The 60,948-nt window shown below is 48.4% G+C and overlaps 1 long non-coding RNA gene across 2 annotated transcripts; it reads right to left on the bottom strand.

The window, feature by feature from the left end:
- Positions 1-20,862: 20,862 nt before the first annotated feature.
- LOC116792141 lies at positions 20,863-56,738 on the bottom strand. 2 transcript variants are annotated; one of them, XR_004359013.1, is made up of 4 exons: positions 56,561-56,738; positions 29,881-30,197; positions 24,428-24,649; positions 20,863-21,374 (listed from the first exon to the last, which is right to left on the bottom strand). It is a non-coding gene; the product is annotated as an uncharacterized LOC116792141 (long non-coding RNA). The 2 variants fall into 2 exon arrangements; XR_004359012.1 differs by lacking the exon at positions 56,561-56,738 and adding an exon at positions 31,274-31,692.
- Positions 56,739-60,948: the final 4,210 nt, after the last annotated feature.

The raw sequence follows: 60,948 nt of genomic DNA, 5'->3' as shown, positions 1-60,948 counted from the left end.
CTGGGATGTTAATGCTGGAAGAGTGAGCAGGATTCCTTTAGCTGTCTCTGCTTGGCTGTGGGGAGCATATGAAAAGAAAATGAATAAATTGGGGCTTACATGAAATGGCCAAAGGATCAAAACCTGGAGATTTCTGGAAGCAGCTATTCTGGAAAAGAGCATGTGCAAAGGGTCTGGTTATAGGACCCCTCCCTTGGCCCTGTAAATACCTAAATGTTAATGTTTCAAGCTGCAAATATTGGCAGGGCTGGAAGGATTGCACCCACCGGAGTCCACAACCACCTCCACAAGCAAACTCACACTGTCATCTTCCAGCCAGGCATGCACAGACACCCCATACACAAGGATGGCCAGGACAAGCACAGGTGAGAGTCTGAGGTACACTGGGAGCAAAGATATTCCTACAAAAATGGTTTGTTGTTTGCTCAGGTATCTGTGGAGGGATCCACCAGTAAACAGAAACCCAGAGAGAAGAAATTTCAGACAGGAGGAAAAGCTGTGCCACCCAAAAAGTGCAGCCCAGCTCGTCACAACCCTCCGTGATCCACCATTGGTTTAACACAGACTCACCTGGGGAAAATAAATGCTCTTAGGCTTGAAGATGGGTATCTCATACACAAATCTTGCAGTTCCTGCCACCACGAAACAGCTGAAGATATTTTGATCAGAAAAACACCTTCCAAACCCCCCTTGGAGGCCTCTCACCTACAAAAGTGCAAAGGATCGAGCCTGTGGGGCAACCCAAATGAGGAAGGGCCTTCATTCAGCACAGGCCATTCATAGTTTTATTTTAGAACTCCACTCAAAATTTTAGATGAGGGATGTGGCAATGAAGGGCTGAGCAAGGTCTGTCACAGCTTCTGCACAGGACATGGCTCCTGCCCCAAACACCAAGCACCATTGCACACATGCTGGAGGGACCTCATTGCCTCTAATTCAGCCCAATTTTGCTTTTGAGCACTGGTCTAATCATGATTGCTGGAGGCCAGATGGTGCAATTCCTTGGGCGCCGGGACCTGATGTTCTCACACGTGCTGGTTTTACACCTGTATTAATCCAACAGCCTCATCAGAGCCAGCCCTGACTTCTCCAGGCTCAACAGAAAGGAGAATCTGGCGTTTCTATTATTTAGCCACACACAGCCACATCCAGCCTGACAAACAGCCCTGTCACATGCCCTTTGCACAGCAGGGGAGAGCCTCAATTACGCGGCGGTGGCCGCGCAAGGGCCACCAGCTCTGCTGTTTACAGGAAGCACCGGCGCAGAGCGTGGAATTAGAAAGACCACAAGGAAGTGAGGGATTATTTACCGGAGATTAAAGGACACGGAAAAACCACAGGACAAATCAGTGGAGCCTAAGCAATGGTAGCTGCTATTTCAGTCTTCCAGCTGCTGGCATTCATATTGGTCGTGCCGCGATGGGAGAGTTTGGGAGGAATTCAGCAGGACAGAAGGCTGCTCTGCTTTTGAACCAGTAAAACACACCAAAGAATAGGCCATAAACCTGCTGGAAGAATGGGAGGGATGCCTGTTCCACTCCTTTCCCTCCTCAACCAGTCCCATGAGTCTTCCTCCTCCCTCCCCAGGTGGGATTCCTGCTTTTGAACTGTCCCCCCAGGCCAAACAACTCTGACCAGACCTACCTGTTGGCAAAGTAGCTGGGATGTGCCCATGGCTTGAACCCAGATGAGTCAAGATAAAGCATCTCCTCAAACTTGGAAAGATGTGGGTAGGGTTGAGGTCTGGCATCTCAAGATCTTCAAGACAGCTGCAGTGCCAGTAGGAGCAGGAGTTTCTTGTAATATCCATGGAAAGAGGAGAAACTACCAAGTGAGGAATAATACTGATCCTCCAACCCAATCCCTCTCAGGACTACTTCTCCAGGCTTTTAGCTCTATTTTAAGCACCCACAACCTCCCTTCCCCCTTTAAAGTTCAAACCCATTAGCACGGTCCGTGGTGGGAAGCGACACAGGCAGAGCTTGTGGCCAAGCAGAGACATCCTATAAGTGACAAGACACCCTTGTTTTAACACCTCAGTCCAACTGCCCAGGAGTTCACCCAGTTTTCAGTGAGATCTGCTTTTCAGCTACAACTGGCCACCAGGATTTCAGTGATTGCTAATGAGCTCTGACATTTGGACCGTAACTGGATCCGGTCTCGTGTCACTGCGTGCCCACCTCTCCCTGCAGCTGTGGAGACACAACTGCTCTTCCTGCGGCTCTCCAGGATGGCCACACACTCAGCCACACTTTTCCCAGAAAATCCTGCAAGATTTTTCCAAATGCTTGGCTATACTTTCTCTACCATTTTGCTCCTGGCAGGTAAAGCTGTTTGCAGTGCTGCTGTGCTCCAGCCATGCTGGAGATTTTGCCACCTCTAATCTCCTGTCACCAGCAGGAAGTTTTGGGATACCATCCAAACTCCTGCACCAAGCCCCTTCTCAGGAAGCCAGGTGACCCTTTTGCTGCTTCTCTTTCCAGAGACACAGATGTCACTTTGTCATCTCTCCTGCTGCATCTCAGTGCCACACAACAACAGGCCACCATTATGTGCCAAGTGACAGCATCCCCCATCCATCCCCACGCTGATGCAGGCTGAGCTTCCACCACCACCACCAAAACAGCATCTCCAGCAGCACCAGGGCCCTTTATGCTCAGCATGGGGCACTTATTCAGCCCTGACTCAATGAGAAGGTGGCCATGGACTGAAACCCGAGCCTTGTTCCCTGCAAGGCCCGTGGTGAACATGATCCTGCTGGAAATTACAGAGCTGCGGCAAAGGCAGCCGGAGGGAGGCTCCCCGTGGTGAGGAGGAGCCCACAAGAGGCTGCCACTGACAATTCCTGCCTTCTCCCTCAGTCTGCATCCATGTGGCTGAGGGAACACAAACAGCACGTCGCCTTCGTGTTTGACCCAGAGCAGTGCTTGGCTGCTGGTGCCACACCACAGGCTCCATTTGGAAAGCAAACAGGAGCTCACTGGATTTCTCTTTCTTTTTGTTCGCCCTACAACAGATAGAGAGAAAGGATGAATGAGCTTATTTTACAGCCTCGGAGGAATACCCGGCCATTGTTGGCTTGACACAGGCTGCAGAAAGTGATGGCTAAGAAAATAAAAGCTTATTCTTTCCTTTATGGGTTGGCTGAAAAGTAAAACCCACCCCAAATGCCCTTCCACGGGCCAGCAGCAGCATTTCCATCAGCTACGTGGCTGATCCACAACTCAATGACTTCCAGAGCAGGACCTGACCTGCTGCACATAACAAGAGGAAAGGGAAGATCTGGTTTTGCATAATTTTTGAGGAGTCTTGAAGCACACCATCCACCCAGCCTGCCCTCCCCACGCAGATGCCACCCAGCACCATGTCCCATGGTGGGCTCGCAGCAGTTGGAGGGAAGGCAATGCCATCCCTCTGGGAGCATCAGCATAGAAACTCCCCAGAATATTTCCTCCTCCCAGTTCTCTGCATCTAGAAAATGTTGTCACAAGGTCTAACAGTGCTCAGTCCCAGCTGAGGCTCAGGTACCTACAGTGGGTATCTCAGAGACAATGGGACACCAAGGGTGACCACCTCTGCTTTGGAGAACCAACACTACCAATAAATTGGTTCAATGACACTTTCTCCCCTCAGAGATGAGGACTTAAGAGCCAGGGCATGCAGAGAAAATAGCCATGCCACAGATGCTCATTTAATTAACTCAAGTAATTTTTACCAGAGCCTCTTGGGTTGTTCATTGTAGCCGTCTCTGCCGGGAGAGCCGGGCGCCATCGCCTGCTGCAGCCTTGTCTGAAGCACAAACCTGGCTCTGGAGATGTATTCCTCTCCACTCGTCATATAACTTGCTTCTGCCACCATCCACATGATTTTCACTTATAGTGAAGTGGTAAAATCAACCTCAGGAGCTCAGAGTCCGGGAATAGGGATTCACAGTTCGGAGTCTGTGGCCATCTTGTGCAGTTCAGTGACACATGAAGGGAAAGAAAAAAAAAATCCCATTAATAATTTCAATTCCCTCCTCAGTAATTTTACCCAAACAAACTTCCCACCCAAACCAGTGCTTTTTAAAAGACTGATTTAAAAAGCAGGAAGTGCTAGTGAGTACACTCCTTCCCTATCACAGCTGCAATTCCACTTTTAAACACATCTGACTTCAGAGAGGCTGGCTTGGATTTATATGGCTCATGCTATTTTTCCTGCTTTATTCAGTGCTCAAAATGGCTGCAAAAAGGAGTTAAATCAGAACCCAGTGATGCAGTTCTGGATGCCAAGGCACCATTTCCCTCCATTGTCCTGCCCTGTGTACACAGGGTTCCAGGGAGCAGTGATGGGCAGGACAGAGGCAACCAGGATTGTGTCTTAGACCATTTCCTCCATATTGCCCCTGTGTGCATCAGTGGGTGCATTAGTTTAAGGAATAAACAGTGACTTTCTTTTTAAGGCTATAAAATCAGGAGACCAGCTCCCTCACTAACATCAGCAGAGAGCAGAACAGGTCCCAGGCAATTTTATCAGCTGTGGCTCCAATCCATGGTCTGTTGGACAAGCGATGCCTCGTGGAGAGGATGGGATCTCATCTTTTGTTAACAACAGCCACATACCTGATCATGGCTGTGTAGTGCCCTTAGCAGCAAAACCAGCAGCCAGCACCTTCAAGGGGTTAATGATCAAGCAAATTACAGTGAGGAAGAAAAAGGGGAATTCACTTTACTTGGAAATACATATATATATTTTTTTTTTTTTCTTCTGGACCTCTTAAATGGCCAAAGCTTTTCAGGTGTGCTCCACAGCCTGGCATGAGCCTCCTCCTGTGCTGTTGCAGCCACTGGCCATGCTTTGCCATCTGGCTGCTTGGGGAGAGGGCGAGAAGAGGGCCCAGTGTGTGGGGGATGTATCCCGATCCGGTATTTCATGGATTCCCCTGCGCTGAGCGGGGAGCAGCGGCTGCCACGGGAGCCTCATTACGTGGAGGCACAGGCAGGGGACTGGCTTGGTGACAGCAAGTCTGCTCAGTCACAGCTCAAATGGCTTAATAGGGACTGGATCCAACTGGTCCAGCCTTGTGGGTTTTGATTTAAACTGCAGTTAAAAGGTGTGATTAGAGGCAGGGGATGCGGTGCCAAGAGCTAAGATGTGAAGCAAAAAACATATATTAAAAAAAAAAAAAATCATTCCCCTAAACCTATACATATTTTTCTAGCATTAACCCTTTGTCTGCCACTGCCAGATATCTGAGGAAATCATGGGCCGTCTGAGGAAACCTTTGGCTCTGCTGCTTAAATCCACGGACTATAAGAGGTCTGTCAGCACCACAGAGGAATTTGACCACTGAATTACTGACATTTATGGGTTTGGTATTAATGACTACCACAGCAGAGCTTTGTGGGGACCGACTGAGTCTTTCCTGCCACTGTGCCTGAGAGCCCCAGCGAGGGCTGCAGCAAGGGCTGTGTTTGGCTGCCTTCTGTTTGGGTTACTCCTATACAGTGTAGAAGGAGGCAGTGCTTTTCTGTCTGGAAACAGTTAAATTAGGTCTCTTTTTCCTATTTCAAACTAGTTGCCCAAAAACTCAATAGTTAATCTGGCAAATGGGGACCTTTAGAGATGTTAACACAGCTCAAACCTTCAGCCCATATGGATAAAATCGTAACTCAATAAAATTGCTAGTTATTTATCTTCATGTGGCATCATCACACAGTTAATTTCAAGCTTTCCAGTAAGCTGTAATATATCTCCTAACCTAAGAGCTCTTTTGCATGACACTGAAATAGGTCCCAGCCTATATACATCTGTTGCCAATACAAATGTATGGTTCAGCAGCAGTAAAAGAGGATATAAAAGACTCCCACGTTACAAATGTAGGAGGCAGAGGATATTTTAGCATGGCAGTGGTTACACTTTTGGCAGCTTTGCTATAATAAACTTTGTTTTCAGAGCCTTAAAATATTCCCTGTGCAGCACAGACTGACATATTTGCTTTCAGCAGAGCCGTCTCAGGGGCCAGGGCTGGTGAACGGAGCTCAAGGACGTGGGGGAACGCAAGGAAGATGGAATTAATATCAGCCTATGTTTAAACAGGGTATTTCCTCACAAAATGCAAATATTTACAGATGCCATCAGATCCTGGTAGGACTATTTCCATGCATGCAGATGGGCACTCAGGGGGTACCTGCAGGCAGTGTGCTGAAGCCTGGGGCTGCTTCAGGACCTGGGAGCAAGGGAAAGAAGCTGAGCAGGCAGGCCAGGGGCCAAAAATATGAGGGCAAAGAGATGTAAGACATCAACCTCATGTAAGAAAAGTCTCTGGAGACTTCCACTATCTTACCATCTGATGGAGATCTCAAGTCCCTTGACAAGATGCCACTGCTGGGTGCCTGTCTGGATGCTGCCTCGAAGTGGATGGAGCCCATCTACAGCTGGCAGGTGGATGTTGGCTTCCATGTGTCTCCCCAGTGATCCTGGAACCTAATGATCCACTCAGGCATTGAGCTACCTTTGGAGAAAACCAGTCATACCTTAGTGCACCCTGGAAAGGTAAGAGTAGCTGCGAAACCTTGATCCAGGCGCTTTTTTGAGCAGAAAAGGGGAGCTTGTCCCACGTGGCTGGTGGAAAAAGGAGGCAGCAGGAGTGACATCAGAGCTGTTACCTGGTCCTGCCTGCTCTCTGCCTTCCCACAAGGCAGGCAGGGCTGTCCTCCAGGGCCCCAGATATTGTCACTGTGATGCTGAAGGCCGATCACTCTACAAATGACCACTGTTCACCCTTTGCTCTGGGAACTCAGACCGACAAGGGAGAACACAAGGAAGACTGTTTTGAAACTTCAGGATAGATTTCCAGACCCTTAGAGCCTTAGCTGAACCAGAGACAGAACAAAGAGGAGCAGGGGAGAGGTGGCTTCCTACTGTCTCCTGGCACCTGCATCACCAAAGGATATTTCCAGGGGTCCAACCTGTGGTAGGAAAGGGGTGAAGTCTTTGTGTACATTCAGTTCAGTTTGAAGCATCAATTTCTTGCAGAAGGGATATCTGAGAGTCCAGATGGGCCAGGATTGAATAGCAAAGCAAGCATGAGGCCACACTTTGCTCAAGAAAATATTAGGAAATGGACAAAATGTTGACCTGGCCTGGGGTATGAGCTGAGTATCAAACCCAAGAGGAGCCCTGGTAAGTGGGTCCAGCAGGACTTCTCTGTGTCAGGTGGATATGGAGGGCCAAGCTTAATAATGGGGTGAATAACTGAACAATGCCATTTTTGATGTTCTATGCACACATACAACTCCAGAAATTCAGCTCTGCTACTTACAGTCTCTAAGACACCAAAAGAAAACACTTCTTACCATCAAGCCTCCTTAGAAAGGCTCACTGCTGCTTGTGCTGAATTTGGATGTGGTCTTGGCACAGAGGGTTTTGAGACCATGTGATGGCATTATAGTCTCATGCTAATCTGTCCTCATGGTGTGCTATTAAAAATAAATAAAAATTATGGCTTCCTAATCCACAGGTTACTAACTGTGGGAAAAAAACCGTGTTTGTTACAGCCTTAGCAACTGCTTAAAAGTGTCACACTTTTGTATTTATTTATTAGCAAGTGAATGTGTAAACACATTGTTACTGCCCTGAGTATCTGGAGTGCAATACCCACGCAGCTGCTCTTGAAGGATAAAACCCTCACATCTTCAGGAGAAAAGAAACCCTATGCCAAGCCTGGGGGGCTGTGCAGGGGATGACCCCAACCCCTTTTGTGCATGGACAACACGGGGGGTTTGGTGGTGCCTCACCGATAAATGTTATTGCCCCTGGCAAGTTTTTTCAGATTCCTAGGAAGTAAAAGAGAAAGAAATAAGTTATTTTGATAGTGGATCAGGTATCAAAGGAGTAAAAATAACCAGGTACTTTTGCAACCTGCAGGCTGAGCCCTCTGCCATGAAGCCAGGTGTATGTTCCTGCCTGGGGTGAAACTCCCCCTGGTTCAAAGAGGCAGCACAACAGCACTGGGGCTCTGATCTCCACAGATGCATGAGGCCCAGCAGGTCTGGATTTCATACTTCAGAGAAGCATTTTCATTTTATTTCTCCTCTCCAAGCAGGCAGGTGAGGCAGTTCCTAAGGGGAAATCCCGTGCAGACCAAGGAACACTTTCCTCATCTTGTCTTTGCAGCACAGGATGAGGAACCAAATGACCTCCTAGATAAGCAAGGAACAAGACAGCAAGTGTCTTCCACCAGGACTGCAAGTCCTGCAGGGACACTCCTCTCCTCTGCACACACAGAGCAATGGGGTTCTGCACCCTCAGAGGGAGGATGTGCTGGACAACACTGTTGACCAGTGAATAAAGATGAACTAGGCCTAGAAAAATACCCAACCTGGTCTCTGCTCCACTGAACAAACTTGCCTTTGAGTACCTCTCACACTGAGAAGATGCCTGGGTTCAGCCTCTGCTGCTCCTTCTGTCCCAGCATACAGTGGGGCACCAGCCACCCACTCCTAATTAACTTGATGGGTAACTCAGCAGCACAAATCACCTCAAGTTACCTTGGCCACGGAACACAGCGGATCCTTCCACAATGAAACAGCATGGCAGGAATTATCCCAATCCATAATTGCTCCGAGCAGACAATAAACCAGCTTGTGCTGGTGGAAGTAGCCACTCGGAGGTAATAACCCAGTGAGTAACAATAATGGCAGCAGATACTTGATAAAAAGCAGGGAACAAAAGAGAAAGCTTTCTCCATTATACAAACAACGGATGTTTTCTGTTTGCTTCCTTGGGCTCGGGGATGCACTTGGCTGTTTGGAGAGCGACGGAGCACAGCTCACACGCAAGCACAGCAAGGAGGGTTTCGGGCTGGGGGGGGAAGGGATTGTTTTCCACCAGTGAGATCACGGGCAGGAAAATCAGTTTTCTCCTTTTAATCTTTCTTGGATTTCTACCCAGCATTTTGTTTTCTTCAAGAGAAATGTTTGCATATCAGTGGGGAAAAAAAAATGCAAACCTCTTTTGGGCTGGTTAAAAAAGGGCATTGAAGTACAGATGTGCTTGTTCCCCCCATCTACGCCCTGCGAGTGCCCAAAATTGGGCAACAGGAAGGTTGAACCATGCTTATCTGAGGAAAATCCCTAAAACCGGGGACTTACCTGTGCCTGGTGCATGTGCCTCCTGCTCCTACCCATGGCTGTGAGCCCTCGTTGCCCAAGCTGCTCACACTGGGAGTCTGGCTGCTTGCCCTGTAACTGCTGGCCCACGGCTCTGCTCCCCTGGGCCAAGCCTGGAGCTCACACAGGGGCTATCACCCACCTGCCTCCGATGAATTGGTCTCTGAGAGCAGGACACCAGGCAGAGAAAAAAAAGAAATCCCCCCAAGCTCCTCAAGTGCCACAAAGGCACTGGTGTGGTGGGGGCAGGTGGACAGTCACACAGCCCTAAGGATGTTTATGCTCATGGCCCTGGCTCAGCACCAAGTGCCTGGCACCAGCACTCCAATGATGCCCATTTCACACTTGGCTCCCTCCTGCTTGCCCAGCGATGCCACCTGCCACCTCCTGCCAAGCCACCTCTTGCCAAGCCACCCCCTGCCCCCAGGGGGGCTGCCACGGACACAGGCATCAGCACCAGGACCGGCTCCCACAGAGAGGACAGGACCTGGATGAGATGGGAATCACAGCAGAGATAAATCACCAAGATGTGAAAGATGGAATAGGAAAAACCTGGTGGGGGAATTGCAGGGGGGGTTAAAAGATCCAGGTGCCAGCTGGGCACAACGCAGCCCCACTGCAGCCACGCCGAGCTTTGCCCTGCCACATAAACGAGCCTGCAGCCATCTGCAGCACAGAGCGTACCGGGGGAAGGCTCTGCAGGCTGCAGGGGCTAAGCACTGCTCATTAAAGTGCCGGGGAAATGTGAATGGAGCAGATGAATGGATGAAGAAATGAATGAAGGAGGGAAGAGGAAGTGAATGAATATTGCATTGACTTGGTGCCTTTCATCCTGGGATGGCAGAGCTGTGCAGCGCAGCTGACGGGCGGGAACGGCATCGGTACTCCCTGGAGAAACCCCCGGTCAACACAAATCAGATGATTTCCTGTTGACAGAGCCCTTCAGGGGAAGGCAAACAGGGAGATGTGGCATATGGATTCATATTAGTTGAAGCACAAGGCTTTCCCCGAACAAAATCCCTCCAACTCCTCCTTAATCAATGTGACAGATCATTACTTTTTGAGTTGCTCTTGTTCTTGCTATTCCAGACACCGGGTGATTTCCATGGCAACAGTATCCCAGCCATCCCAGGCCTTATCCTAACCTCTGTCATCTGCTGTCGAATCATACCAGTGCATAATCTGGGGACAGGAGCAGCAGGGCCACAAAGGTGCCTTTTGGCACTGGGGGGAGTTAAAGACCCCTCTTTCTGCCCTATGCAGCCCAACCCTGTGAGCCCCGGGGAACCTCTTGTGGCCAAGCACAGCACAGGGCTTGCAGGCAGCTGTGGGGAAGAATGTGGAAATGAAAAAATTATTTTCTGGATGTTTTATTGTGCTGTTCTGGAGCACAAGCAGCTGAATCCACTGGCCAGCTTGACTGCAACAGGGATCCACGGTGGTGGATGATGGGAGGGAGCTGAGAGATGCTTGGTGATGCAGAGCAGTTTAGGGACCAAAACTGGGTGCTTTGGGGAGGAAAAGGAGTCCAGCTTTACTTCTGGTTTGGAGGAGAAATTGTGCTCTCTTCTTTTCTACCTTTTGAAGGAAAATGAATCTGGGACATGATGCTGCTCTTCAAGTGCTGCAGGTTTACAGGCAACCTGGTACAAGCACCACAAGCAGCACACACTGCTCAGAGGAGCATCCAGCCCTGCTTGAATGTGGTGCCACTGATCACCCCTCAGTGCCAGTTTGATCTACTGTATGGAACTGGGGTGTCATCATCCCCCAACATCACCCAGTTGCTCCTCCAGCAGCTCACAGCTGCCACGCTGCCCCAGTGTGGCCCCACAAGCCATTTTCCAAGTGTTTAGCAGAGTATCTGAGGCCGGATGCAAAGCTCAGGGACCATCCATGGGCTTTGAGCAGTTTTTCGAGCTGACCTCAAGAGCACAGAGCCCGCTGTGCCCGGGGTCTGGGCACACAGACACCGCCGTGCTGAATGAGCCAGTGCTGCAAGCCTTGCTCACACAGTAACTGCCTCCGCCGCCGGCTCGAGCGGGGAGAAAATCATTTGTTTTTTCCTCTTGCACTTACTCTGCTCCCTCCAGCAAGCAGCTTCCCCTCTGAAAGGCCAGGGAGGACTGAGAGCAGCTGAGTGCCACTGCAGGAACTGGAGCCCCTGCCACTGGGAATGGGCTGTGGCAGAGCAGGCAGGGACAGTCAGGCATCACACCTCACCTGAGCTGGCAGGTAAAGTGCCTTTGTCTGTCCCTTCTTCACTCATATCACCCTTGTGATTCAAAGTTTCACGCCAGTACAACAGGATGTTTTCCTGCCAAGGGTTTGCTGCCCTGTCTCTGCCATCAGCCTACATTCCACACAGGCTGTGTTGAATTTCATGGTAACTCTGCAGAGTTATTGCCCTATAACAAACACAATTGCTGCACTAGATTCAGCACACCACTTACCTCATCCAAATACTAACAAGCACCAAATGCAGAGCAGTGGGCCCCATCTTCCCATGGGGGTCTGGCCACTGTCTTTGGCGGTTGCAGGACTGGATCCCAACAAGAAGATCCATTTGCAGACTGGGCCAGCAGCTTCCTTGAGTGAGGCCAGCTGCTCAGAAACCCACTGCTGGAGTTTTTACAGTGAATTCAAGCATTTATTTAGCCTCCCTTCACAGCAGGACAAAAAAAGATGACCTGTCCTGCCATAATATGAGCTAAATTGCTTTACCTGACTGTCAATGGCCTGGACTAGGGGGCCAACAGCTCTTGGTTGAATTCTGGACCAGCTCCTTGGCCCTACACAGTGAAGCAGCTGGTTGGGTTTCAGGCAGCATCTGTGCTCATGCCATGGTGTCCTCCCCAAGTACTTCAACACAAATTGCTCCTTGCAGGACCCCAACCAGAGCTGGCACAGCTTTGGTGCTTGTGAGTCCAAGAAGGAACAGAGCTTTAGGAAGGGAAGGGACATAATTCTATAATCCTTCAGGAACCACTAACAAAGAACCCAAATATATTCAGATAACTTAATCAAAAACAGAGGTATAAAATACATAACATGGTAAAAGCTGGATTGAACAAGCTATCAATATCCCCTTAATAATTAAAATAGAGGAAAGAACTGTAACTCCTGGGGTTTGTAGGGAGTATAGCCCTTACAGGGAGCTAGGGGTATAACCCAGGCCAGGGGTTAACTCCTTTGCCAGCTCTGCAAAAGAATGGGTGACCCTGGTGCCATCCAGCCTGGAGAGCTTTCCAGAACTGGACCAGCTGCAGGAAGAGCTGGGTGATGCTCTAGGGCTGTGTAGGCAGGACCAGAGCAGAGCTGCTCCTTTTCAGCTTAACATCCCCCGAGTGCTCAGGCAGAGCCAGCCGAGGCTGTGCAGAGCTGGAGCACTGCTCCCTCCACCCACACAGACACCGTTTGGGAGAGAGGAAGAGGGGGGAAAAAAAATCAGAAGACAAATTGACACTTACCTCTGTGTTGTCGCCTGCCACTCCCACCATTCCCCTTCAGCCTAATCATTCTCTTCCTCTTCAATCAAGGCCAATTTGCAAGAGGAGCAGCTCCCAGTGCCTCAGTGCAAAAACCTTTAATTACTGTCATTTGGGAGGCTGTGCCAGGCTCCCCTCCAGGCCCTTTTCATACTTTTCTTTGGAAGACACTGCTCCAGGACTTGACGCCCCCAGGATGCCATTTGTCAGGCTTTATTTTAAACAAGCACTCACTGCCTATTAGCAGGCTGGGGAGAAAGTTCCTGACAGTCCATCTGCACTGCTGCTGCACGGACATGGCAATCACATCTGGGCAGTGGGCTGATTCTGTCTGCTCCCTGGGGTACCAGCCTGGCACGGTACCAGTCTCCTGCATGCTGGTCACTACACACAAGCCCTGAGAACTGCATTGCTCTGTCTCTTCACTCTCTCTCCTCCCGTTTCTTGACTGGGCATGTGGATGAGACTGTAAACAGGGTCAGAAATGGGCAAGGAAAATTCAGAGAGAGCAGGTTGTTAAACGAAGTGGCCCCAAAGCATCCTCTCCCACACAAGTCCCTGAGCCTGCGTCCCCAGGAGCACACTCCCAATTGGAATGCATGCTCCCTACATACAGCGTGGGTTTTGGTATCAGCCAGGGGTTTGTATTTTATCCAGCACAGGAAAATATGAATGCAGAACCTACATAAACCAATTTGGCAGACCCAGCAAGCAGGACTGGGAAACCATCTTGTTGCTGCCTCCTGCCCCTCCACGCTGCAGGCAGGACACAGGGCTGGGCAGCCTGTTGGGATGACACAGTGTGAGCTGCCTTAAACATAATCACAGCCTGAACTGAGACGTGGGACTCTGCCAACCCAGTGACCTTGCAGCTTGGGCTTAGCATACACTGAGATATGAAAAAAAGGATGCCAGAAAGTCTCCAGATGTCTGAGACCAGCACCTGTGGGACACGCTCTATGAATTGCACCCACCAGAGCCATCCTTCTTATATATTATCTTTGGAGCGTCACCTGTGGCAGTGAAAAGCTGCAGAGGAGGATTTCTGTGGAGCCTCTGCCAGTGGGTGGCACTGCAAAACCAGCAGTGTGTAAGAAGCAGCAGTGCAAGGGCCTGGGGGTGGAACAGCAACACAGACACTGCACAGACACGAGTGCTGTGCATCTCCGGCTGGATCGGGTATGAGCATCGAGGGGATACCACATCGTGGGGATACTGCAGCCTGGCTGGTGGGAGGAGGGAAGCTGCTGGAGTGGGAGAGGGAGGAGGCATCACCAAGGGGTTTGAGGTGCTGCAGTGATGTGGGCTCAGAATGGCGAGCAGGAGTGCAAATCCATCCACATGGGACAGAGCCAATTCACGTACACATGGATAACCTTCTCAAAGGTAGGAGCAGCTCATCAGCTTCCCCTGCTGTCCTACTGTGTTCTCTCTGCAGCTAAAAAATCATGTGACATGTCACCCTAAAATGTAAGGTCTCACCTCTGGGGAAGTAGAAAGGCTCCTGCCCTGCACTCTGCAACCACAGTGGTGTGGGAGGTGTAAAAGCTTTTTGACCACCTTGGCTGTAGGCACAAGACCCCTGGAAGCACCATGGCCACCTCAGATGTGCACCAGGGAACCAGGAGTCTGGAGGGAAAGTGGGCTGTACTACAGTTACATTACCTCCTGCCTGGGTGGGAATTAAGGATCCTGAAGCAGCTGGGTAAACCTGATGAGTGGTAAAACAGGCTCCGAACTGAAGGCTGGCCTGGTTTTGAGGGTCCAAGTTGAGGCCTAGAGTCCTGCTCTGGTTCCAAAGTGGCTGTGCCCCTGTGCCACACACCCCTCCTGGCACAGATTTTACCTCCTGTTGCACCACATCCAGTGTTTCAGTGTTGCCTTGACTACTTGATTCCCAGGAGGTCTCCAATCAGATTTCATATCCCCATCCAGCCAAAAATGCTCTGACCTTTCACTAACAGACAACAAATGAAGGAGCATCTTCTTCCCCCATGATGTCCCAATGGCAGCTTGGAGCCACAAAGCTTTAGAGAATGGGCTTGTGTAGCCCCAGTCTGACTCCAGGACCATGAGGCTTCGTGCTGAGAGTGGGACACCTTTGAAGAGGAAGCCAGAGGGATGGGCAGGGAACTGTGAGAGAAGAACTACCTCTCTTGGGTTGTGCAAAGGGAATTTGGCTCTGAAGGGCTGTACTCTCTGCCTGGTGGGGGGCAGCACCATCTGACAGCCTCTGCCTCCATAGGAAAAGGCACTGTTTCCCTGCACAGCATCCACACAGCCTTCCCTGCTAATGGGTATTTTCTCTGGAGGGAGCAAATCCTTCATCCATCAGATTGTGGACTAGCAGGAGGCATGAGTGCAACCTCAAAAGGAGGATGCTCTTGTTATCAGTGGGGCTTCCTCCAGCATCTTCCTTCTGCAGGGAACATGCTGACTGGCATGGCGGGGGTGGCTGCAAAATCCCATCTCCTGCTGCCCACATTCATGCTTACAGAAATGCCTTGGTACAGCCCACCCCAGACTGGGGAAGAGCTTCAATCCGGCCCTTCTGCTGCAAATGGATCTGATTTGCTCCTAGTGCTGAGCGCTCTGTAATTACAGTACATCCCACTTAATCGGGATGTGCTTAATTGGGAAATCCACTTACCAGGATGTCACCTAGGGAACCGATTTAAGCTTGATAACACTTAAGAGCAATGCCTGCTGCTTTATAGGGAAGGTAATTCTCCTACAGGGAGATGCCTTCAGGTGGCTGAATCATACTCCTTCTTCCAGCAGCATCCAATGCTCCTGGCTGCTTGCTCCTGCAACAGATTTCAGCCTTCCCCTTAAGTAGGTTACAGGCAGGAAATACACCAACTGCTACTGCCAGCTCACTGCTGTCCTCTGCTCCAGCTGAACAGGCTGCCACTGCCACGTGGGCCAGCACTCGGCTGTCCCCTTGGCTGGACCCGCACACCAGCACACCCGACCCCCTTCCCCATTTGAGGATGGCTTTCCTTCCACAGATGGGACCACTTCTGAAGTGCATGACATGCTCAGGCTTGGCCAAGCTGTTCTTTGCAGCAGAAGAGGGGCCAGGATGACCTGAATCAGGGCAGAGCAAGATATTTGAAGATAACCAGCACCCCTTACTATTAACCCCCACCCTTGTCTTCCTCCCTCCAGCAGCCAAAACCAGCAAATGCCCAAGTGACAAGAGAAAGGGGACCTGGGATCAGTCCTTAGACTGAATCTTGAGTCAAATATGTGGAAAGGCCAGTTTTCTATCTGGTTTTCTGTGGGCTGAGGGTTTCTGTGACCACCCTGAGTATCTGGGCATGAAAATATGCACCTTATATATCTTATATATGCATCACAAATAACTGCTGAACCTCTTGATCCATCTAGGCAGAAAAGCAGCTTTCTCAAAAATAACAGATTCCCACAGATTTTGTAGTAGTAAGAGCCAGAGGAGAGAAAACCTGTGAATATCCTGCTCTCCACCAGCTCTCAGAGACAGAAGAGCACTTTGCCACCCAACCCCCCCACGAGCCAGATTTCCCTGTTAGAGGGAGGCCAGTTGCTCCAGGACCATTACTCCTCCAACCTTTTGGCATCACCTTGCACCTCTTCTAAAGGTGAGCCCTTGGATGGAGGCTGCCTTTGCTACCAAAACATCTGCTCTGTATGGCAACAACACAACTTTTCAAGATGCTGTGCTGATCTTTTTGTTCTCACCAACCACGAGGAGCTGGGGTGAGTCAAGGCAAACTCCTTGGATGCGTAATAGTGATTGCCTTTCAGATGCTTGAAAATGCAATAGCTTGACATCAAATGAGGGATTTTTATGGCTGCACATGTTTTGTGCTTCTCTGAACAAGCCAACTTCCAGATTAGCTACATTGGCTTTTTAAAGTGCTATAAAATATGCAAAGGCACTTGTAATGTATAGTGATTTCTGTAAAAACAGGAGGTAAGTGCTGAAATGCCTCCTGATTTATAGTTTTGCTTCTGCTAACCCATGCTGGGAGAAGGGGTAAATGCAATCCTCTATTCCCTTTTTGGCTTCTTCAAGCCCAGAGGCAGATGGAAGACAAAATGCCAGGTACTACAGAGCTTGTGCCTTTCAGCCACTCTGGTAACTGCAGAAGAGAAAACCTTCTCAATTCCCGGGTATCACAGCCAACGCCACACACAGCAAACACCTTTCCAAGGTGCAGCACAACGTGAATGGCAAAGCTTGACCATTGCAGCAGCACCTGGCTGGGGCAAGGCAAGCCAGGCAGCACCTCCCACCAAGGTGCTGGACCTAATGCTGGATGGAGGGTCCAAAAGAGCAAATCACCATGATGGACCACGTTAGCAAGGTCAGGCCTTTGCTGTCCTGACAGCAGGGTCACCTTGTCTCCACCTCTTGTTCCTGCCCCTTTGTTCCTTCACACTACTGTAACACAGCCAGAAACCCACAAGGCTGTGCAATGGGGTTGCTCCCCCTGTCACTTGCTTGTGTTGGCTTAAGTATACATGCTGAACCATTACCAAACATCACGTCTCCCACAGATGTCTCAGGGGCTGGGCTTACTTTTTGCTAAAACTGAGCCGTGCAGGGGCTTGGCAAAGGAAAACATCCCAGCGACTGAGGCTCCTCTTTTCTGAGTCTGGATGGGAGGAATAAAGTATCAGTTCAAGTTCCATTTTAGCTTGAGGAGAACAGCATCATTTATGGGAGCTAAGCAGGTTCTTCCCCTCCCCTGCTCCAGAGCCAAGCCGTCCCCTCACCATGCCAGGGCCAAGGCAGCGCTGCCACGGCTGAGGGCTCTGTGGTCAGTGCCACAGCCACTGCTGGCACTCAGTGCCACAATCCAGCCAACACAAAGGCAAGTGTTGCAGCCCTTATCTGGCGTGGCTCACTGTAGTCAGGCTCAGACAGTGCCTCTGGAACAGAGGATGAGTCTTTATGAGCTGGAAGTTTTTAAGTGCGTGCCTTAGTGCCAGGCGTGTTCAAACCCATCCATCCCTGCAGAGCAACTGCAGCTCTCTGCTGCCAGCATGAACAGGTAGACCCACCTGGGCTGCCTCTCGCATCCATTTTTACACATATAAATGGTTTACAACAACCTGGAGGGTCGGCAGACCTCAAATCTTTAAATTAGCCCTGTGCATTTTTATATAAAAGCGGCACTTACCTTTAGTGGAGTTCATACAACATGGATTTCGTGTGCTTTGTTACTGCAAATTAAACATAATTATTTAACAACTGCCAGTAGTGCTCTGTGTAACCAGCAAACGCATGACTGCATCCTGAAAGCTGTTTAACATGACCAATGTTAAAATGCAGATTGTTTTTAAGGTTTTGAGTACATTTGCTGTCAGATAAGAAGTGCCAAGTCTAGTGCTTGCAAGTGTGAGCTGGCTGGACTGGGCACCTCCATGCCACCATCAGAATGATGGAGGCTTGTTTGAAAACACCTCAGTTCCCTGGCTGTCATCACGTTGGTGAGAGCTATATGAGGGGAGGAGATGTGGAAAGGGGAACATGTCCTCAAATGTAAAAACCACACAGCAAAGACAGAATCAAGTCTTAAATGTTAAATGATCCTTCATTTATATTAGCAGCTCCTGCTGCTTGGTCCCTGCTCCATCCTCAGGGTGCCAGAAGCCTCTCCTCCTCTCATTTCTTTTTGGGGGTGACACTGAGCCAGTACACAGCAGAGAAGCTGGATGAGCAGTGCTGGCTCTCCTGCTGAAGTCCTGGGACCTGAGCATCCACCCTTTTGTTTTTGAAAAGACTGGGGATACAAACCTGTGTTTTCCAGCTAATTGCAGAGAGGTGGAATGGCAAAACACAGCAGTATTTGCTAACTGCAAATATTTGGAGACCTCAGTCCAAACTGGATTGATGCACCAAGTGTAAACATGGGCAGGGAGAGTGCTTTGGGCACTCCAGCATCTCATGGCTAATTAAAGCTGGGAGAAATTTGTCTCAGCAAGTTGTGAGCCATGTACTTCTCCGGTGTGACTAAGCCACTGTGCGATATCTAATTTACCAGGAGGGGTGATGTGCTGCCAGCTAACCATGTTCCTGCAGGCAAGGTGGGCTAATTGAATGCAGTTTGATGCTTCAGGGCAATCCTGCCTGCCAGTTTACCTGCACCATCCCAATCCCAATCAGCCTAGCAAACAGCAAGACAGCTCAGTGGGAATTGTAATTGTGAAGGAGTATTCAAAAAATCCTGACAAAATCCAAGGGCCTGACCAGACCGACGGGTTCTTGTGGTTTATGAGTGGCTGTTTTTCCAGTGAGGCAAATTGGGTTCTCCTCTTGCAACCAAGCAATGATGAAACATGCTCCTACCACTCACAGGACCTCAAGGCTCTCAATCTCCTCTGAGTGCTGTCCTCAACCACGGTAAGAAAGTTGTGGTGCTGCCTTGCCTTGTATTAGTGATGCAAGTATCAAAATTAATTTCTCTATAAATAGCTTATTACCAGTGATTCTTTCCTTTGTCTCCAGTTCCAGCCGGAGAGAAGGAAGTCACTCCAGCAGCAACAGCACATTTAGCAGCAAAAAGACATTTCTCAGAGAGTACAACTGAGTTACAACAGATGTTGGATTTTGGGGACTGCCCTATGCACCCCACAGGTCCTCCCTGGGGAAGGGCAGAGGAGCTCAGAGGTCCTAGTTTCCATTTCATATCCCTATTGTTTCCCTGGGGTGAAAATGCTTTTTTCCTTACCTTTCCAGCCCAACCTGACTGACAGGCCAGGCTCATCCCAGTTGACAACTGGCCCCATTTTGCAGATGTGCCAGTTTTGGCCCATTGGCCAAGGAGTCAGTGTGGCACAAGGGTAAGAAAACAGCTGCCCTCCAGGGTTTTTGGTGGTCCCCACACACTGGCAAGCCTCCAAAGGTCTCCTTCTGAGCACCTGGGAATCCTCACCTGCCCCCATTCACCTGGGACAACCTGCCCTGGGGGGAGGTGATCCTGCTGGCTGGATTAATGCTGTCACTTCCATATTTTGTGGGGTCGGTGGCACCTCTCCTCAGCCAGCATTAGAGTCAGCCAGCCACCATCTCCACAGCAGAGAGGCTCCCAGAGGACAGGCTGAAACTGCTCATCTGGAGACAGAGATAATTTTTAGAGGGAAATCCTGTTCACTTCCCAAAGTGAGGTAGGTTTTTACTGACGCACAGCCCCAGCCAAACACACTTGTGGCACCAAGTGCATCACTAAAAGAAAAGGGCTTGCTCTGTCAAAATGGAGCTGTGGTTTCCAAAGCTAACAGGGAGAAAGGGCACTGTAAATACCTGGAGGAAGCGTGGGCATGGCTTATTAATAGACACTTGCTGTGAGACTTTAGGCTTTATGACAAGGCTTTCAGTGTCCTCCTGATGTCCTCAGATGCCCCGTTCCTGTACTGAGCTCTGGGCTCTGTAACCATGCAGCACATCCATCAGACCTGTCAAATTAGATGGGGCACAGAAGATGGGTTAATGCAGCTCATACCAATTCTTTAATTACCTGAGCATCCACCATCCATGTTCAGCTGGTTGGGAGAAGCTCCTGTCCCTGTCTCCTACAAAGGATCAGATCTGGATGGGTACAGAGTAGGGCTTGAGGAAGGCAAGCGAGGATGCTAAGTAGGGTCATTCCTCAAAAACCTGAATTTCAGGGGTTTAACATTGCCTGAGCTGCCTGAAGGAGTTAATTGTGTTATCTTTACACTCTGATTCATCCACTCATTCCCCAAAAGGCTGCACAAAGTACTTGCTCTCTGGTTTCTCTCCTGAGCTGCTGTCAAGACAGCTCCTGAGTTTTGCATCAAAAGCTACTCCCTGACATTTAAGGCTATTATAGGCTGGACCAAGTTTATGCATTCCTGCTTAGCAAAGCCTAGTCTAACATAGGGTGCCTATATCCTTTGACTTCTTTCCCAGGCACCTCAGCACAGTTACACAAGCTGTGTTGCCTTTTTTTCAGATACAGGCTTTTCCATCAAGCAGAATACTAGACAGATGGACTGGTTTTGGAGAAAATTGGCTATTTGCCTAGGGAGGGAAAACAGTTTTCAAACAGCCCTCCTGCCCTGGGTGATGCTGGTGAAAGCATCCAGGGGCAGTAAGGAGCCTTCTCAGAGTATCTTCAAGCTCCTGAGCTATTTCAGCATTTCTCCTCTCAGCTTGTGGATTGCTCAGGGCCCAAAGATGCACAGACTCATGTTATTAAATGGCTCTTTCTGTTGACATTTTTATTTTTAACAAACATTACCGAAACATTCACCATTTCTGCTTAGAGGTAATGGAAAAAGAGGCAAGCTCCAAATTCTGGGTGATGGGGACCTCAAGCCAGGCAGCCAAGTTGGGCTGGGATATGGCCTGGATTCTCTACTGTGTTTACAGACTGTGCCCTGAGCAGGGACATGGCTGAATTGTGGCAGTGTCCTCAGCAGCTGCTGGCCACTCCGACCCCTCCTCAGGAGGTTAAAAGCATCTGTGTGCTGAAGACAGGCTGGGATCAGCAGCAGCCAACCCAAACAAAACCTCTCTAAAAGAGACTGCTGAGCACCCAGGGATGCTGCCTTGCCCAGGATTCTGACCCAAAGGGACATCCACGGACAGCCCCTCCCCTTGGGGCTGCAGGGGTGGAGGACGGGAGGCAAGCTGTGTTTCTTCCTCAGGATCAGTTCTGTGGCTTCACGCTGGATCCCTCCCCACTCTCTGTCAGGCAGGTCTGCAGAGGAGACTATCCTGGAAGAGAGAGAACAGGAGTTACTCCAGACTGAATAAAGCCATTGCAAAATACATTCCTCTGACATCTGCTCACCAGTGGGACAATGCTGGAGGGATGTGAGTCGGACTGTTTACACTCTTGCCTTTCTGTCCTTCCCAGGCACAGGGCTGGGCTGGCTCCATCACACCCCGACACACTCTAGTGCTGCTGAAAGGACTGGTGGATGCATTCCTTGCCTGATTTCAGTGATGTGGCCATGGTAACCCATTGGACCTAGAACCAACTGCCCCAAGAAAGCCACAGGACTCAACCCAGCAGCCACCTATCAGAAGCCATAATGTACCTGGCAGTAAAAGAAACCCCCCTGAGCAGCAGCATCAGGGGCACAGAGGCTCAGCTAACTTCCTTCTGCCTTCTTTCTGTCCCAGATTGTGACGGAAGCATGGGAAGCAGTGCTGGCAGTGGGTGGTGACTGCAGTGCTGTCATACTCAGGCTTTGTCCTCACCTTGGGACCTTGCCTGTGCTCTCTGCCCTGCCCATTATGCCTGGCACAGGCAGCAAGGGGCTGCCCACCACCCCAGGACTCAACCACTCAGGAGGAACCACTAGGTGATAGCTGGTTAGAGAGGGAAAGCACATCTTTTGGAGGGGATTTTGCATTTGAGAAGCTTTGGCAAATTTTAAGTCACTCCAGTTTTGCCCCTTGCAGTAATCAGTGGAATATTTTGGAAGTATCTGTCAGAAAACCAAGTGTGCCACCAAAACAGAAATGTGAGGTGGGGGGTGTGTGTGCATGTAAATTAAAAATTGAGGTCAAAGTCATCATATTCTCTCCCTGATTTTCACGTGGATGCTATCGTAAGCCGAGACACCATCACACGCTGTACACGTGCGGGATCATATGCTAATTGATAGCTAATGTGTCCCTTTTCCTGGCCGTTGCCAACATCAAAACACTCCTATTCTCTGCAAAACCCTTTTCCAAAGCACTGCCTTCGCCCTGTGGGGTTGCTGAGGAGCCCATCCTGTGCAGCCCACGGTGGGTACTCGCTGGGTGCCGATGCCAAAGCGGCGCGGCCACAATCGCCCCGTTGTGTAAAACGTGGAGCGCCGGGTGCAGGAGGGAACACTTGACCACAAAGACCTGAGCTGTGCTTAATAGGGCTCTTGTAATGTTCGCCCGCTAAGAGCCTTAACTTCTTACTGCATTTTGCCAGGGTTTAGGCAAAGCAGGGCTCCCAGCAGGGCGCTGGATTGATTTCCTTTCCCATGAAAAGAGACTTATGACTCTGTATTTGTTCCTTGTCCCCAAATCCTGTTTTTTGCAGGTAGAGGAAAGAGGAATTTGATGGATTATAATTAAGAAGGTGTTGTTCTGAACAAGGAGGGTACAGGAAGGTCAGTGCAGGATGTGGCTGCGTTGCCTAAGGAAAAGATGTTTTAGTGGGAAAAGCCCCGTGAGAGAAGGGCTTTAGGGTTCTTCTTCCCCAAAGAAAGCAGGTGAGTATTTACAGGCACACACTGGTTGAGTTTATTTTGGCTGTAGGTGGACACTGGACTTTCTAGGTCTCCCTCGTACTCTGCAGTGATGCTCAGCAGTGGTAACAGTGACAGGAGGTGGGTATTTGTACTGCTTGAGTTAGGAAGCCCCACTGCACCTTAGGCATCAGGAAGGAGACCACAGAGACAAGACCACAGAGCTCAGATATATAATAAAACATAAGTAACTGCTAATATATAATATAACCCTTCCCAGGCCTCCAGCACCATTCACCCCAGAGCCCCAGAGCACTGCACAAACAGTAATTAAAACTTCCCAGCCCCCAGCTTTGCCAATGGTGCTGAATTCATTTTCCAGTGTGGGAAAATAAGCCTTTCATGATTAAGAGAGACAACGCAATTTCAACAGCAGGAGAGTTACTGATGACACATAAGCTGGGGTGTGAGCCCTGGTGCTTCCCTGGCAACAGGAGGCTTTTCAAGATGAGAACAAGTGGCTTGTCTCTTCTCCATCATGCACACTATGCATATCTATTGCTGCAGTGGGCAACACAAGACTACCAGGTACATCCATTCAGTCCCAGTAGCTACAATCCAAAGTGCTTTGCAGAATTAGAGGCTGCAGGGAAGCAAGGAGCACAGGAGGAAGATGCCTGTGATGAGCCCCTTGTCCAGTTGCTTTTCCTGAAGCATCAATCTGCCTTTATCAAGCACTGGCAGGTTCAGTGTGCCCCCCTGCTGACCATACGGCTAATTTCCTTCCCCAGAAACATGATGCCAGAAACATCCTTCAAGAAGGAAAGGGATACTGGAACAAGCAAGAGCTTGGCTTAGTTCAAAGTTTGCATGCAGACTAGAAACACTGACCCTTTGCTTTCTGGTTTACTTTACACAGTAACAACAGTCCAACATTAAAAAGCCTGCCTCTCTCCTGGTTCTGGCCTGCTCCATGCTCTCTGGAAACCCTGGGAGAAAAATCTTACATTGCTGGATGTGGACACAGCCCTTGGGTTCAAGATGAGCCTGTAGGAGCTACTTGACAACATCTGCTGCTTTGGGGTTTTGCTGGAGCCCTTGGCCAACATTCCCTTCCCATGGTTAAGGTGCTGGTCGCCCGTGCCAACTCAGGCAGAGCCTGGTTCCTTCCCCTCTTACCCACCCCTGCCTTGCAGGCAGGCCAGCCAGATCCCCCTCTGCCTCTTAATAGCTTAGGGAATGCTTAAGGACCTTCTGGGAGGAAAAAGCAATTTTAACACAAAATTACATTTCTGCTTCAAGGAAACAGGGTTATCTCCCTGCTCTGCCACCACTGCCTCACCTGGGGCTGACATCGGGCTGTCTGGAAACACAGGGCTTGATGAGACATCCCATGGCAGAGGGGAAGGGTCCAGAACACCAGACATTCAGGCTCCCCCCACCTTTGGGCTGTTTCCAGACACATGCCAGCACCACCTGTGTCTGCTTGCTCCAGGGAGTGCTCCTGTGGTCTCCCTGCAGCTGGCGAAGCGCTCATGGAGCCAGCAGTGCTGCGCGGGGCGTTATTAGTTATTTGTAATGGATTTTCCATACCTGTCATTATTTCCAGCCCTGAGTCTAGAGAAAGGGACAGTCACTCTGCTGGGAGGTGGGCTGGCTCAAAGGGCTTTGCTGAAGCCTGTGGTTTTGCAGTTCAGCTCTAGAGAGGGCTGGGGACTCACTCTGCTTCTCTCGTCATCCCTGCAGGCTGATCTCCATGGAGAATGGGGATCCGGTTTGGGCTCGCTGTGCTTCGTGTGTGAAAGGGATGGCCCTCTGTAAAGGAAAAAGAGAGACCTGGAAATCTGCTGCTTTCATTATGCTTTCTTTAGGGCTAACTTAGTTGTTGGAAATCGATGCAACCATGAAGAAAGCAGCCCAAGGGACTCTGCTCAGAGTGCCTAATGCCTATTAAATATATAGAGAGAGCTGGGAGAGAAGTAGCAGCACTGCAACAGGGAAATATTCCCTGTGGATGATGTGATTTCCAATTAATTTCTCATGGAGGGGGTTTCCCACTTGCCCAGCAGGCCTGGGGGAGGCCAGGAAAGTGCAGCAGAGAGCAGACTACCCTGCACAGCAGTTTCACAGTCCTCACTCCACCACCTTTCTAGAACTCAAAATTTATATTTTTCACTCCAAGCCAAAATGATGCCAAGCTACAGCTATCAAAATCCTTCAGGCCAAAGCCATGTTCTTTCTCTATCCCTGCTCTGATCTGAAAGGTGATTTCCCAGCTCAGAAGAACTGTCAGAGCAATTACTGTGAGGGAGCCATTGGTGGAGTTTGTAGCGAGCCCCCACTGCCTGGCATAGCTGTGCCAGCACAGCCCCACCACCCACTGCAGCTCATTTACAGCAGCAGAGCTGGGGCAGAGACTGGGCCGAGCTGGAAGGGCACAAGGTTTCTGCTCAGATGGCACCCTCTGTTTCTAACCTGCTAGAACCATAACAAAGCCACAGGTAAACAGGAATGGCACTTCAGTTAAGCTGGATCAATCAGAAATGATTTCCCAGATGGCAGCAGCAGATGGAGGAGAGCCCACCCTCACCCAGAAACACGTGGCTGAGGGTCACTTCTGCAGGGAGAGAGAAGCATGAGGCTGAAAACAGCATTTGTCTGAACTGATGGCCATGAAGACATTAGAAGGAAAGTTTCCTTTGGAGCAAAGGGGGCAGGTCTCTGCTTTCACTTACCATCTATCTGTGGCAGCTCTTTCCTCCTCTTGGCACCCGGTTCTCATCCCTCAGCTGACATCCCATGGCACAAAACACTAATCACATCCTCCTCCTAAGATGAGATAACAGGGAAAGAGGCTTGGCAGCAAAAGGGACCTCCCAGCAGCCCCTGCAAAGCCAACCTCGTGGCCTGGGGTCCCCTCATGCAAATCCCTGTGGTTCTTGCTTGCTGAGCTGGGACAAAGCGGGCACTGGGGCTTTAGCAGATGTTGGTCAGAAAATAACCGTGAGAAAGGAATAAACCAATTAATTGCTGACCCACTGACAGCCAACACCTCTCCCCCACCACCTCCTGCACAATAAAACCTGTCTCAGTAGCTCAAGCAGATTTAGGGTGGCTGCAAAGAACCTAGAGGAGAAAAAAACCCCTTTCCCACTCCAGCTAATAATATTTCCAGATAATCTGTTTGAGGCAGCACCCTCTGTGAACCAGGAAAGCCTTTAAGAGCCGTTAACACCTTTATTCAGACTTCCTCATCCTCCCCCAGACAAGCTGTGATTAATTACCCAATCCACCCCGATCCCCCTGGGAAATAGCTCTTGGTCTGGGCGTTCATCCCAGGATTTGCAGGGTCCCTCTGTGAGACCAGCTCCTGCTCTCCCCGCTGGCTCCAGATAAGCAGGAAAGGGCTGATAGGGAATAAACTGCTTCCAGCCATGCACTTACATCAGCAAGGGTGGTGGATGAGGGGAGGAGAGTTTAATGAGGGGTCTTGGCAACGTTCGTGCCTTTTTTTTTTGGCTGGTGTCCACGGGCATCACCAGATGGACTGTCACTGGAAGCCCATCTCTGGGAAGTTGCCACTGGAAGCAGAGCCTGTTTGGCTCCCACCTGGATTTTCAAAGCCCTCTTTCCAACTTCATAGCTCTCTGACTTGGCTTGCTCTGAGGATACTTGCTTTCCTACCATTTTCCAGCACTACCAGAGGTGTTGGGGATGGCAGAGAGGAAAGGGAATTACTGCCTCTCAGGTTGCTGGAGTATCTGGGGTGCTGTGCCCGAGAGGTGCCCCAGACCAAGGCAGCTCATAAAACTCACTCTGTACATGCACTCTCCTGCCTGTGCCACCTTTGTCCATCAAACCCCAGGGTAACCCTCCCATCCCTAAGGCTGCACACAGCCCTTCCTGGCCTCACAGAGGGAGCATCTGAGTTGCCACAAGGTCACGGCATTGCCAAGCAATCAACTGCACCCAAGAGGGGCAAATTCTCCTCGTACCAACCACCAGTCTCCACTGCATTACAGATGACAGACACTAAGCCCATGTCTGTCCACCATAGCCCTTCATCCATGGTAACTGTAGTCCTCAGGCTGTGTAAGGATTTACATGTTAATGCCCATCCTGCCCCAATCCCCTCTGCTATGGCAGAGTAGAGGCACAGGTCTTCTGGGGGGACTATGGTAGCGTCACACACACGGTTTATGATTTCTCTCTCTATACAAAGGCCCCACAAATCCCCCTTCTTCAAGGGAGACCTGTGTCTCCCCATCACACCCACAAGACCTGCCCACATTCTTGCTGGGGGGGTGTGAGAGAGGGGTGCACTGTGGGACTGGCATGTCCGCATTGTGCAGCCATGGAAAACCTATAATTGAGGAGACAACTGCCACAGCAGCCTTCCTTACAGGTTCCATGGTTTCATGACACTTGGAGGAGCTCCTTTCTGTTGACCCTTCCCCCTTTGGCACCCAGTGCTGTCCAAGAAATCACCCCTGTGCACTGCAAGTCATCTGCTGGCCTATTTACACCTCAGAGATATCCTGGCCCACCACCACAAAGCAGCACCTGCCATCACTGTTTTCTACCAGCCACCTCTAGAAACCTTCAGCCAGGAAATAAAATCAGAGAGCACAGCAGCAGCTCAGGGGTCTCAGACAGTTTTGCAAATGAAAACTGTTGTCCTCTCCTTGTTCTCTTCTCCTCATAACCAGAACAACATGTGTAGGTTATTTTCACACAAGATTACTTTAGGTTCAGCATCTCCTGTGCTCTTTGACAAGGTGCCAAAGAAAGAATGAGGGGAAAGAGAGAACACGTCTGCCAGATGGGTGCCAGCTCCCCCAGGATGCTTCACAGCCCCAGGTGCTGGTTTGCATCACACCTACACACTTTGCTTTCTGGGCTGGGCTTGGTTTCAATACTCTATTTTTAGCCACGCTTTCAAGAAAAGAAAACAGAAAAATCTCAGAATCTCTGCAGTTTCTTGAAGCCTTTGAGAAAGAGAAAGCTGAGGAGCGAGCAGGCAGGTGAGAGGGCCACAGTCCTCCTCCCTGCTGATGGCTTCAGCCAGCACAAGAGATGTCTCTGCCTGTCTTCCAGTCCACATCCAGGAACAACGGCCATCGATTAGGGTAGGCCAAGTGCTGGAGAGGTGCATTCCAGGATGGAACATGCTCCTGTTCTGCCCATGGTGTGGGCACAGGTGTAACTCCTTCTGTATGTTAGTCCTCCTGCATCCGTCCCGATGGCAATGTGTGGTGCAGATCCAGCAATGCCCAGCCCAGCAGATCCAGTATTATTCACATGGGTCTAGTCACTATTTGGATAGGAGATGCAAGGAAAAACCAGGTGCTGCAGGAAGTGGTTTGGGTGATTTAGTAGGTGGCATCTTCCCTTTAAGTCAGCAGCACGATGAAACTCCTCGGCAGGGAGTTCAGGGCTCTGTGCTGCCGCAGGTGTTGCTATTTTAATGACATCCCAAGCTTACCACTTGTGGTCACCCAAGGTTCCACCTCTTGTAAGGGTGGAGGTGTTAGCTCCAGTGTCCTGAGCAGGCTCCAGTCTCCAATTATGGTCTGCTGAGCCAAGAGCTGCAGGAATTTCCGCTGGATGCATTATTCTTCACTCTCTTTTCCTGCTATGACTGAGTAAAACTACTGAGTTGTTTTCCCAGGTGCCAGAAAACAGGATTTACAGAGGCATTTCAAATTAAAATGCTTCCCATTGTCTTGAAAGAGCTTTTCTTGTTTTGCCTCACACTCTCTGCTTAGGGTCCACCCCAATCCTAGTGTCTGCTTCACCTGGCTTGTTTAATTTCTCTATTCAGCTCTTGGCTTTGCTCTCCTGCAACTCACCCTCAGCTGTGAAGGTCACAGACATTCCCAGCTTTGGTTGAATTAGTGCATCACACCAGCTCTGCTCTCCATCACCAACCAGGAGGGTATCAACTGCACCTTGGTCCTTGACAGGAGTTGCCAGCTGCCACCAGAAAAGAAATAATCAATTATGAGACTGACATTAACGAAATATGAGACTGGGACTTAGGAAAGACTAAGGCCATAGAAAGCATTTTAAATAATTCACCATCCTGAAAGTAAAGCATATTAGTGGGAAAGACATTTGGGTCCTTTCACAGTGACTTCTACGTAACCAGAGCTGATACTGTGAGCTGACAGCAAAATGAGACTAGTGCTGGGTAGGGAATCCTGGCATTGCAAAATGTATTTGTAAATCTTGGTCTCCTCCCTCCCCCCCCCAAAAAAAAGAAAATATTTGCAAACATTAAAATATTTTGTTTTGGTAGCATTGTGTACAAGAAAACGAAATCCAAAATAAAATAAAAACACAAAATGCTGAAACAAATTGCAAACCCCAGAGACATGTGCTGGCAAAACATTCAGCCAAATCACTGCCTTCTGCAGAAATGCTTCTATTTTGGCAAGCCCACAGTTTTCCGGGGGTAGACTGATCCACCAGAGACTTCTGAACTCGCGGCAAGTGGGAACGGAGGCTGAAGAGAGACACTGCGTGGGAGGCGACGTTTAAAATGTCGCCGTTTCGCTTTTCTCTTGAAACCACTCCAAGGGCCGCAGGGAAGGCGTTCAAGAGCAGGAGCTGTGCTTTGGCTGTCTGGGAGAGCTGCTGCCAGAGGATGGGCAGAGCGTGGGTTTACCCAGAAAACCCCTGCTCGGTCACAAAAACCCCTGGAAGGGTGAACATCATCTGGGCAATTGTTGTGAATTTATCTCAGCAATTAAACGCAGTTCTGTTCACACAGCAGATTTATCTGTATTGGTTAAGCTAAGCTTAGACCAAGAGGTTGTTGAGAACGCTGTGCTGGTGGCACCCACCTCAGCTGCTTGTGGTGCTGGGGTAGCAGCAGGAAGGGACTGTCACAGCCAGGCAAGGGGCACCTTCATTATCTTCATTATTCTTGGCAGAGGTTGCTCTTCATAGGGCAAAAGCGTTTCACTGGGGCTGGGGGACAGGAGTGAATGAACAATGCACAAAAGGCATGGGTTTGCTCACTCTCACCCCACACAACTCACCTGTACATAAACTGCAGGGCTGGATTACAGTCCCGGGTCAGCCCCAGACATGTCTTCTTCGGGATGGCAGAACGTTCCCAGCTTCCTTTGGAGGCTGTGTTGGCTTCTGGGCATCTATGGACACCTTGCAACAACAATGTCATGCAAAATTCAGACTCAGTTCCTTCCCTTGCTGTTGAAAGTGCCGCAGAAATCCTGGTGGGAAATTCCTCTGAGATGTGACAACACCTGTGGGACAACACTCCTGCCTGCTTCCACCAGGCAAGGAGGTTCTGCTACTTGTAGGGATGCTGTAGCCAAGCCAAGCGAGGAAAGACCTGTGAAAGAAACACCTTTTGTGGTTTCACCTTAAAAGGTCAGCTGTGTGACTTGTCATGCAACGTGCACAGAACCTACCACAGGTGATTAAACAGCCCGGAGTTATTAGATCACACATCGTATAATCCTCCCCGTACCTGGCAACGTGATTAGTTATGATTCATAAATTCCAGTGGTGTTATGATTCCCAAGTGGATGCAGTACACCAAAAACTCTCTTCCACAGCTTTTGCAACAGAAAACCACGAGGGACTGACACAGGCAGCAAAGGAGACCCTCCTTAGGCTGATACCCATGTTTGGGGGTAGCAGTGAGAAGGTGGGTCCTACCTCCTTATTTTTAAGGACACAACAGGATTCCTCACACCCTTTTCCACCAGGATGCTGTGAGATGCACAAGCAACCTGGGAAGTGGCTTGGGACAGAGCAGTGACACTTCAAGGAGGGGAGGCAGCTTAGAAGGGTGTACATAGGAAGGAGATGCTATTAGCTGATTAGGAAGAGAGAAAGGGCAGAGAGAAGTGAGGCCTGTCTCCTTTATCTTGGCTCTGGGCTAGGGGTGAGTCACAACAGGAGAGTTTGATTAGAGAGAGCTTGATTTGTGAAGTGGATGCAATTAAAACCTTGGATCCTCAGGGTCAGTTTTAGCAGCTGCGTTAAACTGAATCAACTCCTGCCTCACTGTGTGCAAGTGAGGGGATGTTTTGGCTCCTCCACTGTCTTGGAAATGCTCTTGCAGCAGCTCTGCAGGCCAAGGCAAAATCCAGCTGAGCTGCTGAGGGTGAGCAGGAGCAGTGTCTGTCTCCCTGAGCATAAAAACGGGAGCGCAGAACTGGCCTGAGAAGAGGTGAACTAATCCAGGGAAGAAAAATCCTTCAAAGACTATTAAATTCAAAGGCAAAAATGATGCCTCAGGAAAATCCGAAGTAAAAACTAGTGTGAGTCGGTAGCAGTATGCAGGAGACCTCCTGAAGGAGCTCCTGTGTTGTCTTCTTCCAGAGGTATCTGCTCTGGTCACTTTGCAAGAGAAGGAACAGGGCTAACTGGACTCTGGATCTGATTCCAAGTGGTTCTTACCTTAGATGAGATGAACAGTTGCCTGTGGACACAGCTGGATCTCTGGAGAGCATTGCAGTCACATGCTACCGACAAGTGAGAAACATCAGCTTTGCCCCAGGCAGCACTACTGGGTCTTCAGGAGGAAGAGCTGGAAACTCTGGTGCCAGGAGCAGCCACTGCTTCCCAAAGCTCACCTGCCACCAACTCACACACCCCCCAGGCCAGATCCAACACTAACCCCAAAAGAGAAGCACCATCGAAGCTGGGGAGGTGATTGGCCTCATGACCATCCATCCTGATGTCATCACAGTTTTGCTCTTGAGATGCACCAGTGTTGCCAAGTCCACAGGTATAAACCCCCATTAAATATTTCATTTTCATCAATTGCTTGCAGTAAGTGCCTGTTGAGGAATTCATGGGAACATTTTCTATTTGACACAGAGATACTTTCAATCATGAAAGATGGCTAAAAATAAAAGGAAATTATACTGTTCAGACATCTCTGGAGGTGGAGACAGGAGGGGGAACCGCCAAGGAGAGCCAGGGAAGAGATTTTTGTTAGAAGTGGAGAAAGGCTACTTATTTTTACAGGCAGAAAATGCTGGGAGGCAGCCTGACTTGAGGGTCTGGAATCTGTCACTCACCTTCTCTATTAATAATTTGACCTCAACTATTTAGGGTCTGAGCCAGAGTACCAGAGTCAGGAGTCATGACAGTCTCTTTCTCTGGCTGCAGGGGGTTGGATCACTCTCCTAAAATTCTCAGCTGTATACTTTTTTTTTTTAATGTGTCTTTTCCTTTTTTCTTTTTTTTTCTTTAAAGTAAGACCCCAGCCATTACCAATTGCTCTGTCACTTGGGCTGTGCAGGGAAGAAAACCGTACTCTGCCATCCTCCTCATTGAACTGCAACCTAATTTAAGTTCCTAACTGAACATATATATAACATATTGAGTGTTTTTGATCTGCTCTGGCCTCGAGTAAAATGTACGTCTTGCACTCCATACAGGTGATCAATGAAAAGGGGAGAGCTGGAAAGTAGGACACTGAAGCTGTAAAAGATTTTGTGTTTGTTATCTCTTGTTTCTTCTCTGTAGCAAATCAAAGACACTAGAAAAATATCAAAATTAACACAAAAAAGGCACAGTTTTGTTCTGTAGATGGGAGGTGAAAAGTCTTGAGACCTTTCTTCCCCTCTGTAGCACCAGTTTTTAGACATGCCTTTAGCAAAGTGCTCTGCCCTCAGTGATAGGGGCTATGTTCCCTGAGCCACATACACTAATTTTAAATGATCAGGGGCTTAATTAGCTTGTATTTTGAGCAGCCATTTTAAGTTAAAAATATCGTTCGTGTTCAGTGTTTTAGGAGAGCATTCCTATGCTAACCCAAATGGGAAAACATCTTCAGTACAGAGCATTTTCTGCAAAATCACCACTAAATACTGAAATGGTCCAATCAGTCCCTGTACTACTTCTTCTGTTTGCAGATGTGTTGAGCCCCAGGAGCTTAAGGTGTCCTTGCACACATTTCGGCCCAGTAGGTTCGGCGTGAAATGCCTTGCACTTTTGCTTGTTCTCAATTTCCTGAGATAGCAGGTAGTTGGTGCTTTCCTTCTAAACAGCTGGACTCAACAATTTTTTAGGGGGAAAAAGCCGTTCTCTGTTAACCAGCGGGATTTACCTGCCTGCTGCCACATTTACAATGGAGCACAGAGGAAGACTGCAGGGTGATTTCAAGCTAGGCACATAAACAGCTTTTTATCAGGACTATTCCCTGCCCCAAGAGGTTTGCTTGTGAGGGCTCCCTTCCCTCATGAGCAGCCAAGTGCAGCACAACGTTGTCCTGGGAGGCAAGAGACAATAGGAACCATAATGAAGCTGGATAGCAAGGGAGAGATGTTCTGCTGGAGCTGTGATGCAGCTGGCTTGTGATAGACCCTGACCTTCAAAGAAGGAGAGGGAAGAATTCAGACCTCCTGTGAAGAGGAGATTATTTCCCATTAGTCTTTCTGGTTTTTTCCCTAAAAATTTGTCATCTCTCTGCCAAATCTGAAGAATAGTATTTCAAGCGAACGTGCTCCATCCATAGCCTTGCCTGGCAAGTCACAAAATGACAGGTAAAAAGTACAATTACAAAGTAATCATGGAAAAAGCCTCTGCCACAGGAAATGACCCAGCACGGCACACAATCACCTGGGGAGCTCTGCATGCCCTAAGCGTGGCTTTTCTGGGTGCAATAAGCTGGCAAAGCTGCAGCTGTTTGATACGTGTGTGCTCAATTTAGCTCCTGCACAACCAGCAGCAATCTGTGGGGTTGTTCTGGAAATCACTGGCTGCAAAGGGAAGGGATGGCATTGGCTTCTCAGAGAAGGCTGGGCTGGGATTTTCTTCTCAAAGGAACCCAAATCATTTTATATCTCATTCACCCTGTGTTGGTCTTCATTAAATACTTCAGACCTTGGGAAGCACTAATGTATAATAATAATAATTAAGCTCTGGAAATCTCTCTGGAACCAAAGAGAGAGAGAAATGATCCTAGATTTGAGAATTGTGTGTGTCACATCAAAACAAGATTCAAAAAACTCTCTCCCATAACTGATGCACCTTTTTCTGTGTAGCAGAGATGGAGCACATCTCCTTACTCTCCTGATGCCAGTTTCTGGCTGTGATAACTCTCTTAACCCCAGGAATGCAGCCCTGCCTTAACAGATGAGCTATCCAAGGGCACCAGTTCATGTGCTCAGATTGCTGCCGTGCTTTTTCTAGGCAGCACCTGGGTTGTGGTCACCCCAGGAGCACTGCTGGTCCTCACAGGACAAATAATGCTGCTTCTCCAAGGCTAGAGCTAACCAGCAACATGCACTGGGTTACAGCAGACACAGACCGGCTGCCAGGAGAGGCTCTTTGCTCAAAAACCCCAAGGAGAAGGAGTCACGTCTGTGTGACACCAGTTACACTGAAGCCAGATAACTGGGACAGCGGGATTCCCATCTTCCCTTTGCTTCCCTTTTTCATCACCAAAGAAACAAGGCAACTGTAACATCACCAGATGCACTTCTACTAGCTCTGCAAAGCTCTGTGCAACCTAAGCACCTACGTGGAATTGCAGATGTCTTCAGATGCAGCTCAGGATGGAGAGTATGGTGGAGCATGCCCTCCCTCAGGAGTCATGCCAGCATCGGGAGATATGTGGCAAGGGAATGCTGCAAAAATTGTCTGGTACAAGCAAGTCAGGGCTTGTGCTCATATAAGCAGGAGTGATGAACTACCTGGAGAGGCAGCCCAGTGGTGATGGAGCTCTTGCAGAGATGTACCTGTTTCCTGTGACAGACACAGGAGCTCAGCTCCAACAAAGGACCTACCACACTGAGAACAAGGTTGATGCTGACTGGTGAAGCAAAGACAGGAGTTAAAACCTTGGCCTGAGAGAGGAAAAAGGTCTTTGTTTCATGAACAGTCCTCAAAGAGCGTCCCTTGCAAGAATGCAGCCAGCAAGATGAAATTGCCATTCATGCTTTTTAGAGATGTTCAATGTACTAGGAATTCAATTAAGAAAATGTTCCACTGCAGGAAGCTCAAAAATTATCATGATTGTAGAGGAAGGAAATGTTTTTAATATATTAATTTTTTTAAATGACATCACTACAGACAATGCACTTATGCTTGCAGCATCCAGGCCAGTAAGGACACCGGTTTCTTCAGCGATGGGGAAGAGTGGCAAGACGCTTACAGAGAAGCAGATGCTACAAAGGAGGTTTTCTGCTGGACAAAGGGCCCTGAACTGTTGTCTAAAAGAGATAACAGCACTGGATTCCTTGATTTGACCTGTAGTCTTCACCTGTAACTCCCTCTACATCTTTCCACTTCAAGAGCCTGACCTAGATGGGGGCAACATCTGTGGCCATCGTTGGCTCAAACAGGGCTGTGAACCGAAAGAGAAAGGGGTTTCTGTGAACTTCCCTCATATCCCCAGAACAGGACAGGGATTTACTACCTACACGTTTTTTCATGTTATATTTGCACGGTGCCAATATCCCCAACCCAGGGAGCATGTGGGTGGGTCCCTGCTGCTGCCTTCATACCTACGAAATAAAGCAAGGATACAGTTCAAAGCAAAAGGTGTTCCCAAGCACCTCCTCAAAATAAGTCTGGATGGGGGAGGTGGGTTGGTTTTTTTTATTTGCAAGGACAAGATATCACATGGAAAACCAGGAATAGAATAAATTGCAGGGGAAGGAGAGGAGGAGGAGGAGGAAATCACTCCTTTTGCATTTCTTGTTCCCTTTCCAAACCTTGTGCATGCCACGGTTTTAATTAATAACTCTGTCACCCCTCCTAGAGTTCAAACAAAGGAGTATAAGGAGGATGTATTCCAGGCACGCAGGTACCTGGGGAAATGAAGTGATGGCTTTATGTTTCAAGGCCTCATTATGAGGCTCCAGCTCTTACCCAAAACTTGTTCTCTGCCAGGAATTATCTGAACCACTACCTCAGGAGATCACTTTGAAGCTGGGTTCAATATTTAAAATTAAGAAAAAAATCAAATACATTGTTTGGAGGTTAATTAAAATAAACAGACGCACACAAACACAACCACCAGTGAGAACATTTATCTGCAAGGCTGCTTTGCCACTTCTTTCTTCCACCTGACATGTGCTCATATGCAACCACTGCCACTCTCCTGACACCTAGATTGGGAGCATCCTGCTCCCAGACCAGCCCCAAGAGGGAGAGAGAACTATTAGTGCCCAGTTTAGAAACTGAACTTGCTGAGCATCACTGATGTTCTGTACAGAGCCACAGCACTCAGACCTTTGTGTAGGCAGTGTGTTGTTTCCTAGTGGTGGCTGCCTGCTTGGCACATTCCCCTTTGACTTCAAGGAGGACCTCAGCTGTGTTCTGCTCTATCCAGGAGTGGCAGCGAACTCTGTGGTTTGGGTTTGCTGTAGAGCACTGGGCCCATTTACCTTTCTCTCTGCAGTTTGTTACCTGGCAAACTTGTGCTGCACATCTCAAAATACTTCCCACCTCCATCAGGTAGGAATATCCTCCATTTTACGGGCTGGGAAAACAGGACCTCCCAAGACCACACATCTCTGCAGCCCCCACTGACCTCTTTATTTTTTGAGCAACACTTTCCCCTTTGGGCAAGCCAAAGAGTAACTAAAACTATCTGCAAATAACTTCTGTGGAGGTAGCAAGTACCTCGTAGGAAGTTGCTGATGTGACACATTGAGGCTGTCACTGATCATCACTTTCCTGCACAGACAGTTTGATGATACTGCTTCCCTTAATTGCATCAAAAATTCAAGTCAGGAGATCAACAGTGCCATGAAGAATTCACAGGGAAAAGACACAATATCCACCCCCCTAGGAAGGTTGCTCCAAAGAGACAGACCCTGCAACCAGAGCTCAGATGGTTGGTAAATGAAATGAAAGAGAGACAAAATTCTCTGAAACTGCTGTTGCCATTTTCATGGGGTTTTAACAGCAGGTAAGATTTGATAACTCTGCACATCCAGTGACAGAGGCTGTGGTTAGTGTTGATTTCCTTCTGGCCACTCACAGAGTGCCAGCTGTGCCTCCATGGTGCCCAGTGAGGACCCATCTTGTGATGGGGAGGGACATCCTCTCTCACAGCCCCACTGGCTCCTTCTCCTGCAATGCCTGAAAAAAGTACCTGAAAAATTGTGTTCGCTGACCTCACAAAAAGAAGTTTTTGAAAGTACTGAGCAATAAAGGAGATATCACCATATCCAAAACACCAGCAGCAGAGAATAAATATCTGACATCAGACTCAGCCTTTCCCCAGACACTCTCCCAGCCGAACCTGCCTTCCAGCATCTGAAGGCCATGGCCTTTTTGGTTCAGCAAATTCAGGACTTTTCCCTGGCAGCCAGACAAGAACTCATGTCCCTCTGCATCAGGCTGTGGTGGGAACTGTCGCCTTTCCAGAAGCTTCAGAGATGCTTGATGAAGGCACCAGCACAGCTCAAGCCCGGGTGAGTTCCTCATCCCAGCCTACAATGTGCTTTTTGAGTGGGCAGTTTAAAAGGATCAGAAGGATGAGTCAGGGGAAGGATTTCACAACAGACCAGCACATTTGGTGGCTAAGGAGAAGTGTGCTGGTGTAGGAGAGTGGGCCAGCTGGAGGCCTGGGGAGCTGCTAATAAATGGATTGAAAGATTATAGTGCAGAAAACCAGGGCCACAATCCTCCAAAATCAGTGTATGAGTAGGTGCCAGAGAATTCATGGGAAGGACCTGGAGAAACCCATGCTAAAAGCCAGAGGCATGGGGAAAAAAATGCAACTAAAGCAACCTCCAGGACAAGCATGGATGGGTCCAGGAGGGTCTCTGGTAACATGGAATAAAGAAAGAACAGGTAACTAGAGCACCATGGGCAGGACATGGCACAGTAGGCTGCCTCATGGAAAGCTGCATTGTGAGTTACCATCATCTCCATAAGAACAGATAAAACAAGCTTCAAACCAGGCACAGCTGCCACCCCAATGGAGCTCCAGAAACACCCTGGGGATGTGTGAGAGCGTGAATGCTTCTGAACCAAAAACAAAAATGAAAAGACCCAGGAAAATGCAAAGGGCGAAACTTGGCTAAGGGAGTAGACCTCCGGGGGTCTGTTTTGTGAGTCACCATACACTGCTTAGCTGCCCTCCACCCAGAATCACAGTCCTCACTGCAGTTACGTGGACAGAGCCAGTCTGCAACGACCCAGAATTTAAAATCATGATGAAAGCCCCTGTTTGCTTCCAAAGAGCAGAGAAACCAGAAAAAGCACAGTGCAGTCAAATGCAGAAGCATTTGCTCTTTCAACACCTACGAGCACATTTTTCTTTTTATGATCCATTTGGAAAACAGTGTCTTCTGCAAAGAACAAAAATAATCCTCCCATCAGGCACCCCGAGGCATGGCAGTGGTCCCAGAAGCAAATCACCGGGCTCAGATCTGCGTGACGTTAGGAGGCTTAATGAGGGTGACATGTCCCGCCACGCACCGAACACACCTCGGGAGAGCGCGGTGAGGCAACAGCCCTCCTCAAAACTGGGAGCTGCAGCTCAATGCTGGCTGATCCCACTCCCTTCAACCGCCGCAGACACGACAGCCCACCAGCCAGGTGTGGGGTGAGCACCCAAGAAACCCTCCCAAAAGGCAGTGTTTTCTTTTTTTGGCCCTGGCAGATGAGCCTCCAGTACACCTGAATCTCTGCCTCGCGGCTGTTGTTCTGAACAGCCTCCAGTATTTCCTCCAGTGCCTGGCAACTGGTAGAAAGTGAGGGCGTATTTTGGGGTGCCCTTGAAGGATTTCAAAGTCCAGAGGTCACATAAAACATGAAATAAAAGTGGTTTTATGTTCAAAATACCACCAGCAGAGGGGGGGTAGCATTACTATCAATGCAACCAGGTGGAAGAGGGGCTTCTCACATGAATCAGGATCTCATTTGCATTAGCTTAAAGCAAGAGAAAATTGCCAGCAAAGTGGGATTGAGAATATTTATGGATCCTATTGGCATGATGTATGTGTCTCCCAAGTGATGGAAACTGAGTACAAAATTGAGAAACTTCAGCAATCCGTGGGGGAAAGGAGGCAGACTGCAATGACTTTTTAATGCTTTATACATTTTTTGTGTGAATCTGGTGCTCATAGAAAGCAGTTATAATGAAAGGTTTGAAAGAGAAGGTGAATATGGCAATGGTTTGTCTTTCTGGAAAGATCATACCATCTCAAGATCTCAAAGCAGTTTTCAAATTCAAGGTCTTAACTGCATTAGGGCAGGAGCTGTAAGTAAACTGATGTCACATACCAAACCCTTCAGATGCAACAATGCCAGTGACTTATATCTGCCCCTCAGAGGCTCTGAATGTTGGAGTACTCTGCTTTTTTTCCCATAATGCAGAAACCTGGATGCACAGAATTTGAATTTCTAACCTCCAGTACTTCCTATGCAGTCTTGAGCAGAGAGTGCACCGTGGTTCAGAATTTTGAAGAGTGAGGAAGAAACTGCATGGAAAAGGATTTGAACACAAGCTTTAGAGGGTAGGAGGCTGAATGCTTTTTACAATAAAAAAGCCCAAACCACTGGAGAACAGGTATCTAAAATGACTTCACAGGCACAGAGAAAATAGAGAGAAAGTCTGAAATGCAAAAGGAAACCTAATAGAAAACTGGACAGGCAGAGACACAACCTTGGTGTTTGAGACCCAGCTAATTACCTAGTTGATTAATTTGTATTGCTTTCTTTATTTGACAGTGGTTTACTGTGGTTCAACACCAACCTTTTCTTAATCAACTTTAAACATGTCAAAATGAGTGCCAGATTTAAAATTTAATGTATGTCTATACACCTTTCTTCACCAATATAACTGGTGTAACCTCACCTCTGTTTCTACTGGTGGAGCTACATGTGTTGGCAACCTTTTCAAAAGTGAGTTAATATTTCAGCATGAAGCACTTTCAAAGGAGACCTGCATACCTTCCTGTTCCAGGAGTGCTCAAAATGGTATCAGATTTGGCTTTAAAAGCCTCAATGCTGCTGGTAAGGCACAAGTACAAAGCCTCAAAGTGCCTGATGAAATCACACACCCTTTCCATTTATGGCCTGTTTCCCAACACATTGGGCTTTCAATGTAGCTTCCACTGTCCTTAAATGGGATTCTAGAGAAGAGCATTCCCTCATCACATGCCTCAAGGATCAGAAGTAACTGCCTTTCTCTGCACTCCTGCAACTCGGATGCAGCTCCATCAAACCCTTGCTCCTCCAGACTTTTGTCTCTTGGCAGAAAATGGGCACAGGGTAGAGAACAAGCAGCCAGGAGGTGCCCATGATTCCACCCCAACACCCAACCATGTCCAGGAGGAGCTGCCATCAATCTATGTCAGTGTTCAGCCATGCTGGAGCTGCTGTGAGCAGCAAAGTCCTGCTACTGCTGCCTCCCTCTCCCACCACTACACCACAACTCTACCAAGGGGCACCACTGGTCTGGCATTTACAGCCACTGCATTTCCACATGACCATAAAATCAACAGAAGAACTACAGCCCAACCAAGGTCCCTGTTCAACCCCTACTGGGTCAGTCGGTGGGATTTGGGTCAGGGAAAAGGGTGGAGGTGGCTGCATTTGACTGGAGCCCCAGGAACACAAAGTGGCTTTTTCCTTTATTATCCACCACATGGGGTGGCCAAGATGTTTTACTTAAACTGACTACCTTTTCCTCACCATACTCCTCTCTAAGCTAAAGCTGGCTCCCAAGGGACAGGCCACCTTTACAGCCCCCACCCATAACATCCTTTTAGGCATGTTCTGTCCAAACACACACTTTGAGGTATGGCATCTGCTCTTTCCTGGTTTTGCTTTGTTTTCCTGTTGCTCAGACCGTTCTCTGGGCTGCTCCAGTGGCAGTTCTTTGCAAACATCACCAGCACAACCAGAGGTTGCAGCTGGAACTGTATCTGCTTGGTCTGAGACCAGATCACAGGAAACTGCAGAGATCATTTCCACCTTTGTTAGTTTTTGGCTCCAGCATCTGTTTTGATAGATGCTGAGGTCTGAAACTTTTAGTAAGGAAATGGAAGAGGGGAGTGGCCACGCACTGACCCTTGCTTGGCAGCAACATTAGCCCATGGTGTAGTTTCCATGCACTGATGTTGATACATTTAACTAAGAAAAAAAGAAGAAAAAAGGAAAAAAAAAAAAAAAAAGAACAGGAATTACCTGCATAGAAAAAGTCATCACTGAGCCATGTTCCAGTGCTGATCTATGAACATGGAGGCAGCAGCCTAATTGAGGCTGGTTGCTCACAGTGTGACTCATTTTTTGTGCATCCCCATTTCTGGATTGGAGCGGCCCTTTACCAGCACCCCCTTACAGGAACATTGGCTAAAGCCTAAATGCTGAATTTTCAGCCTGGAAACACCTCAGTAAGGGCAGCATGAGCTCCTCTGCTTGCTGCAACTCTCAGCAAAGGAAAACACAGCTCAAAGCACCAGCAGAGACCGAGCAGGGAGAGAACGGCCACAGCCCCATACGCTGCACTCCATCAACTTCTGCCAGTGCTCCCCCTTCACACCACCCCTGCCCTGCAAAAACAAATGCCCTCAGAGCTCTGTGTCCACCATCAGGCAAGGACACACATGCTCCTGAATTCCCCTCACATTTATAGAAGCTCAAAGAAATTTTACAGTCCACGGAACACGATCCTGAGGTACAAAGCCATGACAAGAGGAACCCAAGGGTTAAAGCTGGGCTTTACTTTTCTGCTGGCATTGCATCAAAAAACATTCCACCCCCAGCATTTCAAATTACTAAAGATAAAGCAGTAACAAAGATGCAAAACTGGTTTAGAAAGTACTTGATAGTTTCCTTTTAAACTTCCACTACAGAGCAAAAATGTTCTTGCTTTGAAATAAATGGCTCTGGACAGGCGGAGGTGGGGGACATACAATGTGTTCTTCTCCTAAATTCATGTTTGAACTGAAAAAAGGAAACAAACTTCTGAGGATTTACAGCCCAACCAGTGTTTAATACTCCTACCCATCTCGGTAGCTGGGCATATTCCTCTCTGAACTCAAGGATCTTTGTCTGCTCCTCCTCCACCACAGTTCTATTCCACCAAAAACTTAAGAAAAAAAACAGTTTCCTGATTCAGATAACCATATGGGTGGATTGATACCATTACAATTTATTTTGCTTTAAAATTAATCCAGAAAACACTGAAAGAGGGAAGGAAACCCAGCACCACAAAGTTAAAGATGAAAACCAAGAAAACTTAACTGGTAAGGCACATGCAGCAAATTCCATCTAAATTAACTAGAGGTGGGCAGCAAAGGCAAATTAGTTACCTCACACTGTATTTCTTTGTTGGACCCTTCTCCAGAATGAATACATGGGCTGGAGGTTTTGATGCAGAGAGTGGATGTCAGGACTTTCAGCACCAGGACTGAGCCACTGAACTGCCCTTTGCAATCTGCGGGAACTGGGAACCTGAAGCACTTTGGCTTCTGCAACGTAAAGAAAAAGTACAGAAAGCGTATAGAAAACTTCAAAAAGGTTGTTCATCTTTGCACCTCACCAGCTGCTGAGCACAAACACTAAAAAAAATAGCTGAAAAAATATGTCTTGGCAATGACAAAGGAAGGAAACCACCTATTTAGCATCCAGCTACTGCCCAGCCATGAGAGAGCTACAGCCTCCTGGAGCAGGTGCCCCCACAGCACTGATGGTCCTGGCAGGAAAGTTTTGGCAGGGTCTTGATCCCTATCCCCTGGCTGACAATTGTTCCACACGTGCCAAGCACAAGGAGGACCCTCTTGTTGCTTGTGGCCTGTGTGGAGATCCAACAGTAGGGATGACCACTGGTGCAGAAAATGGAGAAGAGCATCTGTCCCTCCCAGGAAACTCTGCACTGCTGTCACCTCCACAGCTTTGCCCTTCCCATCTGCCCCCTAAGTCAGACCAACATGCTGATGAGAGGAGTGGCTGACTGAGCCAAGCCTAGTTGTCCCTGGGGTATCAGAGACCACCAGTGGTGCAGGGGAAAAGCCTCTCGTGGTCTTTGTGGCGAGCAGAACCCCAGAGGGGAGTCATCTGCTCAAAATAGCACGTGTGCACGTCACCTGTCAGCTGGCACGGGGCACGGCAGGAACCTCCACGGGAGCAGCACCAGCCCCACTCAAATAATAGTGATGAAACAATGCAAACAAGAGCAGGGCTTAGTCACTTGTTCGAGTCTCATCCCCTTTTGTTTTTACAGATGTGCAGTTCACGGAAATGAGATGATTAGCTCATCAAAGCATCTGTCATCTGAGAGACAAACCAGCTTTTTACAAATGCATGCAAGTGACAAGACCTGTCGGATACGGGCTGCGGGGAACCTCTCTGAGTCTTATTTTTGGATCCATTATAATCAGCCTTGCCAGCTTATTATTTATCTCCAACACATCAATGGGGAAGGAAAAGATAAATACATAAAAAACTTGTCAGACATGGCAGTCTGAAAATGGTGGGGTTTTTTTTCTGTGAAGGATGTATATCCTTGCACCTGTACAGCTCTTTCTTTTAACTTGAGCTGTATAGCTTGGCCTTTACTCCTGGAAGATTTAATGACTTGCCAAATTGTTTAAATGGACTAAGTTATTTTATTTTTGTGTTCTTAAAATTGGGACACCTTAAAAGGAATGAGTTTTGGGCATCAGGTGGTCAGCAGGCTTTGCAAATCAGCAGCAAAACTACCTGCATGATCAACACTGGGCATGGGCTTTGTTGCTTTTCCAGATCAGGTGAGAAAGAGTGGTCAGTCATTTAAAAACTCTCTACTTGGGCTCAGGGGATTTGAACTGAGCATCAATCTCCACCCTGGGCTTTCTGTTCCTGGTGACACCTCAGGACATCCCTGCTGTCATATGCACAATGCTTGTGAGCACAGGGGGCCTCTAGGTTCAGTTGGAGCCACATTGATGATAGGGCTGTATAAATCATGGAATTGGGTTGGAAGGGACCTTAAAGATTATCTAGTTCCAACAAGAGCAAAGGAGGATTTAGTGACCTTCAGGAGGTCAGCAATGGAGCACAAATGGATTTTTTTTTTTTAAACACGAAAGATGAAAGAGCTGGGACTGAAAGGGAGACTACTCATTTGTTCTTAGACCTTTGTTGTTAATCATACCACACCTACTACGGGAGCAGTGACAAGCTGTCAGCTTCGCCTCCTGGTTGGCTCAGTGCCACCCAACACTCGCCCAGCCCGTGCCACCCCTTCATCTGTGACCAGCCCTGCTGGCACGGAGAGGAGAGGGAGCTCAGGAGCACAGCACTGCAAGTCTGTACAGCTCTGGGCACAGCCGAAATTTCATGTGTGCTCAGCAGGCGGTGAGGAAGAGAACCCAGCCAAAGAGAGATGTAATAAGTGGAAACAAACGGAAATGACAGAGCCTGGGCATGAAGAGACATGTACAGTCGGCATGGACGGGGGGAAGAAATGGGTTATAATGTAAAATCAAGCATTATCTGTCAGTTCTAACTAGCTCATGATGGCATGACAGCTCCTTGTATGCACAGAGACACTGTTTGGCCTCAAACAGCCACAAGCACAAGACAGCAGAGAGGGGAGAGGGTTAGGAACTTCAAAGGACTAATCATTGGCCTTGCTGTCTGCTCTGCTAAGAACATCACAGTATAATCACGTTTGGGAAGTGCAGGCTGGCCTCCCCTTCACCCACTCACATCATAGGGGACATGACCACTTCAGGCCACCACAGTTTCATCTTGGCTCAGCCTTTGATGAGATGTAACAGCAGATTCCTCCTGGTGGTGACCACGGCCCTCTACAATGCCCACAGTATCTACCATGCTCACATACTTGCTTAATGCCACAAACCTGGCCACTCTCCTGTCCAGGATTCCCCACCACAGCACAGGTGGCTAAGCACTGCTCTCCTAACACTCCTATTTGTGTCAGGCACTGCTCATCAGTGTGTTTAACAAAGCTTTCCAACATCTCCTTGCTGCACTGTGCACCTTTTATCAGTTTTGGGGTGAGCACTGAAGTCTCTTTTGTGTGACAGGGATGATGGGAAGAAGCTTTTGTATAGGCAGCTGTATAGCCTGTCTGGCCAAAATGGTTTTCCTCCTTCCATCCCTATTCTCATCCTTTTCTCCCTGCTTCTATTCATTCCTTTCCCCTCCTAAGCCTGAGAGCACATCTGAGATGTCCTGTTTTCCCTCGGCCCCACCTGCTCATAGGCAGACCAGGATCAGTAGTGTGGTGGCAAGAAGAAAGGCTCTTCCCAGCCAGCAATCCCAGCTGCCTTGTTCCTGGGAGCTCCTGAGTCACAGGGACTTTCTGTCAGGACCTGTAGTGGGGGATGACTCAGTCCAAGCCCAGGGGTACAGAGCAGACGAAAAGCTGTGTGGAGGCTTTGGCAGGTCCCTCCTAACAACTTCACTAGACAGGACGTGGAGCACGTGCACTGCAGGTGAGTGGAGGGGGAATATTGCACAGGCACTGCAAGTAACAGGAGCCAGTTTTTTGGATGCTCTCATACTCTTCCAGCTACAACCAGTGCCAGCCCTGGGCCCAAATAGACAACCAAGCCTTCCCTGCAGGGTAGAGATACTTGTAGCTTGTCAAAAGCAGCACATCCTGCCCCTTCAAAACAAAAGGAAGGAAGGAAAAGAAAGATATTCATCAGCTCCTAACAGTTCAACCCCTCTATGGGTTGAGCTGTTTGTATGAATTGATTACCTGCCTCTTTCCTTTGAAGCACAGCTCAAGTCCCACCTTGGCTGCTCCCTCATGGAACATCCCCTCCCAAGTGTATCCTCAGCTTGTTCTGGACAAGATGTCACCAAATGTCCTCTCCAGCTGGAGTGCATACCCTGAGTTCACAGCTCAACAGGTACACCAGGCAGTCGTGGCAGTAATCAGAGGAAGAAGGAGAGGCCCACAGGTGGTGGTGATGCCCTGAAGATTTTGTGCTAATCACAATTAATTAATTGGCAGACAGGAGAAGTCCCATTTCCCTCTCTTTAACCATCCATAAGTGATACTAGGAGTCACCTAATAAAGCAGCTGAGAGGGCTGAAAAGTCCTGGTTCTGCAACTTACTGGACTCCAAGGAGAAGCAACTCAGCAAGAGACTTTACATTTTCACCATTTTCTTTATACTTTCCATTTTTGTCCTACCCATAAAAAAAGAATGGAAATACGATGGCAACTGTTGAACATCATGATCCTCTTGTAGAAAACACTACACTGGGCCTGCAGTGACACAAAACCAAAGAATCAGATTATAGAATTTTTCATAAAGTTGGGAGAGCTGGTCTCCAAGGACACATACCAAGTCACTTAGCAGCTATCCTGCCATAATAGCTTTCAGCTTTCCAATGGAATTTTTCCTGGGTTTCCTCCAAAATACTCACAAGAGTAAAGCTTCCTGGAACAAGCTCACTCTGTAGAATTTCCCCCCCTCACCACTGGCCAGCAGATGCGTGTCTGCAGGGCTAAATGCACTGGAGGATTTATTCCTTAGCTTAGGTGGTCTGGCCAGCAGCTCCTCCTGGGGCTTCCCTTCCTGGGCCTGTGTGCAATTTCCTAAGGCAGCAGTGGTGCCCCCAAGCATGTCTGACCATACCATTTATCATCAGTGCATCTCAGCCACCCCTCCATGTCCCACAGCTCACAGTCCCTGTAAGGCTGGAGAAGTGCAATGAGCGGTATGAGAGGTAACAGCTACCAAAGTTGGTGGGAACTGGGCACCTCATTCCTCTAAGTCTGGGCAGAAATTGCAACCCAGGCACACCCATCCTAACCCAGCCAATTCCATAGGTAACTGTTCAACTCCTCACAGCGATCTGGGGGTTAGAAATCAACCATCTACACACAGAGTTTGTGTCTTTTGTCTAGAAGACAAGCAGTACATCAAGGGGTCAGATCCCAAAAGCAAATGCCTTTGCTTTTCGTGTGTCAGTCTTGGTGACTCCTCAAACAGTTATTGTATCACTAATATCTGCACGAAGCTTATTCTGAGTGGTTTGCTGGAAAATTACGACTTGACAGCAATTAGCATAAAATGAGTAGGAGCTGAAGGCAGAACAGCCCATCATAAAGGACTTTTTAGACAGAGCTCTGACGCTGGTACTTGAAAGCGTATTTTAAGAATGATTCCTAAACAGCTACAGGTCAAGCACATATTTTATATAATGGATTCAGGGACTGACAGCCTGATTCATAACTTGAGTCCAAAGAGTTCCTTGCTTTTGAAAAGACAACCTTTCTCCTTGTCTTATAATTTCCATTTGGAAAAACAAATCCCCCTGCAATGCACACCTGGTTTTTCATTTGGGTTCTCTAGAAGGTCCTAGGGAGAGACCATCAAAGGCAGCTGTGTGTCTAAATACTTCAGGCCCTTCCTGTGTACCTCCTTTAAGAAGCCAACTGAAATAAGAGGAATAATCTTACTTTACACTAGGGGGTCTGCATAAGCGTTCAGAAAAGGTGGTATTTCTTGAAGGTGTGCATGTGGATGTAGTCCTACAGTCACATTCTTCCTGTTCTGATTTGGCTGGTGGGTTTGTTTGTTGTCTGTCACATTGGATAAATAAAGGGAAGATGTCAGAGCGCCCTGGGAGTCTCCCTTTGGGCCATTCAGGGGATTCTCCTCCACGGCTGACAGCGAAGCTGGGAACCCATCCTCTCCCACAGGAGGGCTTTACAGGCACTTTGAGGCAGGTAAGGAGGCGGCTCAGCAGCACGAGAGCTTGCTCTCTTCCATGTGAAAACATTAGATAATTAATCTTGCTACCATTATACGGATAAGGATAGGAAAACAGACACAATAGCCCAGAGAGAGCCAAGAGACCACAGGTGTCCTTCACCCCATGTGCCATTGCTGAAATCTACTGGCTAATGCTGCTCCCGTTCCACTTCAACCTCAAAATTCTGCCAAATCTCTGGTGCCAGAAATTGCTGCCTACTTCTTCTGGGATTATGATGCATTCCTTCCTTAGACTTACAAACCCATTTCCTTCTCAGTGGCAGAGGATTAAATTTCTTTCAGAATCAGCGGAAACAGCCTGTGCTCTTACACATAGAGTATTAGTATTAGAGCAAATTCATCTCTGATCTCATTCATCATTTGCTTCAGTCCTCTCAGCAGACAATGTATCAGTCTTTTAACAGTCAGCACAGGCTTCTTACTGTCTCAGAGAAAAAGCTTTGGCATCTGGTTCAGCCACTGAACTCCAGCATGACCTGTGTCCTGAATGGACGACAGCACAGGTCCTGCAAAATCACTCATTTTCAAATGGCTGCCTATTAGGAACCTTCATCAGAAACCTGAGGCTTCCTCAGCCTGCTTACATGAGGGTTCCATGTGTTCCCCTGAATGACTTTCCTTCCCACATTTCTCATTGTCGTGGTGCAGAAGTGGATTAAATAAGCTATCATCTTGGTTAGTGATAATGAGAAAATTGAAACAAGCTGCTCCATAAATGTGATCATTATCTAGTAAATTAAATGAGATATTCAAAGTGTCCACCCAGCAGTGGCCAAGGAACTTCTCTTACTCTGCATTTCTTTTATCTGAGAGAAAGAGGAAATGATCACAACCTCCCGCAAACCAGAGACTCCAATGGACACACTGTCACTAAAATCATCTGGCTTTTCCACCCTTGCTGCAATGGACACAGCACAGCAACTGTTGGCTCTTCTAAGCCTGAGACATTCAGCTCTGGATGTTGCTGGTGCTAATGGCCAGTTAACAGGGACCAGACTTTTGAGGTTTGTTCTCTGGAGAGTGGGGCTGGGGGACACCACATGTCACCAGGGTGGGAATCGCTGCCATGCACATGTTGCCCAGCAGTCCACTGCAGATAGCCAGGGACTGCAGGGATAGCTGGGGATTTGGAATCTACTGAAGATGTTGGGGAAAAGAAACCCATCAAATTCAAACGGCAAAGTAGAACAACAATTTTTTGACAGGTGGATCAAGGAAAGGAGGGTCAGTACCTGGTTGTTACTAGGATGTCACTGAAGATGGGGGGGCAGGAGGCAGAAATCAACCTATCTGCCACTGTCTGCCTTCTACCTAAATGCCTGAAACTCTGAATTTCAGGATATAAATGTTCAATGTCCTTAAAAAAAAAAAAAAAAGGGCAGAAATTGGAAGTTTGCATTTGCTCTCTTGTTTTCCCATGCAAAACCCTGACAAAAAGTGAAACAGTTTTCTATTTTCATCGCATTTTTCTCCATTGTTCTGTTGATCCCATCCATGCCAGGCCAACCTGCTCTCTACACCCCAGTTACAGGCACACCCCAGTGTGGGGTTGCTCAAACATTAGAGATGCAGAGCAGAGGAGGGATCTCCCAACAGGAGCCATGAACCACACCATAGAATCATACAGGTTGGAAAAGACCTCCAAGATCTTCAAGTCCAACCCTTGACCAAACATCATCATACCCACTAAACCATGGTGTGAAGTGCCACATGTACTCTGCTTTTGAACACCTCCAGGGATGGTGACTCCACCACCTCCCTGGGCAGCCTGTTCCAATGCTTCACCACCCTTTCAGTGAAAAAAATCTTCCTGATGTTCAACCTGCTCCCCTAGCACAACTTGAGGCACTTCCCCTTTTCTTATGAATGCAGAAGATATGCCCAGAGATGCTCCAGCCTGCAGACACTTGTCAGATGCTCCCACTGAAGCGTAGCGGCTCTGGGTGTTTTGTAGCTTACACAAGAGTCTCAAAAAACCACAAGTGACCAAACCATGAAATGTAGAACAGGCCCACAGGATCCCCAAGAAGCCAAAATTGCCTGCAGGGAAGCAGGTGCTGCTGGAGAAGGCAGTGCTGGGCACATTCCCTGAGAGTGCTTTGCCCCAGCAAATCCCCTGCTCTCCCTTTCGGACAGATTATCCTGGGGATGGAGTAAAGACGCAGGCAAGGAGCACAATGCTAATCCTGAGTCTGAATCCATCTGAGCCGAAGGGAAACCTCTGTGGCAGCACTGGAAGGCAGGAGCTGCAAGCTCCAACTGGCCATGGGAGGGCAAACTGCTCCAAGCATTGCTGCACAGTTCAACAGCAACACTGCTAACTTTGCCTGCAGTCAGCCTCCCTTCTTGAAAGACAATCCAGGCCTGCCTTCCAAGGAGTTTTAAGTGTTTGGAAATTTTGGAAGGGCTCTTTTTTTCAAACAGACAGAAGCATTGGAAAAGGCAGTGAGCGAAGCAGGATGCTCTGGGAATGCCCTGCAGCTCCTGGGCCAGCACAGGAATTCCTCTTTTCCCCAATGGTAGAAAAATTACAGCAGGCCTTCAGCATAACCCAGTCAAAGCAGGCTGCTAGGAAACTGTCAGAGACAGTTAAAAATAGGGATTGTGCTGATCCAGTGTTAACTCTTAACAGGGAAGGCAGCAATTCCTCGCTGGGTGGATAACACCACCACTGCTTTTATTTAGCAGTCTCTCCCCTGTGCTGCCTTTAAATGTCCCAGCTCCTCTTCTATTTTCCTTTATAGCCTGTTTTCCTCCTAACACAGCAGAAATTAACTCAGAAGAGCCATTTCAGTGGCTGGCCTGTTTTCAGCACCCTATCTGGCTGGCCTGCAGTCCTGATGGCAACAAGCACCAATTAACAAGGAGCTGGTACTGCAGCCCATCACCACAGAGAGGGGCAGGGTGTCAGCACACGACCTGAAGATTGCTCTGTCTCTCTGATTTTGCCCAGCAGCATCCTCATCTGTCTGCACACACATCTCCACTTCTTATTTCACAGCCTTTCAGCATGAAAAATCAGCAAATCCTTGCAAATGTATTTGCCTCCTTTTATTTATTGCTGAATTTTAAGATGAAGATCAATTGAGTTTCATGTGCATGGGCCAGTTCCCGAAGGCTTTATTTCCTTTTAGCGCTGGCTCACAATATACAGCATTATTCTAGTTGGAAAGTGGTGAGGATCACTAACATCAAGGAAAGCCAAATTTTAAAGCAGAATGCCAGGACAGCCAACGAGTCACTCAGTACCTATCTGCAGACAGTGCCTCTGACAAGCAATTCTTATGGCTGTATAATGCAAGGATGGAGAAAAGCCTCTCTCATCCTGAAAAATGAGAAATGTCCCCAATACACATCCTTCTGCTAGGGAGAAGACAGGTCATGATCAATAAGCAGTGAAATATTTGGAGTTTAGTTAAAAAACTGGGAAGCAGGTGGACTTGTATCTGGTCTCTCAAGCCAGCTGTCATTGCCACCCAAAAACCCTTGGAGAAAACAAAAGGAGTTGTTTTCATTTTTCTGCTCCTTGAAGTATCATGGGCAAAGCTCATTCAAACACCATTGCTCAAATGGATCATCATGGAAATATTGAGGCTTGAAGTGAAAAAGCACAGACTGCAGCCAGGTTTTGACAAGAAGGTTTCCAAGAACAGAGATAAACAAAGCCAACCTGTGACAGCCTGACCTGCTCTCACACCCAGAACAAAACCCGAGTCACAAAAACTTTGAAAACTGCCAAAAATGAGATCCGTATTTACCACCCCTTCTGCTTGGTTGGTAAAAATCCATCCTGTCCAGACACTAGGAAAGACCAAATAGTCTGGGCTGCAATTTCTCTCAGTGACCATGTGGACGAGGAGGTGCAAACCTGGGGCCGTTTCTTGCAGACCTGGCAACCTTCCCAGTGCCATAAGCAGTTTTGCTCGACTAAGCACCCCTGAGGGTCCAGCAAGGCTCCAGTAAGCACCAGCTCTGCTTGGTGAGCAGAGCCCTTGCCAGAGCTGGGAAGAGAGGCACTCGTGCAGAGAGGCAGCCCGGTGAGAAGGGAGGCTCGTTGGCATTCGGTGCAGGAGGGCAAAGAGAAACCGAGCACCAGCCACATGGCAGCTGCCCTGTGCTTGAGCTGCACAGCTCAAATCCATCCTTAAATCCTGACAGCAAGGAGCTCAGGGCCCCGCTAATCCCACGCTCTCACATCTGCACAGCTCCATTACGCAGCAGGAGGCAGCTGCTGGGAGTGCTGTGCCTTCAGGACTGACACCTCCCCGTGGGGGGTTTGGTCCTTGCTGCGCCTGAGGGCTAAAGCCACGCAGCAGCAACACTTCTTGTGTGATGGAGCCTCAGAGGCCACGTAAAGCATCATCCCCAGCCCAGGTGATGAGGGATGAGCTTTCTGGGACTGAGGTCCCAGCCTGCACACCAAACCACCAAATCACTGACTGGCTGTGAGCACAGCAGAGTGTGGGCATTGCACACAACCTGGGCATTGCACACAACCTGGGCATTGCACACAACCTGGGCATTGCACACAAACAGGTCTCTTGCAAACTGTGGTTTCCAGGCTCAGCCCTGGCTGCTGCCAGAGCTGGGCAGGTAAGAAGGAGAATCATCCTCACAGTCACCAAGACAGCCAGGTTTCAGCAGGAAGCCCTGGCAGAGCTGTTACCCTTCACAAGTAATGGTTCACCACAGTTCCTGCAACACGACAGACCAAGCCAGGCAGGATCTTTCCATTCTACTGCTGCTCTAGCTGGAACAGGCAGTTGGGTTGACAGCACCTGATCCTAGACCACAGTTGAACAGGATACTTCCAGATCACTGCACAAGTAATAATGGTATTAATGGAATTACAGGAAATCCTTGCTTTTCTAACTCCAATTCCAGGCTGAAAAGCAGTGTTACTAGCAGGAACACATAAGCTCAGCTGCTTTGATTAAAGAACAACTGTCTAATCTCTGCCTGGACTCTGTCCTGGGTTTTAATGCCTGATTAACTACCCCCTGCCAGGATTATTTTGCATCTTTGCATATTTTGGAGCTCTTAGTTTTCATTTATTGCTACAGACAAGGAACTGTTTAAACCAACTCTCATTTGCACTGGCAATTTAAAGCACTGTGTCTATGGCCGAGTGGTAGCTGGAAAAAATTCAAGGGGCTTTCAGGGCAATCTGCCATTTCTCAGGGATCAAGCCCAGGACAGCACACTCTCAGCTCAAGGGAGGGTGTTTCTGTACGTCTTAGCCCTCTGGGAGACACCTAAATGTCACCTCCAGGAAATCAGCAAATTACCACCAGTTTCAGAAGAAGCAGTTGGAAGACTGATTTCCTATCCTGAGAATGGTCAGGCCTTTCGTAAGAAATAATAAAATAAGGTTTAGGTTTTAAGTTTTTCATTTTACAGCACAACTCAGGAGTGCTGTGGAAAACACAAAACTTCCCATGACAATTGTTTATGCATCAAATTCTAATATTCCTGTTAAGAAAAAAACCCAAAACTGTCTGGAAAAACTTCCTGACCAGCTGTAACTACCTGCCTCAAAGCATTTACTCTGAGCAGCTGGATCTCACTATTTACAGGCACTTGTCCAACCTCTACCCCACCCCTAAGATCTAACATCTTCTTCTACCCCTATGAGCCCTCACATTTCATTTGACAGCTCTCAGGACTACCCTAGATCTCTGTTTTCCTAAACACCAGCCCAGTCTGGTGAAGCACAAACTGCACCAGTGTTTGCTACTCTCCTGCTGGCCATGGCCCTGATTGTGCTGATGCTGATCCAAAGCTGCTGTTCTTCAAGAGCAGCCCATGCTGTGCTTCTCCATCAGCATAACCATGATCCATAACCCTGAGGAAGAGCAGCAGCTACTCTGGGCCGAGTAAGGATCTTAGTTGGAGAACAGGGAAAAAATCCACAGCCCCTTTGGCATCTGACAGCCAGACTGTACAAGATCTGGAGTTGAGAGGGTTTGCTGTGAGCAGTACCAAGCCTTAGATGGCCACTGCTTCCTCAGCCTTCTTCAGTTCCCCTGTCTTCTACGAATTGTCAAGTACCACCCTTAAGGATATAATTTTTGTTGCAGCCAAGGCACTTTAGCACAGAACAACAGGATGTGCAGACAGGCAGGGTAGGATGGGACAGGAGGAAGGAGAATGGGGTTCAGCCACTGCCTCAATATCAAAGAAGCAAAGGGAATATTTTCACAACTGTGCCCTTGAAAGAGTAAAAAACATTTCCCTGTTAAATCAGGTAACTGGGTCACACCACCGAGCGAAATGCAAGGTCCTGAGAGATAACCATGCTTTGGGGTGGCGGGGTGGAAACCTTCATGCAACAGCTCAATGAGTAACATCACAATGAAACAAAGAGCATATCAGGTGATTCATGTACAGCTCTGCAGGTCCCCACCACGCTGTAGCCACCAGAAAAGGCTCACTCATGTGTTAAGGCAATTCTGCCCACAGGCTGTCCCCAGCCCTTGGCATTTTTTCCTTCCTTCTTTTACTTTTGCGTGTGTCTAATTATTGAGGACGTTCACAGAGAAGCGGGATTTCTCGTCTTTGGAAGCCCATCTGCTGCCAGTGTTTATTTCCTGCAGTTGCCACAGTCATGTTGTAATGAATTCCAGTGTCACAACCGCACTGATGGTTCTTCCCATGGGGAACAACACAGGGAAACCACCCTGGTTGAGAAAGCAGGCCTGCAGTACCCAAAGGACCTCAAAGACATGAGAAAGAGCAGAAGGTGGCCCCATGCTTCATGAGGCTCCCACCAATGAAGGAAAATCTGGGAAATGTGATTTGCAACACATTCCAACAGGCTGAAAATCTGGGGATCCACTCTGCAAAGCACTGCTGGGACAGTGCACACTTCCAGTCCACTGAAGCCAGCTTCCCCCTGGGGTCACTGGTTAGGCCAAGAAGTTGTGCTGGCTTGGTGCTGACCTAACCAGTCCTGGCTGGCCAGAGAAGGCCACAGAAGCTGGCTGAAGGGGTAAACCTGGCAATGGGTTTTCAAAAGCTCAAGAGCTTTGAGGTGGATCTTGCCCTTGGTGCAAGCGCAGCACCAGAACCCCAGTGAGTACCTCCTTCTCCTTAGCAATGAACTCCTGGAATAAAGAACTACAGTAAAAAGGTTAAAACTACCTCAAAAAAAAAAAAAAAGAGATTAAAACAAATTCTCCTCCCACTCTTGCCTGGAAGACAAGTCCTTCCTTTTAGGCTTGGTTTCACTGAGCCTTCTACACTGCTGCAAACTCAATACTGCCAATACTGCCTTCTCCAGGTGCTTCTTTCTTTCCATCAGCACAGTGACCTGGGTCTGCACCCATATTCTGCTCCTCTGAGGAGCTGCCTCCCTTCCCCATTAGGCTCACTGCTCCATAGCCAACTCCAATGTTTCTCCTGGAGAGCAGGCTCCAGGGCTCTCTGGGAGGGAAGTCCTTTCTCCCTTTCAGAGCCAGACCTAGAGCACAGGTCTGTCCTGGTAGAGTACATACTCCCAGGACAGAATCACAACTGGACACAAAGCACACTATACATACCATCAGATAGTTGGAGAAGCCAAATTTCCCAGGGGTATTAATTGTAGCACTGGTGCACATGCTGTGGAGTAGTTTGTGGGGCAGACTCAAGAAAGCAATACTGCCCAGGTCTGCGCACAAAACCTTCAAATGAACCAGCTCACATCTGGCTTCCACCTGTTCTGCATTCCCCTTTCCTGCCTGCTGCATGCCTTGAATGTGTGTAGATTTTGCAAGGTTACCAGCAAGTAAAACAGAACTTTGCTCCCCAGCTCAGCACTTGGCTACACCAGCTCCAAGGAGGAGCTGAGGTTTGTCCTCAGCTCAAATCTATGTCTACTCTGTCCCACCTGCACCTTGCTGCAGGAAGACCTTTGTGGCAGATGACCTCTCCCTTTTCTCCCTTTTCAGGTGCCCCCAGAGGTATTGTAGCCAGCCCAGAAGTACAGGCAGACTGGGGGCATTCAAAACCCCATGGAAAAAACAGAGGCTATACCATCTTTCCCTGAGGATCTACGCAGGAGGGATAACACTTTAAATTTCAGTTTTGCCTTCTATAAGCATGATGAATGAATAGGATTTACTGAAAAAGACCAAGGAAGAGATACAGTTAAGGTGTCCTTACAGCACACATGTACTGCTCAACAAGGGCTGTCTTTGGAAGAAGCACAGTAGGCTGTCCTAAGTGAAGTGCAGCTTTGGGGATGATTTGCCGTCCAAAATACCAGTTGAAGACATGATGCTACGCAGGAGAAAGAACATGATCAGGGCTCCTCGTGATCCCGACTGGCAGGATGAGCATGTGCAGCGTGGGAGAGCAAACAGACAGTGGGAGAGTGAAATGGAGAAAACAAAGCAAATGTATGAGAGGCAGATGAGTATCATCCGTTTTAACCACCAAAACACCGTCAGCTCTGATGGGCTTCGGGTCATTTAAGAGGTGGCAAAACAAAACAACAAATGAGTTTGCTTTCTTTCTCTGCTCTCTTTCTAGGCAGCACTGGTAAATTCAACCCAGCTCATGCTGGAATACAACAGTGCGGGTGCCTGGCTTCCTTCTCACTTGCAAGCTTCCTTAGTTCAGGATTATACAGCTCATTTCTCCAGTTTTCCAGAACAAAGACAGCACTGTTTTGTTACTGTACAGCTACTTAGTCACTGCTGAACCAAGCCAGAAAACCTGGTATGTCAGAAAAAGCATGAATAAAGGATTTGATTAGGGCAAAGGGAAGAGGGAAAGGGGAATAGGTATGAGATTTGTGTTGTTGCTGCACTCAGTTATTAGAAGCAGTGGGGACACTGGCATTGCATTTGAAAAGGGCACAATGTGATCAAATAATCAAAAATTAATAATCAAATTCTTGGCTGATACATAAATTCAGGGACTTTGGTGGTAGCAGGGAGTATCATGCTTGCTTAGTGCAGCTCCTAAGCTGGACTGTTTCCTAATTTTTTTACCTAATTTCTAATAAAATGCCATTCACAAAGCTAATACCCACCACACAAATGGTCCTGTTCAGCCGCTTAGGACTCACCGCCTGTGGATCTCAGCAGGGCTCCGAGGCAGAAAACACGGGATTTTTGGCCTTTTATCTGCGGCTGCATCGCTACTCACTTCAAGTAGAGAGCTTTCCAAATCGGAGCTGACCCATTTCTGCCTGTGGCATTGAGGGCACCTCTCCCACTAATCTCGTGTGTCAGCGTGGTGCGGTTGGTAATACTTGTCTCTGGGACAGCAGGTTAGGGATTTACTGAGTCCCACACATCATGTCCTTTAATTCAGTGTCAACCAAGGATAAGCCAAGGACCTAGGGCAAAGCGTGATCCATTACAATTTCATGCTGGGTGGGTGCTGTATTGTTAGAAACACAGCTCCAGCTTCCAGATGAGAAGCCAATCCTGCACTGCCAGCCGGCTATATGTGCTCCAGATTTGGGGAGAACAGTATATTCACATTTCCTCCCTTCTGTCGCCCAACTTAATGTGGCTGAAACTAATGGGGACGCAAAAAAAAAAAAAAAATTAATAAAGTACGTACATGGCTATAAAATCAGGAACAACACAGTTGCAAAAGAGAAAGCAGACAGAAAGAAAAGCATTTCTCTCAATAATGCCAAGAGGTTCTTGTCACAGGGCCGTGGAGGGCTGGGCATGCAGAGGAGAGTGGTGATGGGCAGTGACATTTACACTGTGGAGATGGCCCCTCCCGTCCCCTGCCCCCAGCGCTGCCTCCCTCCCTGCTCAGGGGACACCTCTGCCATGGACATCTTTCCAGTTGGCTCCCGCTGGAAATGGCAGCGCTCTGGCTGACCTTTCACAGGGCAGCGACTGCTGAGCACACGTGTGGCACTGCCCACCCTGCCCCACACGGCCCCCTCTGAAACCGCTCCCCGAGCTGTGCATCACACAGACGCTTTGGGGAGGGGCAGCCCTTTGCTGCAGCTTTGGACCTGATCTCTTCACATCCTGCAGAATTCTGGGTGCAGAAAGGAAAGGGGGAGCAGACCTGCCAACATTCTAAAGAACTCCAGAGCCATTTCTACAACAGCAACATTCTCCAGCTTCTGTGAAAGCAGCCTGGAAGGGTATCTGGTGTTAATAAACCCACATCTTTTCACAGTAAAACACAGCCAGCCTCCGGGGCTCACATTAAGACTATAAAGCTTGTTTGTATACTGGAAGGCCACAAAGAATTATCCCATCTGACTTCCCGTACATCCCAGCCCATTCATTTTCACTCAGTTACCCTGTATTAAGCTTAATTACCCCAGCATTAAGATTAATGACTTGTGTTGATTACAGCCTATCTCAAAAGAGGGACTATTAGAACATTTGGGACAAATTATTAGAGCCTCTGCTCTGGATGATTTGTCCCCAGAGCTCACTGTCCCCACTGCCAAAAAGACAAGCCCTGCTGAACTTTCTTTGCTTCTTTTTATCAGCAAGGGATGCTCACCTTGATTTAGCTCCTGAGATTAAGGAGCCCTTTCTGTTTCTGGTGTTTTCTCCCTGTGAAATACTCGGGCACAGAAGTCAAATCGCTTCTCACTTTTCTCTGCCTCACTAAGCAGGTCTCTCACCCTCACTGTGTATTTTCTCTAGATCTTCATCTCTGTTTGTGGCTTCCCCAGGCTTTCAGACAACCTGTTAAAAACACAGGAGCAGCACTGTGTCTGTGGCTCACCAAGGCCTTGGGATGCTGCAGCCACCCGCATCAGCACGGGGAACTTGCTGCTCTGGACACTTTAACCAGCAGCAGCACCTTTGCCAAATGAATCCACCTCCCACTAAGGGGGGTTAAAATAACATTGAGGCTGATAAAAAGGAAAAAATAAACCCCAAACCAGGTAGATTTTCCTTTGTTCCTGTTACTTAGGGACTTGGGAAGCCCTTCTGTAGAGCAACTTAAACATTTCACATTAGCTGTAGCCACTCTGGGCTGGCATTAGCCAGGAAATGTCTTAACATAGCTCAGAAACTGCCTCCAACATCACTCCTGAACCAGATTTGCTACTTTGCAGCCTGGCAGACAAGTGCAGATACTGAATTCCTGTGTTTTTTAGGGAAATTGTTTTATCTTCTGATACATTACTAACCATCACGCTGCCAGTTTTACATAACTTTTAATCCCCCTCCCCCTTTTTTTTTTCTGGTGGTGATTAATGGGTACAATTTGGTGTTGATCTCCTCTTGTGGTAGCCAGGCAGCCCTGGGAAGGACTGTGGACTGTCACATTGTCACATACTAGGCTGCTGCAGTGGAAATCACTCCCTCCCCTCCTTACTTCTGGAAAGAGAAGACGATCTAGGTTTCCATGGGGTTTTTTTGGCCTTCAGTCCAAGAACAACTAAATCTTTGCTAAGTGAAACAGGCTTCACCTAGGAGATGTGATCTTCCTCGCTAGAGACTGCCAGCACAGACCATTTGTCCTGGTGAGCTACCAGAGCAGGGCTAACCGAGCACAGGTCAGACAGAAAGAGGCATTTTGAGCACTGCTTTATCCCTTCTCTCCCCTGCTGCCTTGTGCCAAGACTAAAGAGTCAGTTTAGATAGGATGAAGAGCAATAAGCATCACTGGTCCCTTTTTTCTGCCACAATCCTTCCTTTTCCCTGAGCTCTGCCCTGGTACCTGCAGCCACACCTGTCACAGCACAGTTGAACCAATTCCCTACAGATCAGGTGAGTATATTTAGGAAATACAAAGTAATTTGCTTCATTCCCCATCAGCACTGACTATATGAGGGCAAAAGCAGCTCTGGGTTTGGGGCATTAGTGTATACTCCCAAGCAGACACCATGTGTCTTCCCACCTGTACCAAATTCCTAAGGATTCTTTGCTCAGATTTCAGCCCTTTTTGTTAATATTGCTGTTCCCAGGACTTTATTTCCTTCCCTGAAAGACTGAGGCAAGGCAACTTTCTTTTTCTCTAGTTTTTTGTTGCTGCCACCTGCTTCCCTTTCAGACCAAGCCGAGCACAAGTCAGCCAAGGCCACTGCAACCGCAAAAGAAACACATTTCAATCTGGTGAGCTCACAAACACCTTGAAAGCATCTAGAAAGGAAGATGGGGTGTCTTCCTCCAGGCTTTCCTATAGTTGTGGTGCTTCAGCCTGCCCAGCAAAGCCTCCTCAAGGTCACTCCAGCCATGAGCTAACTGGGACCAGGTTTAATGGAGTCCCTAATAAAGGACCGTGAGAGCAAACTAACCTCGAACCTCATTAAAGTCCTTGTTTAACCATTAAGTTTGCTTAATTCTACCTGAAGGATTAGATTACCTGGACCAGACAATCTCCTTCTCTTATCACTCAATACTATTGAATTTTAATGTCAAAATAATATGACAAAGATACCGCGCTCCCTTAAAGACACAGTTCTCAGCATATAAGCAGGCCAGTGCTTACTGGTGGGTATCACCACTGCTCTTCTGAGCTATTTATACCAAAGGTTGCTGGAAAAAAATTGAATGTGAGGAAGCAACCTCCCTGATCCCATTTCTATCCACCCAAAATGGTGCGATGCATATAAAATTCAGGGAGAAAAAGAAGCATCTCTGGATGCTTGTTCAAATACAGGCTACACAGAACTGTGGCCCAAAAGGTTCATGACCTGGGAGCAGAGTGGCTACAATCTCATTCCTGCTCTCCTGCATGTCCTGACTCTCATTTCCACTCTCAAACAGTCTGGCAAGAGCACCTGTAAGGCTCCACAAATTAACATTTGTGAAATGTTTTGAGATCTCGAGATAGGAGTGGCTATAAAATCCCCCAGAACTATTGATGTCTTGTATTATTTATTAATGCTGCTGTTGTCCAGCACTTAGCCCAGAGTTCTTGGAATATTTTGAACAGCAAAGAAAACCACTGTGCCTGGGCAGGGGCTTGAGTTCTGCAGCAAGGTGACCGCCATGGGCTGAAGAAGGCCATTTTCACAAGCAGTTTTGAGCAGGACAAATCCAGCAGGGAAAAAGAAAGCAGAGGGCAAACACCTGAGGTGCCAAGTCAGGCACTGGCTGCCCAGGTCTCCTGAAGAAACACGGAGGCTTTTGCATGTGGCTGATGGACAGGGCAGGGTGTCACTCACAGGTGGGGGGCATTGCTCCATAGCTGTGTCACAAAATACAGCATTAAGAGTGCAAATCTTGCCCATGCAGCCCTGCATACAGCCTCGGCTCAGCAGGGAGAGGTTTGTCCCAGCTGGGAGAGGTCGGTGGGTCAGGAGGGCAGAGCAGCACCCACGACCCCTCTGGCCACAGGCTGGACCTTCCCCAACGGGGGACCCTGCAGCCAACCAGGCCGGGTTTTCTCTGCATTGTGTCTGTAATCGAAGCACAAAAGCCGTTCGTTTAAGTGGGTTTAAATGGTTAAAGGCACTTGTTCCTCTGAAAAGAG

The sequence above is a fragment of the Chiroxiphia lanceolata genome, chromosome 11, assembly GCF_009829145.1.
Source record: "Chiroxiphia lanceolata isolate bChiLan1 chromosome 11, bChiLan1.pri, whole genome shotgun sequence".
NCBI classification, from domain to species: domain Eukaryota; kingdom Metazoa; phylum Chordata; class Aves; order Passeriformes; family Pipridae; genus Chiroxiphia; species Chiroxiphia lanceolata.
The sequence above is the reverse complement of the archived record's forward strand: the minus strand, read 5'-3'. Positions and strand labels throughout refer to the sequence as shown.